We start from the raw sequence: 69,107 nt of genomic DNA on the forward strand, positions 1-69,107 counted from the left end.
ATCTTGGCCTCCCAATCACTATCTTTCTATAACCCAATTTTAGTATTTATCCTTCTTGTACGCCTATATATATGTATACACACTGTTTATATTTATAAAAATAGGGTCACATTGTAACTTTGGAAACATGCTTTTGTCACTTCATGTGTTCTCTACATCTTTTTTTTTTTTTTCGAGGAGTTTTGCTCTTGTTGCCCAGGCTAGAGTGCAATGGCGTGATCTTGGCTCACCACAACCTCCGCCTCCTGGGTTCAAGCGATTCTCCAACCTCAGCCTCCCAAGTAGCTGGGATTGATTACAGGCATGCACCACCACGCTTGGCTAATTTTTTTTTGTATTTTTAGTAGAGATGGGGTTTCTCAATGTTGGTCAGGCTGGTCTTGAATTCCCAATCTCAGGTGATCCACCCACCTCAGCCTCCCAAAGTGCTGGGATTACAGGTGTGAGCCACCGCGCCAGGCCTGTTCTCTACATCTTTCTATGATACATGCACATGTACATTACCTGTTTTCGTTTTAGTTTTTGTGTTTGTTTTAGCTGGGACTACAGGTGTGCACCACTACACCCAGTTAAGCTTTTTGATTTTTAGTAAAGATAAGATCTTGCTATGTTGCCCTGGCTGGTCTTGAACTCCTGAACTCACACAATCCTCCCTTCTTGGTCTCCCAAAGTCCTGGGATTACAGCTGCTGCACCTGGCCCAGGAAGTTATATATTTTAAGCATTTGTACATATTAATGCCAGGCCGGGTGCAGTGGCAACAGAGCGAGACCCTGTCTCAAAAAAGCAACCACAGTCCGGGCGCAGTGGCTCACGCCTGTAATCCCAGCACTTTGGGAGATCAACGTGGGTGGATCACCTGAGGTCAGGAGTTCAAGACCAGCCTGGCCAACATGGCGACACCTCATCTCTACTAAAAAAAATACAAAAATTAGCCGGGCGTGGTGCCACACACCTGTAATCTCAGCTACTCAGGAGGCTGAGGCAGAAGAATTGCTTGAACTCAGGAGGCAGAGGTTGCAGTGAGCCGAGACTGCGCCACTGCACTCCAGCCTGGGCGACAGAGTAAGACTCTATCTCAAAAGAAAATTAAAAATAAAAATAAATAAAATTAAAAACAAAAACAACAACAACAAAAAGAAAACAACCCTTCACAAAAGGCTCTTGAGGCCAGGCATGGTGCCTCACGCCTGTAATCCTGGCACTTTGGGAAGCTGAGGCAGGTGTATCATGAGATCAGAAGTTCGAGACTAGCCTGGCCAACAAAGTGAAACGCCATCTCTACTAAAAGTACAAAAATTGGCCGGGCGCGGTGGTTCATGCCTGTAATCCCAGCACTTTGGGAGACTGAGGCGGGCGGATCACGAGGTCAGGAGATCAAGATCATCCTGGCTGACATGGTGAAAGCCGTCTCTACTAAAAATACAAAAAATTAGCTGGGCATGGTGGTGGGCGCCTGTAGTCCCAGCTACTCGGGAAGCTGAGGCAGGAAAATGGCATGAACCCGGGAGGTGTAGCTTGCAGTGAGCCAAGATTGTGCCACTGCACCCCAGCCTAGGCAATAGAGCGAGACTCCATCTCAAAAAATAATAATAATAATAATACAAAAATTAGCTGGGCATGGTGGTGCGCACCTGTAATCCCACCTACTTGGGAGGCTGAGGCAGGAGAATTGCTTCAACCCGGGAGGCGGTGGTTGTGGTGAGCCGAGATTGTGCCACTGCACTCCAACCTGGGCAACAGAGTGAGACTCTGTCTCAAAAAAAAAAAAAAAAAAAAAAAAAAGACTCTTGCTTGGTCATTGTGTTAAATGTAGTGTTTATATGAATTAACAGTGACACCATAGTCCATTTACGTGCTTATTAGTTCCAACTAATTATGGCAAATCATTCACATGATATTTGGGGCTTGTTTGCTTCGACAAAGGAAGGCAGTACCTTGAGTTTCATATAGGGCAGTGTGTGGTGGACAGCTCTCTTCCCATTTAGTAATTATTTAGTAATTTGGATTAATTCTTTTTTTTTTTTTTTTTTTTTTTTTTTTTAGAAACAGGGTCTTGTTCTGTTGCCCAGGCTGGAATGTAGTAGTGCGATCATAGCTTATTGCAGCCTTGAACACCTGGACTCACTTCTGCCTCCCAAGTAGCTGGGACTATAGCTTTGCACCACCATCCCTGGCTAATTATTTTTTCTTTTTAGAGATGGGGTCACTATGTTGGCCAGGCTGGTCCCAAACTCCTGACCTCAAATGATTCTCCTGCCTCGGCCTCCCAAAGCACTGGGATTCCAGGTGTGAGCCACTATGCCCAGCCTGGATTAGTTCTTCTTCATCTTGCCATCATGTCTTCATAGTTACCTCTTCCCCTCCCCCTTGCATCCCTGGAAGGACTTCTATATCTTTAGACATGGATTCAAGTTCAGATCTAATAACTATAGGATTTGTCCTCTCAAAGTCAGAGTTAGGCAGCTCTGCAAATGAATATGGCAGGCATGATGACCATTTATACCCTCTTCTATTTCCCAGCACAAATGCCCAGTGCCTGATGGATACCCAGGAAATGTTTGTGGAACAAATGAATAAACTTACTTTTTTTTTTTTTTTTTTTTGAGTCGGAGTCTCTCTCTGTCGCCCAGGCTGGAGTGCAGTGGCGCGATCTGGGCTCACTGCAACATCCCCTCCCAGGTTCACGTGATTCTCCTGCCTCAGCCTCCTGAGTAGCTGGGACTATAGGTGCCTGCCACCATGCCCAGCTAATTTTTTGTATTTTTAGTAGAGACGTGGTTTCTTTTTATTTTTTTTGAGATGGAGTCTTGCTCTGTCGCCCAGGCTGGAGTGCAGTGGTGTGATCTCGGCTTGCTGCCAGGTCCGCCTCCTGGGTTCATGCCATTCTCCTGCCTCAGCCTCCTAAGTAGCTGGGACTACAGGCGCCCGCCATCACCCCCAGCTAATTTTTTAAAAAATATTTTTAGTAGAGACGGGTTTTCACCGTGTTAGCCAGGATGGTCTCGATCTCCTGACCTCATGATCCGCCCACCTCAGCCTCCCAAAGTGCTGGGATTACAGGCATGAGCCACTGCGCCCGGCCACAGATGGGGTTTCAACGTGTTAGCCAGGATGGTCTCGATCTCCTGACCTCGTGATCTGCCCACCTTGACCTCCCAAAGTGCTGGGATTACAGCTGCCCGGCCGAATAAACTTACATTCTATCTTCATCTTTCACTGCTTTCCTAATATGTAAACTCACGGCACATTAAAACAGAACTATTGTCGGCCGGGCGCGGTGGCTCACGCTTGTAATCCCAGCACTTTGGGAGGCCGAGGCGGGCGGATCACGAGGTCAGGAGGTCGAGACCAAGGTGAAACCCCGTCTCTACTAAAAAAAAATACAAAAAATTAGCCAGGCGTGATGGCGGGCGCCTGTAGTCCCAGCTACTCGGTGAGGCTGAGGCAGGAGAATGGCGTGAACCCGGGAGGCGGAGCTTGCAGTGAGCCGAGATTGCGCCACTGCACTCCAGCCTGGGTGACAGAGCAAGACTCCGTCTCAAAAAAAAAAAAAACAGAACTATTCTCTATTTTCCCCTCTGAAGATAGGTTATAATCCATAGTCATCTTTGGATCCCAAGCTTCTAGCACACATTAGGTTTTCTTTTATTTTTATTTTTTGAGACGGAGTCTCACTCTGTCGCCCAGGCTGGAGTGCAGTGATCTCTGCTCACTGCAACCTCTGCCTCCCGGGTTCAAATGATTCTCCTGCCTCAACCTCCTGAGTAGCTAGGATTACAGGTGAGCGCCACCACGGCCAGCTAATTTTTAAAATTTTAGTAGAGACGGGGTTTCACCATGTTGGTCAGGCTGGTCTCAAACCCCTGACCTCATGATCCGCCCACCTCAGCCTACCAAAGTGCTGGGATTACAGGCGTGAGCCACCGCTCCTAGCGTTTTTTTTCTTTTCTTTTAGTCATGCAACCTCCAGTCCGAATTCAAGGATTCCTTCCTCAGCCTCCAATACTAGGATTACAGGTGGGTACCTCACACCTGGTTAATTGTTGTTTTTTTTGAGATGGAGTCTTGCTCTGTCACCCAGGTTGGAGTGCAGTGGCGTGATCTTGGCTCACTGCAAGCTCCGCCTCCCGGGTTCACGCCATTCTCCTGCCTCAGCCTCTCCGAGTAGCTGGGACTACAGGCGCCCGCCACCACGCCCGGCTAATTTTTTGTATTTTTAGTAGAGACGGGGTTTCACCGTGGTCTCAATCTCCTGACCTCGTGATCTGCCCGCCTCAGCCTCCCAAAGTGCTGGGATTACAAGCGTGAGCCACTGCGCCCGGCCATTTTTGTATTTTTTAGTAGAGATGGGGTTTCACCATGTTGGGCAAACTGGTCTCGAACTCCTGACCTCAGGTGATTCACCTGCCTCAGCCTCCCAAAGTGTGGGGATTATAGGCGTGAGCCACTGATTCCAGCCTAAGGTTTTCTTTTTCTTTCCTTTTCTTTCTCTTTTTTTTTTGGCCGGGCAGGGGTGGGATAGGGTCTTGCTCTGTCACCCAGGCTGTAGTGCACTGGCATGATCTCAGCTCCCTGCAACTTTCACCTCCCAGGCCCAAGTGATCCTCTCACCTCAGCCTCCCAAGTAGCTGGGACTACAGGTGTACACCACCACTCCCAGCTAACTTTTTTGTATCTTTTTATTTATTTTATTTTATTTTTTCCTGAGGCGGAGTCTCGCTCTGTTGCCCAGGCTGGAGTGCAGTGGCGCGATCTCGGCTCACTGGAAGTTCTGCCTCCCGGGTTCACGCCATTCTCTTGCCTCAGCCTCCTGAGTATCTGAGACTACAGGCACCCACCACAACACCCATCTAATTTTTTTGTATTTTTAGTAGAGACGGGGTTTCACCATGTTAGCCAGGATGGTCTTGATCTCCTGACCTTGTGATCCGCCTACCTCGGCATCCCAAAGTGCTGGGATTACAGGAGTAAGCCACCGCCTCCGGCCCTGTATCTTTTTAGAGACGGGGTTTTGCCATGTTGGCCAGGCTGGTCTCAAACTGCTGGACTCAAGAGACCTGCCCACCTCAGCCTCCCAAGGTGTTGGGATTACAGGTGTGAGCCACCATGTCTGGCCCATATTAGGTTTTCAGGTGGTGTGTGGCCCACTGTTCATTCAGCCCCCACTGCCTGGAGTTGTTCATTCAGCCCCCACTCCAGGCAGAGTCTGGACTTTGCTGAAATCAAACCAATTAGAGTAATAGCTGATACTTTTGCTAAGTGCTTTACACATATTCGTTCTCAACCATCAAAGTTAGCTGTTATCATCCCTATTTTACAGTTTGGGAAACAGAAGCTTAAGTAACTTCCCTGAAGTCAAGTAGCAATTAAGTGACAAGGCCAAGAACCATACTCTGCGTAAATGGCTTTAAAGACAGTATCTGCAGCCACTGAACTCTACAGAAGGTATCTCTCTGTGCTACACTCCTATAAAATTTTGTCCATACAGTCAATATAGAACCTGTCACACCATCTGACAACTCCATATCCTATTGGGCCAAGAGCTTCCTGAAGAGTTTATTTCCAGGGCCTAGGACAGTGTTTAGGTATTAGCTGGTGATCGGTAGGTATGTGTTGATTTGTGGTCCCTGTTTCTGTCAGTGTTAACATCCATGCATGCCAGGCACACAGAGATTCATTACTACAAACTAGAACCCTTCCTGTTCTCCCACACTATCGTGAATTGGTCCATATAACTCTTTTTTTTTTTCTTGAGACGAAGTCTCGCTCTTGTCCCCCAGGCTGGAGTGCAATGGCGCAATCTCAGCTCACTGCAAACTCCGCCTCCAGGGTTCAAGTGATTCTCCTGCCTCAGCCTCCCGAGTAGCTGGGATTACAGGTGCCTGCCACCACGCACTGCTAATGTTTGCATTTTTAGTAGAGATGGGGTTTCACCATGTTGGCCAGGCTGGTCTGGAACTCCTGACCTCAAGTGATCTGCCTGCCTCGGGCTCCCAAAGTGTGGGATTATAGGTGTGAGGCATCACACCCGGTCTTTTTAATTTAATTAATTAATTACTTTTTTTGAGAGGGAGTCTGTCTCTGTTGCCCAGGCTGGAATGCAGCGGTGTGATCTCGGCTCTTTGCAACCTCCGCCTCCTAGGTTCAAGTGATACTCCTGCCTCAGCCTCCTGAGTAGCTGGGATTACAGGCCCGTGCCACCACGCCCTGCTAAGTTTTGTATTTTTAGTAGAGACGGGATTTCACCATGTTGGCCAGACTGGTATCAAACTCCTGACCTCATGTGATTCGCCTGCCTCGGCCTCCCAAAGTGTTGGGATTACAGGTGTGAGCCACTGCACCTGGCCAGGTCCATATAACTACCTTAACAGTCTTTCTTTCTTTTTTTTTTTAGATGGGGTCTCACTCTATTGCCCAGGCTGAAGGGCAGTGTCACAAATATGGTTTACTGCAGCCTCAACCTCCTAGGCTCAGGTGCTCCTCTTGCCTCAGTCTCCAGCGTAGCCAGGACCACAGATATGTGCTACCATGCGCTGCCAAATTTTTGTTTTTTTGTAGAGACAAGGTCCACTTTTTTGCCTAGGCTGGCTTTGAACTACTGGCCTCAAGTGATCCTCCCACCTTGGCCTCCCAAAGTGCTGGGATTACAGGCATGAGCCACTGGGCCCAGCCCACTCTCTCTCTTTTTTTTTTTTAGGGACAGGGTCTCGCTCTGTTGCCCAGCATGGAGTACAGTGGCACGATCATGGCTCACTGCATCTTGAATGCCCAGGTTCAGGGAATCCTCCCAGCTGGGATTACAGGGGCAGGCCACCAGGCCCAGCTAAATTCTCTAATTTCAGTGATTTGTGTACTTGCTCCTTTAGACTGGTAGCTTTCCAAGGACAAATCTTGCAGGTGTTTCAACTCTTTGTCCCCAACTCTTGGCTTAGCACTAAGATGCTAATAAATGTGAATTAATACATAAACCACAGTTACCCCCACCATCATTGGCAGAGGGGCTGAAGACACCTCCAGACACTCTGCAGAGGGGCTGAAGACACCTCCAGACACTCTGCAGAGGGGCTGAAGACACCTCCAGACACTCTGCAGAGGGGCTGAAGACACCTCCAGACACTCTCTCCACCCCAAAACCAAGCACGCCCAGAGGGCGGATACTGGGATCTTGCTCCTAGGGCCTGGCAACCTGGAAACACAGCTCCAGCCAGGGCCCCACCAGGATGGGAAACAGGGCTTGTTCTTCAGCCTCTCCCTGAGCCTGGCCTCTGTAGGGCTGCCGACCTATCCGGAGTCATTCTGGCCGCCTCTTTCTTTGTGTCTCTTTCTCTTTGTCTCTGCCCGTTTCGCTGACTGTCGTCTTTTGTTCCTCTGCTCCTGGGCCTGTTTCTCTCCAGGCTCCCAGCCTCTTCTTACTGCTCCTCGGACTCTGCGTCAATGACTTTATCTCTTATCCGTTTCTACGTCTCTTTGTCTCTAGCGGCCAATCTTTGGCTCCCCGTATTTTTGGTCAGCCGCTGTCCCTCGGTCTCTCTCTGCCCTTGCGTCCTCTGTGACTCAGGGCTCTGATGTGAGTCTCTGGCTCAGGGTCTTTGTTCCGGGCCCCAGGTCTGATTCCATCTCTCCAGCAGCGTTTACCTCGTGTCTGCCTCTAGCCTCTGCTCCTGCCTCGGTCTCCCCAGCCCAGCCCCCATTCCACCCCCACCCCCACCCCCACCCCGGGCCCTCGGCCTCTCGGACCAGCCCCGCTTTGTTTCCCATGTCTCGGCGCCCCGCCCCGCCCCGTCTGGGGTCTCCGCCGCCCTTTGTCTGCCTCGGTCTCTCCCCCACCCCTTTCCCCGGGTCCGTCTTTGGATCCCTCTTTCTTTGTCTCTCGCAGGCCGGAGTGGCTGGCGCTGTCGGCCGGCCCGGGAGGTCGGCGCGGGTGGCCGGAGACACACAGCCACAATTACGAAGAGCCTCGGGCCTCATCACCCAGCTGCAGCCCAGGAGGCACACGGTTAATACCACCGAGTTCGGGCCGCCGGCCTTGGCTTAGAGTAGCCCCTGAGCCGCACGCTGCCGCCCGCCGGCCACAGAGCTCCAGCCGACGCGGGCGACCCCCACAGGCGCGCAGCTCCTCCAAGGTCCTAGAGCGGCTCCGTGCGCCCCGTGCTTCCGCTTCCCGTCCCCGCCCCCGGCGGCCGCCCCCGGGACGCCTGGGTCCGAGCCTCCTCCCGGCTTGGCGCGGAGCCTGCATCCCGGAGCCGCTGGCGGCTCGGGCGCCTGCACCCCGCTGAGGAGCTCCGGAGGGCGCCGGGGTGGCGGAGCCGGAGGCGGCCGGCAAGGTGAGAGCGGCGGCTGCGCTCCGGGAGGAGCAGCAGGTGCAGGGGCGGCTGGCGGCGCGGGCGGGGGGCACCGGGAGCCGCGCCCGTACCTGGGACCCGACGCCGCCCGGTGCCTGCGCTGGCCGGCAGAGGGCAGCGGCAGGGCGCCGCGGGCCACACATGGCTGTGTGACCGCGGGATGCTGTCTGTCCCCTTGCTCAGGGCGGCGTGCCGGCGATGGAGCGCGCGGTAGAGCCTTGGGGTCCGGATCTCCACGGCCCGGAGGAGAGGGAGCCACTGAGAGGCGCCCGCACAGGTGAGGGCCTTGGCCGTGCGCCGCCACGGACAGGTAACGGCCGGTGGGGACTGCGATGCTTGGCTGTGGCCGGCCGAGATCCAGGAAGATCGGACGTGAGCTGTGCCTCTGGGGAGATAGGGGGAGGGGAGCTTTCGGAGCACCTACCGTGCGCCAGGCCGGGAGGGGCTCTTCACGGCCTCTGTCCCCTCCCTCACGGCCTTCCTCGTCCTCACTGCCTCTGCCCTACTTCAGGCTTCATTCTGTTTTATTCTGGCAATTGCAGTAGCCTCCTCTCTGCCCCTTTCTCTCCACTGATGCATTCTGCCGCCAGATTGATCTAAGTCCAGATATAATCCTGTGTCTTTTCTGGAAAACCTTCCCTAGCGTCCCCCTGTCTCCTAATTAAAAGCCTTAGCTAGTGTCCAATCCAAACCGTGCGTGCTCAGGCTAGTCCCAACATCCTTTGACACCTTATCTTCCATTCCACTACATTATTTTCTCTTCGCTCTGCCGTAATGCCGGTTCCTATTTCCTTATCTACTATCTCTCTTGTGACAACATAGTTATTCTGAACCCACAATTATAACCATTGATACTTTATCTTATCTCTCCTCCCACCCTAAGCTTCTTGAGGAAGGGATGTGTGCCTGGGTCCTCTCAGGTACACACAGGATAACTGATGTAACAAATTACCGAATGGGCTAATACAATAAGATACAATAATAATAGCAAATACCAGGTTTTCCAAATAGACAATATAATGTAGGGATTAACATGGGCTTGAGTGTCAGACAGACCTTAGTTAGACACCAGGCTTTGCTACTTTTTTTTTTTTTTGGCGACAGGGTCTCACTGTGTCCACCCAGGCTAGAGTGGCACAATCACAGCTCACTGCAGTCTCCACCTCCTGGGCTCAAGTGATCCTCCTACCTCAGCCTCCCAGTAGCTGGGACCACGGGTGTGCACCACCATGCCCAGCTAATTTTTGTATTTTTTTAATAAAGATGGGGTCTCACCATGTTGCCCAGGCTGGTTTCTAACTCTTGGGCTTAAGTGATCCACCCACCTCGGCCTCCCAAAGTGCTAGGATTACCGGTGTGAGCCACCTTGCTGGCCTGGCTTTGCTACTTTCTAACCTTTATAACCTCCAGCAAAAGGACTTAAATTCTCTGAGTCTTTCCATGCCTGTAATATGGGAATAGTCATAGTGTTATAGTATTGTTTGCAAGCATTTAATACTAATGCTGAATTCGGTGAATGACATACATTAAGGGCACAGTAAAAAGTTTTTATTGAGAGGCACAGATAGTAAGTGCACCAGAGGTTGAGAGGACAGAGAGAATGGGGTTCCTGTGACCACAGATTGTCAAGGGAGTCTTCCTGGAGAGGTTGCTGTCAAAGATAAGTACTGAGCCAAAGGGGAGGGTCTACAACTTCCTTTTCTTTCCTCAGGTCTAGGGAGTGAGAACGTGATTTCTCAGCCGAATGAGTTTGAACATACCCCACAGGAAGATGACTTGGGGTTCAAGGAAGAAGAAGATTTGGCTCCAGATCATGAAGTAGGAAATGCCTCTCTCAAACCTGAAGGCATCCACAACTGGGATGACTTATGGGTCCAGAGAGAGGGTCTAGGAAAGCCTCAGCCTCGGGACAGAGGCCCCCGGCTCCTGGGTGAACCACGCTGGGGCCAGGCTAGTAGTGATCGGGCCGCTGTGTGTGGTGAGTGTGGCAAGAGCTTCAGGCAGATGTCAGATCTGGTGAAACACCAGCGGACCCACACTGGGGAGAAACCCTACAAGTGTGGGGTCTGTGGCAAGGGCTTTGGGGATAGCTCTGCCCGGATCAAACACCAGCGGACTCATAGTGGGGAGAAGCCCTACAGAGCCCGGCCACCAGCCCAGGGTCCCCCAAAGATTCCTCGGTCCCGGATCCCTGCTGGTGAGCGCCCCACTATCTGTGGTGAATGTGGCAAGAGCTTCCGGCAGAGTTCTGACCTGGTGAAACACCAGCGGACACACACTGGTGAGAAGCCCTACAAGTGTGGCATATGTGGCAAGGGCTTTGGCGACAGTTCCGCCCGCATCAAGCACCAGCGGACACACCGTGGGGAGCAGCCCCCCCGACCAGTGATGTCCCGACGGCAGCCATCTAGGGCAGCCACGGCACCTACCCAGGGACCGAAGGCCCAGGACAAGCCATATATCTGCACTGATTGCGGCAAGAGGTTTGTGCTCAGCTGCAGCCTCCTGAGTCACCAGCGCAGTCACTTGGGGCCCAAGCCCTTTGGCTGTGATGTGTGTGGAAAGGAGTTTGCCCGGGGATCCGACCTGGTGAAGCACCTGCGGGTGCACACGGGTGAGAAGCCCTACCTCTGCCCAGAGTGCGGCAAGGGTTTCGCAGACAGCTCCGCCCGGGTCAAACACCTCCGCACCCACAGTGGTGAGAGGCCCCATGCCTGCCCGGAATGCGACCGTACCTTCAGCCTCAGCTCCACCCTTCTTCGCCACCGCCTCACTCACATGGAGCCCCAGGACTTCAGCTTCCCAGGCTATCCCCTACCCGCTCTGATCCCCAGCCCACCCCCACCTCCTCTGGGCACCAGCCCCTCGCTGACGCCTCGAAGTCCCTCACACTCGGGTGAGCCTTTTGGCCTGCCTGGCTTGGAGCCAGAGCCTGGGGGCCCACAGGCCGGGGAGCCACCCCCACCACTGGCAGGAGACAAGCCCCACAAGTGCCCTGAGTGTGGCAAGGGCTTCCGCCGAAGCTCTGACCTGGTGAAACACCATCGTGTGCACACAGGGGAGAAACCCTACCTCTGTCCTGAATGCGGCAAGGGTTTTGCTGACAGCTCAGCCCGAGTCAAGCACCTCCGCACCCACCGTGGTGAACGGGCCCGGCCACCACCACCATCCACTCTCCTGCGGCCACATAACCCACCTGGCCCAGTACCCATGGCCCCTCGACCCCGAGTTCGGGCCCAGCCTTCTGGACCCAGCCAGCCCCACGTGTGTGGCTTCTGTGGGAAGGAGTTCCCCCGGAGCTCAGATCTGGTCAAACACAGGCGCACACACACGGGGGAGAAGCCATACAAGTGTGCAGAGTGTGGCAAGGGTTTTGGTGACAGTTCTGCCCGCATCAAGCACCAGCGTGGGCACCTGGTCCTGAGGCCCTTTGGGATAGGAGATGGTAGGGCAAGGCCCGTCAAGCAGGAGGCACCAACAGGACTGGAATGACGTGGTCCAGGGAGGAAGGAGGCCCAGGAGACCAAAGGGAGGGGCTCTGCTGCTTAGCAGAGAAGAAAGGGCCTGGGAGGTGGTGGGAGGGAGAAGGAAGGGAAGAAAGGGGAGGAAGAATAGATAGAAATAGGGATTGGAGACAGTAACCTTGAAGCTCAGGAAACTGTCCTGGCTGGGCTTGGTCAGGACCTTGCCAGGACGGGCTGTACCTCTGGCTTCTAGAAGACTGCCTAGCACACAGTAGGCATTCAATATTTGTTGAATAAATAAACTGGCTTTCACCTGAGGACTCAAAGAACCCTAAATTCCTGCTGCCTCATCTGTTAAGAACTGACACTTTCCCCTTGCTGGGCAGGTAGTACACACCTGTAATCCCAGCACTTTGGGAGGCTGAGGTGGGAGAATCACTTGAGCCCAAAAGTTTGAGGCTGCAGTGAGCTGATTGCACCACCGATGCCTCCCAACCTTGCACTGGGAGACCAATGCCTGAACCAGGGTTTGTTTACCTTCTGAGCTGCAGTGATGGGGCTTCTGGAATTTAAGGTAACGGGATGAGGCAGGGGTATCTTGATCATCTGGATGGGGCAAATGCTGCTGTGTGGCATGGTTGTACCCACCCCTATGGAGGGGCACTCTTGGACAGAGCCCAGACCTTTGTGCCCTGGAGGGAGCCAACCCACCCTGACACGGAGACACTGGCAGAATAGACCAGAGACAGAAGGTGCTCTCATGGTATCCAGCCTGGATGCCAAGCCCAAGTCCTGGTGGATAGCAGAGGCCAGCTGTTTGGGAAAAGGGCAGGACGCTCTGAGGCCTGGCAGCCACATTTCCATGTGTCTCTTTACCAATAAACGGCTTCTCGTCTGAGGCTTGGACTGTGTGTGTGTGTGTACACAGAGGCATGAAAAAGGTGGAGAGGGGTCTCTGCGGGCAAAACTCAAACTGTAAATTTTGTGTGGTTCCCTTGCTCTCTGAGCCCGTTAAATAAAGAGGTTGTCTAGGCGTAGTCAGCGGCTTTCTAGCTCCGACGTCTGGTTCAAAAACGGCCGCCAGCTCCATCAGCCGATGCCCCAGGCCTGAGGTCTGGCTGCCCGCAGGCACCACCTACGCCACAGCATCCAGCGCAACCCTTAAAAGGAAAACCGCGCGGCGCTGCAGAGGGAAGGCAGCAAGGAGGAGGAAGAGGGGGCGTGCGGGGGGTGCTGTTGCTATAGCGACGGCTGTCGGCGGGAGGCGGCCCACAGGTCTGGAACCGGCTTGGAAAGCCCGGACGCCGGCGCGCCGCCCACCGGGACCTGGGAAACCCGACACCCGAGACCCTTTTTATGCGTCAGGAAATGAGTCATTTGGCTGCACGGCCCCAAAGCAGGGCAAACAGGGTGCTCCTTCACCCCCAGAAAAGCCCGCCGGATTTCCCGGCGCCCCGCGGGGCCTGGGAAGCAGGTCTGCAATCCCTAGCGTTTTCACAACCACTGGCCTGATCAGCCAGGGATTAAAGAAAAAAGAAGTCCAGGGCGGTTCTCCCCGCTAAGCAATGAAGGCAACGAAGTACAGGGTCGCAAGTTCCCGCCCCCGGCTCTCCCCGATCTCCGTGCGGGAAGAATCCCTGGACGGGTTCTCGCGAGATCCTAAGCACTGGCCTGGCTTCCCTAGAAACCGACCAGGGCTGGCTGCAGTGCGGCTCCTCCCGCTCCGCCCGCCCCTTCCAAATTGATGCCCTCTCAAAACCCTAGAACCCTGCGTTCAGGGTTGGGGCTCTTGATGGCCTGAGCGGAGCCCTTTGGGGCTTCTGGAAGTTCCTTCTTGCTGGTTTTCCTAGCTCCCTTCCCTATCAGTGTGCCGTTCAAGCCGACCTGCAGTGAACTGTCTTTTCTTTTTTCTGAGACGGAGTCTCGCTCTGTCGCCCAGGCTGGAGTGCAGTGGCGCGATCTTGGCTCACTGCAACCTCCGCCTCCCGGGTTCAAGCGATTCTCCTGCCTCAGCCTCCTGAGTAGCTGGGATTACAGGCGCGCGCTACCACGCCCGGCTAATTTTTGTATTTTTAGTAGAGACGGAGTTTCACCATGTTTATCAGGCTGGTCTCGAACTCCTGACTTCGTGATCCGCCCGCCTCAGCCTTCCAAAGTGCTGGGATTACAGGCGTGAGCCACCGCGCCTGGCCACTTTCTTTTCTTGATTTCTTTCTTTTTCTTTTTTTCTCAAGACAGGGTCCCACTCTGTCGCCCAGGCTGGAGTGCAGTGGCAGGATCTTCGGCTCACTGCAACCTCCGCTTGGGTTCAAGCGATTCTCCTGCCTCAGCCTCCCTAGTAGCTGGGATTACAGGCGTCTGCCACTGCGCCTGGCTAATTTTTTTATTTTTAGTAGAGAAGGGGTTTCACTATGTTGGCCAGGCTAGTCTCGAACTCCTGACCTTAGGTGATCTGCCCGCCTCAGCCTCCCAAAGTGCTGGGATTTATAGGCATGAGCCATCGTGCCTGGCCTGCTTTCTAAAATTACATCTGGCCATGTCACTCCCCCATTGAAACCCCACTGGATCTCCACATGCTGTCCGTAAAGCCTAACTTTCATTGGCACTCAAGCCCTTCCACTTGTGTAGTTTCAGCCCTGGGCTCCTTAAATGTCGTTTCTTTTACTTGGAATGCTCCTCCACCACTACCCACCCCTTGTTAATCTCCTCTGTCAAAACACCTCAAGCACTACTTCCTCCAAGAAGCCTACTCTGACCCTCCAGCCTGGGTTAGTTAGAATCCCCTTCTCTAAGCAACCCCTCTCTGAGCACCTAAAACATGAAGAGCTTCTTGAGGATAGTTACTCACTCAACAGCTGCACCTATTGTGTGCTACGTACTGGGATAGAAAGATAAACAAGACAAAAAGTCCCTGACCTGTTTTTATGCGGGAGATAGACATTGAACAAATAATTACAAGTGAGGTGAGAAACGTCCAGCAAACCTATGGGCAGGAGAGAATCCTCTGTGATCTGAAGGCCTTTCCAGGCCAGATGTGGCTCAGGCCTGTCATCAGCATTTTGGGAGGTTGAGGCAGGAGGCCAGGAGGCCAGGAGTTCGAGACCAGCCTGGGCAACATAGTGAGACCTCTCTACAAAAAATACAAAAATTAGGTGGAACGCACCTGTAGTCCCAGCAACTCAGGAGGCTGACGTGGGAGGATCGCTTGGGCCCAGGAAGTTGAGGCTGCAGTGAGCCATGATCATGCCACTGCACTCCATCCTGGGCAAAAGAGCGAGATCCTGTCTCCAAAAAGCAAAAACAACCCCTGCCACCACCAGAAAATACTGTAGTCCCAGCTACTCAGGAGGCTTGAGGCAGGAGGATTGCTTGCGCCTGGGAAGTCGAGGTTGCAGTGAGCTGTGACTGCACACTGCACTCCAGCCTGGGGGACAGAGTGAGACCCTGTCTCAAAAAAAAAATTATATATATATATATATTTCCACAAACTACTGCCTCCTTGCCAATCTGGCAAACTCCCACTCATTTTTAGTTTTTGTTTGTTTGTTTTTTTAGAGATGAGGTCTCACTATATTGCCCAGGCTGGAATACAGTAGCTATTCACAGGCACATAGTGCACTATAGCCTTGAACCCCTGGGCTCCAGCAGTCCTCCTGCCTCAGCCTCCTAAGTAGCTGGGACCATAGGTGTGCGTCACCACAACTGACACCCACTCATCTTTCAAGGTCCTTCACAGTTACCTTCTCAGTGAGACCAGCACCAAATACCTAATACCCCCGAAAGAGTTGTTCACTTACCCCACACTTCTCCTGCCAGAACATCCTATTGTCCTTTTCGTATATCACTCATACTGTATATTTAGAGATATATTTTAAATCAGAAGCTTCTTTTTTTTTTTTGAGACAGAGTCTCACTTTGTCACCCAGGCTGGAGTCCAGCATGCAATATTGGCTCACTGCAGCCTCGACCTCTCAGGTTCAAGTGCTCCTCCTGCCTCAGCCGCACAAGTATCTGGGACTACAGGCACGTGCACCATTATGCTCAGCTAATTTTTTTTTTTTTTTTTTTTGGTGATTTTTGTAGAGACGGGGTTTCACTACGTTTCCCAGGCTCGTCTCCAACTCCTGAGCTCAAGCAGTCCACCTGCCTCACCCTCCCAAGGTGCTAGGATTACAGGTGAGAGCCACCATGCCCAGCCCACAAGCTTCTTCTTCTGCTGCTGCTTCTTCTTCTTTTTTGTTTTTTTTAAGAAAGGGTCTTGCTCTATTGCCCAGGCTGGAGTTCAGTGGCGCGATCTCAGCTTACTGCAACCTCCACCTCCTGGGTTAAAGCGATTCTCATGCCTCAGCCTCCCAAGTAGCTGGGATTACAGGCGTATGCCACCATGCCCAGCTAATTTTTGTATTTTTACTAAAGACAGGGTTTCGCCATGTTGGCCAGACTGGTCTTGAACTCCTGACCTCAAGTGACTACCCGCTTCGGACTCCCAAAGTGTTGGTATTACAGGTATGGGCCATTGCTCCTGGCCCCAAAAACTTCTTTTTTTTTTTTTTTTTTTTTTGAGACAGAGTTTAAGCGATTCTCCTGCCTCAGCCTCCCAAGTAGCTGGGACTACAGACATGTGCCACCACACTCGGCTAATTTTTGTATTTTTAGTAGAGACGGGGTGTTGGCCAGGATGGTCTCAAACTCCTGACCTCAGGTGATCCACCTGCCTCAGCCTCCCAAAGTGCTGTGATTATAGGCGTGACCTCTGCGCATGGCCCAAAAACTTCTTTACTAGACTATGAGATCCTCAAGAACATGAACTAGATTGTATTGCAAGTAGACACCTGTACATGGTTGCAGGGCAAATCGATGGAGCCCTTTACCTTCTTTTTCCAAGTTCCTGTTTAAAACAGCAGGAGGCTCCTTCCAGTAGGGACTTTCACTGCCAGAGACAGGCTCCTGGCTGAGTCTCCTCATTGATTCTCTCTTAATCAGAGCGAGATGCCTTGCTTTCACTAGAGGTTGGGTTCTGGCCAAGTTTACCCTCTGCCTACCTCTCCTCCATCTCCCCTGCTACATTTCCCCTTGTTCACTCCCTTGGATGCTCAGATCCAGCAACACAAGTCTTCTTCCTATTCCTCAAACACACCAAGCTTCTGCCTCAAGGCCTCTGCAGTTCAGTCTCAAACACTCTTCTTCCAGATTTTCAAATGGTTAACCCTTTCTCATCATTCAAGGTTCATCTCAAATATTGTATCCAGGCCGGGCGCGGTGGCTCATGCCTATAATCCCAGCACTTTGGGAGGCCGAAGCGGGTGGATCACTTGAGGTCAGGAGTTCCAGACCAGCCTGGCTCACATAGTGAAACCCCCTTCTCTGCTGACAATACAAAAAATTAGCCAGGCATGGTGGCAGGCGCCTGTAATCCTAGCTACTTGGGAGGCTGAGGCTGGAGAATTGAACCCAGAAGGCAGAGGTTGCAACGAGCCAAGATTGCGCCACCGTCCACCAGCCAGGGCGACAGTTGGAGACTCCGTCTCAAACAAACAAACAAACAAACAAAATATTGTATCCAGGCTGGGCATGGTGGCTCATGCCTGTAATCCCAGCACTTTGGGAGGCCAAGGCAGGCAGATCACTTGAGGTCAGGAGTTCAAGACCAGCCTGGCTAACACGGTGAAACCCTGTCTCTACTAAAAATACAAAAAAAATTAGCTGGGCGTGGTGGCGGGCGCCTGTAGTCCCAGCTACTCGGGAGGCTGAGGCAGGAGAATGGTGTGAACCCGGGAGGCAGAGCTTGCAGTGAGCCAAGATCGCGCCACTGCACTCCAGCCTGGGAGACGGAGTGAGACTCCGCCTCAAAAAAAAAAAATTAGCTGAATGTGGTGGTGCACACCTGTGATCTCAGCTACTCAGGAGGATGAGGCAGGAGAATCCCTTGAACCCGGGAGGTGAAGGTTGCAGTGAGCCAAGATCGTGCCAGTGCACTCCAGCCTGGTTGATAGAGTGAGACTCCGTCTCAGAAAAAAAAAAAAAAAGAAATTATATGCTGAGACCCTTTCTCTGCCTGCATTAAAGAAGCCCCCGTTACCATAGCTGCTCCCTGTTGGATCATCTTGTCAGATTTCCCTCGTTGCACCTATCATTATCTGATATTATCTTCCTTTTTACATGTGTACATTTTTTTGCACCCTTAGTAGTGCCACAAGAGCCAATATTTTTATTTGTTTTGTTCACTACTACATCTCCCATACCTAGAATGGTGACAGGTATATAGGACTCAATAAATACCCAGAGAGGCCGGGCATGGTGGCTCAAGCCTGTAATTCCAGCACTTTGGGAGGCCAAGGTGGGTGGATCACAAGGTCAGGGGTTTGAGACCAGCCTGGCCAACATGGTGAAACCCTGTCTCTACAAAAAATACAAAAATATGGAGAGGCTGAGGCAGGAGAATGGCGTGAACCCGGGAGGCGGAGCTTGCAGTGAGCCGAGATCGCGCCACTGCACTCCAGCGTGGGCAACAGAGCAAGACTCCGTCTCAAAAAAAAAAAAAACAAAACAAACAAACAAAAAAAAAACAAAAATAGCCAGGTGTGGTGGTGTGTGCCTGTAATCCCAGCTACTTGGGAGGCTGAGGCAGGAGAATCACTTGAACATGGGAAGCAGAGGTTGCAGTGAGCCTAGACTGCGCCACTGCACTCCAATCTGGGTGACAGAGCAAGACTCCATCTCAAAAAAAAAAAAAAAAAAAAAAAACCCTCAGAGAATGAATGCAAAGTGGCTTTTGGGGATCCTGTGTGTGAGTATCCAGGCATTTGACCCCTTCTCCCAGCTCTGGGAAAGAGCCAATTTTATAACTTCATTCCTGAGAGGTAATTTGGTGCAATAGAAGAGCACAAGCTTTGAATCTGCTGCTTGCCAGCTGTGTGACTTGGAGCAAATTACTTAACTTCTCTAAGCTTCCGTTTCCTCTTTTGTCCAATGGAGGTATTATTGATCCAACAGGCTGTTGTAAAGAGACAACATAGGACTTGTAAGCACTTACTGAATGTTATTTCTCTTTTCCTTCATGATCTCTGAATCTTAGTTGCCCCATTCATAAAATGGGAAAATTAGATATCCGCTTTTTCAAGGGAGGTGGCTATTTTTCAAAGGAAGTGGCATTTGTATATTCCACTAAAAAAAATCTATTTTTATATGAAATATCCCAATTTAATTTTTTTTTTCTTGAGACGGAGTTTTGCTCTTGTTGCCCAGGCTGGAGAGCAATGGCATGATCTCGGCCCACTGCAACCACTGCCTCCCGAGTTCCAGCAATTCTCGTGCCTCAGCCTCTCGAGTAGCTGGGATTACAGGCGTGCACCACCACGCTTGAATAATTTTTGTATTTTTAGTAGAGACGGGGTTTCACCATGTTGGTCAGGCTGGTCTCGAAATCCTGACCTCAAGTGATTCACCGGCCTCCGCCTCTCAAAGTGCTGGGATTACAGGCATAAGCCACTGCGCCCGGCTTTGAAACGATTTTTTTTTTTTTTTTGAGACGAGTCTCGCTCTGTCGCCCAGGCTGGAGCGCAGTGGCGCGATCTCGGCTCATTGCAAGATCCGCCTCCCGGGTTCACGTCATTCTCCTGCCTCAGCCTCCCGAGTAGCTGGAACTACAGGCGCCCGCCACCACGCCCAGCTAATTTTTTGTATTTTGTTTAGTAGAGACGAGGTTTCACCGTGTTAGCCAGGATGGTCTGTATCTCCTGACCTCGTGATCCGCCCGCCTCGGCCTCCTGAAGTGCTGGGATTACAGGCGTGAGCCACCGCGCCCGTCCGAAACGATTTTTTAAAAGTAAAAATACCCTACGGGCCAAACAAGGTACCCCTGTGGACTGGATTTAGCTTTGGGCTGTTGTTCACCTAGGCTACTGGTTGTCAGGGATGCTATGACATCCTTATTGTGTAACTTAGGCAAATCAGTTTACCTCCCTGAACTTTAGTGAGCTCATCTGTAAAATGGATCAGGACCCAGACGCTGAATAGCGCTGGCGCATGGTAAGCACCCCACGCATGACGCGACAGCGGTAGCTTGGGTGGATGTTGAATTGGTTAGGATGTATTCAAGGAGCAAGATATCCCAGAGGCCAGCGGAATAGGCGACGCCAAAAAAGAAGGAGAAAAGACGGCAGAGGAGATAAAGAAGGAATGGAAGAAGTGAGGAGGCAACAGGGTCCGCCCTCCAGGCGGGGCGCCAGCGAGAGGCCCAGGCCGGGGCGGGAGCGCACGTGGCCTATTTCAGGCGGAGCAGAGGCACTGGGCGCAGCAGAGACCTCCGAGCCGGCCCCAGGAGACGGGCCGCGAGGGTAGGTTGGAACTCAACTGCAAGGACCTTGAACGCCGGGCTGGGGCGGCTCCAGGTGCTTGGGAGTCGGGGGGAATCCGGAGGACGCCAGGTCTGAGCTCGCCGCCCTCTCCGAGCCGTTTGGGCCGGACGCCTGGGTCCTTCGGGCTCCGCCCCGGGGGGGTGGGGCTATATGTTCGGACCAATGACCGGCCGTGCCTGCGGCCCCGCCCCCTCCCCGCCCCCGGAGCCGCGGCCTCGCTGAGTGCCCAACCGCCCGGTGCCCAGGCCTGGGGCACCGCGAGCGCCGAACCTTCTGCTGGTGAGTGCGCACCCCCTCCCCGGGGTTTCCGCCCCGATCCCGCCTCCAGCCCGTGCCCCAGAGCTCCAGGTCGCCGACCCGGGCGCTGGGGAGTGACTCAGCGTAAGGATGGTGGCGACTTGCGGGGGCTGGAGATTCGAACTGTTCAAGGCCTTGAATGCCGGGATGAGTGGGGTGAACGGGAGCCCTCGGAGCTGGTTACGGGGCTGTGCCAGAGCGTGGGGCCGGGCTGGCGTGGACGGGAGAGGACCAAGTTTGGAGACCAGGGCAGGGCGGGAGAAGCCACGGCTGCACCGCCTTGCTGGGCCAGGGCCACGGTGGGGGGGGGGGGGGGGGGGGGGGCGGGTCCTGAGCTTCTGATCCAGCTCCCCGTCTCAGGACACCAAGATGCCTGGTGAACAGCAGGCAGAGGAAGAGGAGGAGGAAGAGATGCAGGAGGAGATGGTGCTGCTGGTGAAGGGTGAGGAGGATGAGGGTGAGGAGAAGTATGAGGTGGTGAAACTCAAGATCCCCATGGACAACAAGGAGGTATGTGTCACACACACCCTGGGGCCCACTGTCCCCAAACCTGGTCCAGGCCCAGCCTCCCTCAGGTAGAAGCCAGGGTTCTTGCCCCTACTTTTCCCAGAATCTCAGATCTAAAACCTCAGGATTGGCCCATCCTTCTGCCCCACTGCCTGGGCTTCCATCATACAAAAGTCATGCCTACTGTCCCAGCCTTCCTGCTGGGTGCAGGAGATTAAACTTCGTCCTTGGATCCCCTATGGAGCTTGATGTTAGACTGAAGGGTAACCACACAGTTAGAATCCCGTGTGATGGCTGCAGGTACAAGATGAAGCCTAGAAGTGGGAACTTAACTCAGATTTAGAGGTCGGGGAAAGGTCAGGTTAGTTCAACAGCAACAGTAACAATAGGTAACCCTTGCCTAGCATTTTCTGTGTGCCAGGCACTGTTCTAAGCACCTCAATTCTATGATGTCGGTAGCATTTATTCCATTTTACAGATGAGGAGACTGAGGCCCAGGGCAGTTTGATAACTGGCCACAGGTCTCAAAGTTAGTAAAAGGATGGCTTTGTGAGACTAGTAGGAGTCTGGGGTCAGAAGTGGGGTGATGCACCCAGGCAGAGGAAATGGGTCTTTTATTATTATTGTTGTTATTGTTTGAGACAGGGTCTCATTCAGTCACCCAAGCTGGAGTGCAGTACAGCTCACTGCAGCCTTGACTTCCCTGGGCTCAGGTGATCCTCCCACCTCAGCATCCCGAGTAGCTGGGACTACAGGCATGCACCACTACATCTGGCTAATTTTTTTTGTTTTGTTTTGAGACAGAGTTTCGCTCTGTTGCCCAGGCTGGAGTGCAGTGGCACGATCTCGGCTCACTGCAAGCTCCACCTCCCGGGTTCAAGTGGTTCTCCTGCTTCAGCCTTCCAAGAAGCTGGGATTACAGGCATGTGCCACCACGCCCGGCTAATTTTTTGTATTTTCAGTAGAGTTAGGGTTTTGCCATGTTGGCCAGACTGGTCTCAAACTCCTGAGTTCAGGTGATCCTCCCACCTCAGCCTCCCAAAGTGCTGGGATTATAGGTGTGAGCCACTGCATCCAGCCAGAAATGGCCCTTATAGAGGCTCAGACGAGTGAGTAGTGCACTGCAGCAGTGAGGGTGGGTGGTTTGGTCATGCTGTAGTGTGGATGAGTGGGGGTAGTTGGCAGGCCACACAGGGAGTCTGGCTTTTATTCTGAGGGTATTTGAAGGTTTTGAGATCAGAATATGAGTTAAATTTCCCCCCGGAGACCCTAACTGCCACCAGATACGTTTCCGCTTCACAGAACCCCAGAGGACTCTGTCTGCCCCCAGCCGGAGCAGCCCTGAGTCCCAGCAGAGGGCTTGGCTCCAGGGACCCAGCTTGCAGGGGCCGGGACTCGATTCTTCCTGCCCAGGAGCCAGTTCCCAGGGAAAGAATGCTCTGCTGCCCCCTAGTGGGTGCTGGGGGAGGAGACTAGCTCCTCAGGCCTCTTTGAGTCTAGTAACTATCTGGTTGTGTTTGTTGCGGGCCCCCTTGGCCCATTATCCAGCTCTGCCTGCCTCTTCTGGCCCTGTGATTGCCTGATCTCAACCTTTGGCCTCTAAGTTACAGACACAGGCTCCAGAGCTTAGGGTGGACTTTCAGCTCCATCACTTACCCGCTGTGTGACCTTGGGCAAGTTTCCTAACCGCTTCACGCCTCAGTTTCCTCATTTGTAAAACGGAAATTATAACAGCACCTACATCTTGGAGTTGTGAGGAATGAATGAGTCAACACATGCACAGTGTTAGAACTGTGTCTGGCACAAAATAAACACGGAAATAGTTGCTGTTACATTTATTCTTCTCCCCAAAGCTCAGGACCTTGGGCAAGGTCATCCTTTTCGAGATTTTTCAACTTTTTTTTTTTTTTTTTTGAGACGGAGCTTCACTATGTCACCCAGGCTGGAGTGCAGTGGCGCAATCTTGGTTCACTGCACCTCCACCTCCCGGGTTCACGCCATTCTCCTGCCTCAGTCTCCTGAATAGCTGGGATTACAGGTGCACACTACCACGCCCAGCTAATTTTTGTATTTTTAGTAGAGATGGGGTTTCACCATATTGGTCAGGCTGGTCTCGAACTCCTGACCTTGTGATCCGCCCGCCTCGGCCTCCCAAAGTGTTGGGATTACAGGCGCGAGCCACTGCGCCTGGGTCAGCTCATTTTTATCAAAGGCCTGGGCTGAACCATGAGAACTGGGGTTGATCAGGGAAGTGAATGTGGGAGCACAGAGGATTGAAGGCAAACGACTCAAGGCAGTGGGGAAGGCTTCCCAGAGGAGATGATTTTTGACTTGGGCCTTGAAGGCTTTGCAGGGGTTTGGCACATGGAGGAGGAGGAAGGGCATTCCAGGAGGAGGAAACAGCAAAAGCAAAGACTCAGAGGAAATGAGACTGGAAAGGCAGTTGGGGGACAGAGGGGCCTTGCAAGCTAGGGCAGGACATACTGTGTTAGGTTCTGTGGCACCATAAAAGAAGCCTTAAATCATGGGAAGAGCCAGGCGTGGTGGCCCACGCCTATAATCCTAGCACTTTGGAAAGCCAAGGCTGGAGGATCACTTCAGCCCAGGAGTTCAATTCCTCCCTGGGCAACATAGGGAGACCTCATCTCTACAAAAAGAAAAAAAAAAAATGTTTAATTAGCTGGACATGGTGGCATGCCTGTAATCCTAGCTACTCTGGAGGCTGAATGAGCCCAGGAGTTCAAGGCTGCAGTGAGCCATGACTGCACCACTGTACCCCAGCCTGGGCAACAGAGAGACACCCTGTCTCAAAAAACAAAAACAGGCCAGGCATGGTGGCTCATGCCTGTAATCCCAGCACTTTGGGAGGCTGAGGCGGGCAGATCACTTGAGGTCAGGAGTTCGAGACCAGCCTGGCCAACATGGTGAAACCCCATCTCTACTAAAGATACAAAAATTAGCTGGGTGTGGTGGCGCCTGCCTGCAATCCCAGCTACTTGGGAGGCTGAGGCAGGAGAATCGCTTGAATCCGGGAGGCGGAGGTTGCAGTGAGCTGAGATTGCACCACTGCACTCCAGCCTGGGCAACAGAGCAAGATTCCATCTCAAAAAAAAAAAAAAATCAGAGGAGGGACATGATTGGATTTTCTGTTTAGAAGAATTATTGGCTGCTACAGGGAGACCAGGCCAGGTAGGGCCTGCTCTAAGGTAGTAACAGCAATGATGAGGAAAAGGGGCCATTTGGGAACCTGGCTAGAGCCAAGGGGTATGTGCGGTGAAGGTCTGGCATGGCTAATCATGAAAGGCACACAGGGCCAGATTGTGAATGGTATCATGTAGCGGTCCTACCTCCACCGTTTATCAGCTTTTCTTTGGCTTTCTCATCTGTAAAATGGGGTAATAGAGTAAGACCCTTGAATGCCAGTCTGAGAAGTGTCATCGGGTGACTAGATTTGGAGGAGATGGGTGGAATTGAGGATTACGCACACATATCCCGTGAACTGTTAGCACTGTGCCCAGAAGGGCGCTCAATCGTTAGCTTGCTGTGGGCCTTCCTGAGACTCATTTCTCCATCTATGAAATGGTGACCTCGAAAGCACCTTCCAGTGGTGACATTCAGTGAGTCCTAGCTATTGCCAGTCCTGTGGCCAGTCACTGTCCAGAAGGGCCTTAATTACACTGCGTGCCGGGGCTGGAGTATTCTCCCTCTGCCATCGAAACCCAGTCTATCTTTTAGAAAGATTTTCTCAGAGGGCTCCATGCACATCCAAACCTATCTTTCCCTGGCTTGAACTCTTGAGTGGTTTTCTGCTTCCCTCAGGGTGAGGTCTCAGCTCCTAAACTTGGCATTCAAAGCTCTTTACCATCTGACCTTATGCCATTCTGGCTTCATCCCCTCGACACCTATCCCATCCCCCCTTGTGGTCTCAGCCCGCAAAGCCCTCTTCACCTTTGCTCCCTGCTTTCTCCAGGAGTAGCTCTTTTCTCTTCTAGATCAGTTTCTTAATTTTTAACATGCATACAGATCACCCAGGGGTCTTGTTAAAATGAGGATTTTAATTCAGTAAAATCTGGAGTGGGATTTGAGATTCTGCATTTGTAAAAAGTTCCCAGTGATGTTGATGTTGCTGGTCTGTGGACCACACATCCTCCAGCAAGGAACTAGAGGACAGTGGTTGTGTTTAATAGTTTGTACCAGAAAGAAGGAAGACTGTGACCACAAAAAGGGGCCAGGGGAGGGAGACAAGCTGTGTAAGTGGCCTCAAACTCTAGTCAGTGAGATTAGAATTGCATCATGGAGGCTGGGTGCGATGGCTCTTACCTGTAATCCCAGCACTTTTAGAGGCCGAGGCAGGAGGATTGATTGAGCTCAAGAGTTCGAGACCAGCCTGGGCAACATGGCAAAACCCTGTCTCTACTGAAATACAAAAATTAGCCAGGTGTGGTGGCACGCCCCTGTAGCGCCAGCTATTTGGGGGGTTGAGTCAGGAGGATTGCTTAAGCCTGGGAAGTCAAGGCTGCAGTGAGCCGTAATCATGCCACTGCATCCAGCCTGGGTGACACAGTGAGACCTTTTCTCAAAAAAAAAAAAAAAAGAGAATAAAAAAAGAATTGCATGATGGTTAAGAGAATAGGTGTTCTGGAAAATGAGTAACTTCAGTTCAAACCCTGGCTCTGCCATTTATTAGCTGAATAGCCTTGTGTAGTCACTTAACTTCTGAGCCTTATATATAAAACAGGGCTAAGGTACCTAACCAAAGGCACGGTGAGAATTTAGAAAGAGATTACTGGTAAAAAGCACTTAGCACAGTTCCTGGCACATGGTGAGTGCCCAACAAGTGGGAGTTATTTTATTAATTAGAGAAGTAATGGCGAAGGAAGAAACTGGGATGTTTGCTCTGGTTAAAAAACATTTAAGCAGGAAGACAAAAATCACTTCTAATACCTGCATTATTATATTATTACACTACATTGTATGTTCACAGTAGCCTCCTGTTATAGTGCAAATACTATTTATTCTAATTTTTAAATCTTTTTTTTTTTTTTTTTTGAGACAGAGTCTTGCTCTTTCACCCAGGCCGGAGTGCAGTGGCGCTGTCTCGGCTCACTGCAAGCTCCGCCTCCTGGGTTCAAGCCATTCTCCTGCCTCAGCCTCCTGAGTAGCTGGGACTACAGGGGCCCGCCACCGCACCCGGCTAATTTTTTGTATTTTTAGTAGAGACGGGGTTTCACCGTGTTAGCCAGGATGGTCTTGATCTCCTGACCTCGTGATCTGCCCACCTCGGCCTCCCAAAGTGCTGGGATTACAGGCGTGAGCCACCGTGCCCAGCCTAATTTTTAAATCTAATAGTTGTAGAATTTAAGGCATGCTTGGGCCATTAATGATCACCTAGTCTGGTATTTGCCAAGTTTCAGTCACATGTGTATTGCTCGTATATTGTACTCACATTATTTATTAATGCTTTTCTTCAAATAGATTCACATTGTTAAATAAATTTACCTTCATCTAAACAATAGTACTAATGAAATTGTGGGTTTCATGTGGTATCTTGTTTTTTTAATATTCGCGAAAATAAATGTGTAACAATTATAATGAGACTTTTTTAAAGTTTGCCCACATACCACCTCATACCTCATGCTGGGAAATTTTGGGGTTTTTTTCTTTTTTTAGAGACACGATCTCGCTGTGTCACCCAGGCTGGAGTGCAGTGGCACGTGATTGTAGCTCACTGCAGCCTTGAACTCTTGGGCTCAAGTGATCCTCCTTCCTCAGCCTACCAAGTTGTTGGGACTACAAGTGCACCCCACCACACCTGGCTAATTTTTCACTTTTTTGTAGAGATGAGGTCTAACTGTGTTGCCCAGGCTGGTGTCCAACACCTGGCCTCAAGTAATCCTCCTTCCTTGGCCTCCCGAAGTGCTGAGATTACAGGTGTGAGTCACTGCACCTGGCCTCATACTGGGAATTTGATCTCACTTAGCCTACCTGGCCTTTCTCGGGACACTGGGGCAGAGGAGGATCTTAATGAGCTGGATTCAGCTCCTCTTACCAAGATTTTTCCTCGGGCATCCAAGGCCCCTTCTCCTGGGCTGGAGACATCAACAGCACTTGCATGGAGAATTTCTTTTTCAGAAGTCAGTGAACTCAGCATGAGGAAGCCCTCAGGCTGTCCAAAGTCACCTGAAAGAGGGTGCCAAGGAAAAACGGGCCAGAAAAATGTAGATCTGATGAGACAAGTTCTCTCCACAGTGGCTGATGTATTGAAATAAACCAACAGATTTCAAAACCAGGGCAAGACTGGAAAATGTGACCTTGAATTCAGATGGTGCCAAACATACTGTGGGGAGTTTCTCCATTTAAAGTATCAAGTTGTATTTTAACCTTGAATCCCTCTTGGAGTGTGCCAGGGACGTGGAATCCAGCCTCTGTCACATCTTGGTCATGTGAGTTCAGAACAGTGTAGCCTGAAGGACGGCATGGTCTCATGGGCACCCTGAGTCCATCCTGGCTCCCACTGGCCATGTGAATTTCATCGCCCTCAGCCTCAGCTTTCTCAGCTATCAAAAGAGAGAACACCCAGCTCAAGGCGGGAGACAGGAGGATTTAATACAATAACATACATACTGTTGTCAAAGCTTAATACTTGCTTATTGATTGTTGCTATTGTTATCAGTATAGATACTATTTAAAGCAGATTTCTCTTGGTCACTAATTTTCCAAATTGCCCTGTTTTCTAATTTTTTTTTTTTTTCGACGGAGTCTTGCTCTGTTGCCCAGGCTGGAGTGCAGTGGCACATCTCCGCTCACTGCAAGCTCCGCCTCCCGGGTTCATGCCATTCTCCTGCCTCAGCCTCCCGCATAGCTGGGACTACAGGCACCAGCCACCATGCCTGGCTAATTTTTAAATTTTTTTAGTAGAGATGGGGTTTCACCGTGTTAGCCAGGATGGTCTTGATTTCCTGACCTTGTGATCTGCCCGCCTCGGCCTCCCAAAGTGCTGGGATTACAGGCGTGAGCCACCGCGCCCCGCCTTTTTTTTTTTTTTTTTTTTGAGATGGAATCTCACTCTGTTCCCCAGGCTGGAGTGCAGTGGCATGATCTCAGCTCACTGCAACCTCTGTCTCCTGGGTTCAAGTGATTCTCCTCCCTCAGCCTCCTGAGTAGCTGGGATTACAGGCATGAGCCACCACATCTGGCTGATTTTTGTATTTTTAGTACAGACAGGGTTTCACCATGTTGGCCAGGCTGGTCTTGAACTCCTGACCTCAAGTGATCCGCCCACCTCGGTCTCCCAAAGTGCTGGGATTACAGGTGTGAGCCACCACGCCTGGCTTGTTTTCTAATTTCTGAGTTGGTTACCACAAAGCCACTACCTTTTGACAAACTATCTTGAAGGCCTTGAAGTTGCCCTCCTACAGCTTCAGAAAGAGAAGGCCCTACTATTTTCTGCTGTCACCCTCTTTTTTTTTTTTTTTTGAGATGGAGTCTCGCTCTGTCACCCAGGCTGGAGGCAGTGGCGCAACCTCGGCTCACTGTAACCTCCACCTCTTGGGTTCAAGCAGTTCCCTGCCTCAGCCTCCCGAGTAGCTGGGATTACAGGTGTCTGCCACCACACCCAGCTAATTTTTGTATTTTTAGTAGAGACAGGGTTTCAACATCTTGGCCAGGCTGGGCTCAAACTCCTGACCTCGTGATCCACCTGCCTCGGCCTCCCAAAATGCTGGTATTACAGGCGTGAGCCACTGCACCTGGCCTTGCTGTCCCTCTCTCTTAACCTGTCTCCCCATCTGTAAAATGGGGATGATGATAATTACCTCGTGGAGATCGAATATGGGAGAAGCTGATACTGTCTTGTCCTTAATATGCCCCAGGTACTTCATTTGGTTATGAATTAATTGCTTGGCCACAGTAGATACTTAACATCAGTTTTGCTGGGGTTTTGAGCATTCTCTTTTCTAAGAAGGGAGCAATATGCCCTCAATACTCTTCACTGTTAATCCAGAATGTTTTCCCCTCATGTGCCTCTTAGAAGGCATTTCTTTCCTTTTTCTGATTTTTATCTCTAGAAGGCCAGAGCTTGTGAAACTGGCTCATTTTCAGATTTTTTCATTTCAGACCTCAGAATAACATTTGGCTTTTACCCTTGCCTTTTTCTTTACTGCTTAAAAAATGATAGGTGTTTGCTATTCAAAGCTGATTAAGAGCCTGGACTTGGTCCTGGCCTGGCTTCCAGGATGCCCCTCTCCTGCTCTCCTCCCTCCCTGGCTTCTCCCCATCTTGCTGCCCTAGGTTCTCTCTGCCCATCCCCTGGATGATCTCATCCACTCATTCTAAAGGCTTTATAAGCCATCTATAGGTTGACAGCTTCTCAATTAACATCTCCAGTTTAGGTCTCGTTTCTGAGCTCCAGATATGTCAAGAAGCTGTGACACCATCCAAAACAGATCTCCCCTCTCAACTTGCTCCTCCCACCGTCCTCATCTCTGTAAATGGCAACTCCACCTTTGCAGTTGCTAAGCTCAAAAACCTTTAAGTCATTTTGATCTCTTTTTCTTCACACCTCATATCTAATCTCTTATTAAATCTGTTGTCTCATACTGCAAATAGATCCAGAAGCCAATCACTTCTCACCACCTCCACCATCCACTGCCCACTTCTGTCACCTGGGTATGAGCCACTATCTTCTCTTGCCAGGTGGCTGTAGTGGCCTCCTCACTGGGCTTCTGCTTCTGTTCTCTCCAACTCCTTCATTTGGTTTTCAACTCCAGTAGCCTGAGGGAGCCTTTTTAAATGTGTAGGATATGGTCACTTCCCTGCTCAAAGCCCTCTGACATCTCCTCTTACAGTTCCCTGTCTCCTTTATGTTAAAAGCCAGAGCCAGGCACAGTGGTATGTTCCTGTAACTCCAGCTACTCAGAAGGCTGAGTCAGGAGGAACTGCTTCAGCCAGGAGGTTCCGGACCAAGCCTGGGCCACGGCAAGACCCTGTCTCTTAAAAAAAAAAAAAGCCAAATATAACAAATACAAGGCCCTATATGCCAAGAGACCTCCTCCACCACTACATCTGTGACTCCCCCCATCATGCATTCTGCTTTAAACCAATTTTTCTTGCCATTTCTGGAACAGCAGGCAACTCCCGCCTCTGCGCCTTGCCATTCCCTCTGCAGTGCTCCTCAGAGGGCTATCCACGTAGCCTGCTCTGTCACCTCCTTTAAGTCTTTGCTCATGTTATCATATCGGTAAAGTGTCTTAACAACCCTGTTTAAATCTGTAGCATCCCCAATACCAGCATTCCTTATCCATTATTCCTGAAAGCAGGAATTTTTTAATGCTTTTTATTTAATGCGGAATCCCCGTGCCTAGAACAGTCTAGGACACTGCATGCCCTCAGTAAATATTGGTTGAATTAATAAAAGTAGCTAGAACGCCACTGGGCTTTGTGATGTGTGCGTTACGCGCATTATCTCACTGGATGCGCACAGCCATCCTGCGAGGCAGCACCGTGGCCTTTCCTATTTCATAGATGGGGAACTGAGGCTCACAGACGGAGCAGCCTGTGGAGACCCAGGTCTCTGGCTCCGGGGCCTGCCGCTAAGGGCTGACCTATCCCCCTTTCCCCGCAGGTCCCGGGCGAGGCGCCCGCGCCGTCCGCCGACCCGGCGCGTCCCCATGCGTGCCCCGACTGCGGCCGCGCCTTCGCGCGCCGCTCCACGCTGGCCAAGCACGCGCGCACGCACACGGGCGAACGGCCCTTCGCGTGCACCGAGTGCGGGCGGCGCTTTTCGCAGAAGTCGGCGCTGACCAAACATGGCCGCACGCACACGGGAGAGCGGCCTTACGAGTGCCCCGAGTGCGACAAGCGCTTCTCGGCCGCCTCGAACCTGCGGCAGCACCGGCGGCGGCACACTGGCGAGAAGCCGTACGCATGCGCGCACTGCGGCCGCCGCTTCGCGCAGAGCTCCAACTACGCACAGCACCTGCGCGTGCACACGGGCGAGAAGCCGTACGCATGCCCGGACTGCGGACGCGCCTTTGGCGGCAGCTCGTGCCTGGCGCGCCACCGACGCACGCACACGGGCGAGCGGCCCTACGCTTGCGCCGACTGCGGCACGCGCTTCGCTCAGAGCTCGGCGCTGGCCAAGCACCGGCGCGTGCACACGGGCGAGAAGCCGCACCGCTGCGCTGTGTGTGGCCGTCGCTTCGGCCACCGCTCCAACCTGGCGGAGCACGCGCGCACGCACACAGGAGAGCGGCCCTACCCCTGCGCCGAGTGCGGCCGCCGCTTCCGCCTAAGCTCGCACTTCATTCGCCACCGACGCGCGCACATGCGGCGCCGCCTGTATATCTGCGCCGGCTGCGGCAGGGACTTCAAGCTGCCTCCTAGCGCCACGGCCGCCACTGCCACCGAGCGCTGCCCGGAGTGCGAGGGCAGCTGAGTCCCGCAGGGCTGCGGAGGGGCGCGCTGGGGCTTCGACCTGGCTGCACTAACCCAGGCTCCTCCTGCGCCCCGGCCTCCGGGTCTGGGAAATTGAGGGGACGGCAGGCCCGGCTGCCCTGGAACTGGGAGACAGGGAGAATCCCCTGCCGGGGTCCCTGGAAACAGTGCTCACCCCACATCACTACATTCCCTCGGCCCGTGTTAGTGAATAAAGTATTATATCCTCACCCCACCCGTGCCTGTGAGTGAGGTGGGTGGGAGAGGAAGAAAGTTGGGGTTCTCCAGGCTCAGGTGCCAAGTGAGTTGTCAAGGAACCAAATGGGGTTATAAACCTAAAAGGGGTTCCTGGCACCTCGGTTTGTGTGCCGGGGGTAGGAGGTGATCGCACACTTCGCCCTTGGTTACGTCCTCATAACCTTAGATCTGAAAGGGCCCATAAATATACTATGTTCAAGATCAGACACGCACTGCATTCGGCAGAGCTCCAGTGAGCAAGGCACGACCCTCAGATCTCAGTCTAGTGAAGGAGAGAAAACTGTAACACTACGTTAAAGGTTTTAACTGCTTTGTTATGTAAGCTTACCCAGCTCGGCGCGCAGACTCACGCCTGTAATCCCAGCACTTTGGGAGGGCGAGGCTAGCAGATCACTTGAGGTTAGGAGTTCGAGACCAGCCTGGCCAACATGGTGAAACCCGGTCTCTACTAAAAATACAAAAATTAACTGGGTGTGGTGGTGGGCGCCTGTAATCCCAGCTACTGGGGGGGCTGAAGCATGAGAATCACTTGAACCTGGGAGACAGAGGTTGCAATGAACCGAGATAGTGCCATTGCACTCCGGCCCAGGCAACAGAGGAAGACTGCCTCAAACAAACAAACAAAAAACAACAAACCAAACCAAACCAAAAAAATCTCAAAGCGATTGGACCTAGCAGCTCATGCCTATAACCTCCAGCACTTTGGGAGGCGGAGGCAGGAGGATCCCTTGAAGTCAAGAGTTTGAGATCTGCCTGGAGAACAAACTAAGACCCCCATCTATTAAAAAAAAAAAAAAGCTGGGCATGGTGAGGCACACTTGTAGTCACAGCAAATGAGGAGGCTGAGGTGGGAGGATCACTTGAGCACAGGAGGTCGAGGCTGCAGTGAGCTACTATTGTGGCACTGCACTCCAGGCTGGGTGACAGAGTGAGGCTGTCTCAAAAATAAATAAAAATTTAAAATTCCAAAGTCTACTGTGCAACCCACTTCAGTGCCAGCAGCCTACAGGCATAGAGGCCAGGCAATGGTTGGGGCTACAGTTTGCTCTGGCATGGGGTACTATGAGAGGCCTAGGGAATCCGGCCCATCATAAATCCAAACCCATGCGTTGTTTTAAATTTATTTTGGGCCAGGCAAGGTGGCTCACGCCTGTAATCCCAGCAGTTTGGGAGGCTGAGGCGGGCGGATCACCTGAGGTCAGGAGTTCGAGACCAGCCTGGCCAACATGGTGAAACCCTGTCTCTACTAAAAATGCAAAAATTAATTAGCCTGTAATCCCAGCTACTCGGAAGGCTGAGACAGAGTGAGACTCCATCTCAAAAAAACAAAAAACAAAAACATCAGCTGGGCGTAGTGGCAGACGCCTGTAATTCCAGCTACTTGGGAGGCTGAGGCAGGAGAATTGCTTGAACATGGGAGGTGGAGGTTGCAGTGAGCTGAGTGAGATCACACCATTGCACTCCAGCCTGGGCGACAAGAGTGAGACTCTGTCTCAAAAAAATAGTAATAAAAAATAAAAATAAATTTATTTATTTTGTAGAGACAGGGTCTTGCTATGGTGCCCAGGCTGGTCTCCATATCCTAGCCTCAAGCAATCCTTCCACCTCTGCCTCCCAAAGTGCTGAGATTAGGCATGAGCCACCATACCTGGCTAGATAAATCTTTTCTGTCCATTTTTGCCACAGCCAATGAATGGCAGAGACAAGTAAATAGGCACTTGCAGTCCAGTGTCAACTGGTGCTATGATGAAGGAAGATAGGCTGTTCTCAGAGGTGATGTTTAAGTTGGGTCTTGAAGGTGAAGCTGGGGTTCGGGAAGTGTGGAGAGAGCCCCTAAAGCTGCATTCCAGGGTCATTAGAGCTTGCAGATGTTCCCCAAGAGGGTTTTGGAAGTGAGGTTAAAGTATCCAAGGTAGCAAAGCCTTGAGGGCTTAGAGGGTAAGGATGGATCTGACATCCGTAGGGAGCTGGAACTCATAGCAGTGGACCTGGGGTTAAGGGAAAGGAGATGGGACTGACTTCATTTCTTAGCTTGGGTGACTGCAGGACAGTGTCACTGAGATGGGGGTGCAGGATGAAAAGCAAGACAGGAGCTTAAGTGGGGGCAATTGTTACACCCCAGTCTGGACATGCTGAATGTTAGGTCAGCATGAGGGACGGGATTGGCAATAACAGCTTAGAGATACCAGGTCTGGAGTCCATGACACCATGTCCAGAAGAAAGCACTCAAGAAGAGTCTTGAAAGTGGCCAGGCACGGTGGCGGACGCTGGTAATCCCAGCACTTTGGGAGGCTGAGGGAGGAGGATCACTTGAGGCCAGGAGTTCAAGACCAACTTGGGCAACATAGTAAGACCCCGTCTCCACTAAAAATAAGGAAAAATAGCCAGAGGTAGGAAGAAAACCAAGTAAGCATCTTATCTGAGAAATCTAGAGGAAAGTGTTTCAGGGAGAGTGGAGGATCAGCTGCTGCTCTGGTGCCCGTTGCATTTGTCATGAGGGCAGGGAAAGTGGTGAGAGTCGTTTCAGTGGAGGGGGTGGTGAAAACCAGCCAGGAGGCAAGGTTGTAAATGGGACGGTGGGGAAGCAGAGTGGGGGAATTTAGCCAACCCTTTGAAGAGACTGCTCGAGGTTTGATGGTTTCACTTTTGTCAACAGGGAAGGGATTCGTATATGCTTTCTCCACGGGAAGAAAGGGCTAATGCAGAGAAGCTGATCATACAGAAGGGAAAGCAGACACCCAATTAAAGAGAGGAAGGAATCAGGGCTTCGTAAGGATGCAGATCCCATTATCACTGGAGAGCCAGAAGAAAGGCGGGTTTGGGCACATAATCTGATGCGCTGTTTTACCTGGGAAATAATAATGGGGTTCAATGGATAAGAAATGTAAGAGAGTGAGGCCAGGAAAGGAGAAAGCCTCATTTTACTGATGTGCAGACTGGCTCAGAGAGGCAGCAAGTCAGCGACCATTGTAGATTCTTTTTTTTTTTTTGAGATGGAGTCTCGCTCTGTCCCCCAGGCTGGAGTGCAGTGGCACGATCTCAGCTCACTGCAAGCTCCGCCTCCCGGGTTCACGTCATTCTCCTGCCTCAGCCTCCCAAGTAGCTGGGACTACAGGCGCCCGTCACCACGCCCAGCTAATTTTTTGTATTTTTAGCAGAGATGGGGTTTCATTGTGTTAGCCAGCATGGTCTTGATCTCCTGACTTCGTGATCTGCCCACCTCAGCCTCCCAAAGTGCTGGGATTACAGGCATGAGCCACTGCGCCCAGCTGACCATTGTAGATTCTGAAAGCACAGATGTCCACTGGTGTACGTGGGGGACTGTTTCCAGGACACACCCCCACACCCACCATGTACACAAATCCACGCATACTCAAGACCCAGTCAGCCCTGCGGAACCCACATATAGGAAAAGCTGGTCCTCCACGTACATGGGTTTTGCATCCCACAAATACTGTAATCCCAGCACTTTGGGAGGCCAAAGCGGGCAGATCACCTAAGGTCAGAAGTTCAAGACCGGCCTGGCCAACACGGTGAAACCCCATCTCTACTAAAAATACAAAAAAGTAGCCAGGCGTGGTGGTGGGCACCTGTAGTCCCAGCTACTTGGGAGGCTGAGGCAGGAGAATGGTGTGAACCCGGGAGGTGGAGCTTGCAGTGAGCCAAGAGATCGCACCACTGCACTCCAGCCTGGGCGAAAGAGTGAGACTCCGTCTCAAAACAATAAAAAAAAAAAAAAGCTGGGCGTGATGGTGGGTGCCTGTAATCCCTGCTACTGGGAGGCTAAGGCATGAGAATCGCTTGAACTCAGGAGGCAGAGGTTGCAGAGAGCCAAGATCATACCGCCACACTCCAGCCAGGCCTACAAGAGCAGGACTCTGTCTCAAAAAAAAAAAAAAAAAAAAAAAGGAAAACAGGTAATAACAGTAACTGCTGCAAAACTTACCAAGCGTACTTTACCAAGTGTACTTTACTACGTGCCAGGCCCCGCCCTGAGCACTCACATAACTCATTGAAACCTCACAACCCTATTGGGCAGGTACTATTCTTTTTATTTGATAGACAAGGAAGCTGAAGTGCAGAACGATTAATTTGAGTAATGTCATTCAGCTTGCAAGTGTCAAAGATGGCATTTGAACCCAGACAGCCTGGCTCCACCATCTGGACTCTTACAGCCTTCAATCTCTAAGAGGGGGAAGGAACTTACATGATATCCTGCTGGGAATTTGCTAGAAACCAGATCTCTCTGCCCTGAAGGCAAAAGGTACAACAGGGAAACATGGGAATGGGGCTCAGAGGCACCCCTGGTCCCCCCGCCATCACCTGCTGAGACAGAGAGCCTCCCTGGCCATCCAGGAAGAATCTAGAAGTTATTGCCCAAAACCATTTTACTGGGAGAATGAACACCAGGAGGCTACCTTCTAGAGGCTGCTGGGCCTCAGAACTCAAGAAGTGGAGGCCTCAGGCCCATGATCTATTCGGAAAAGACTAGAAAAAGGCTCCAGGGCCAGGCCACTCTCTGCTCTTCAGACACCACCCTGAGTTGCAAGTCCTGTGGCCATCTTTCTAGGTTGAGGTCTGGCCTGTGGAGTCACAGGGAATGTCCGCAGGCCCCACAGCCTGGTCTTCAGAGATGGCCCCATGGGGCAATTCTGTATACTTGCGGGAAGAGCTGCGGGCCAGATGGGCTGGGTAGCGTCGCCGGTTGATGTCCATTTTGGAGAGCACTGCTAGTGGCAGATCCACACGGCAGCGGGCTGCTAATGCCACCAGGTAGATGAGGACGTCACTAAGCTCCTCTTGAAGGGCTGCCCGTTCCCTGGGGGACCAGCCTTGGGGGCCAGGTTCCCCATCGGTTTTCCACTGACTAGGGGCAGAACACAGACAGACACACACTCAGATGTAACCTGGGGCAATGGGCTCTGCCAATCCTTGCAGTAATAACACCCACCTCCAAGGACGACCCAACTAATCTGGGCCCTGGGAAGAGTCGGGTGGGGAAGAGACCCCAACAGATGATACCAAGATGTCTGTGACTCTCCCTGGGCCAAGGAGTGGCCAAAAGAACATTTCATTTGTTGAGACAAAGCTTTGAGGCCCAATTCTAATTCTCTCCAGCCCTAGCCATCACCACCCCAGACCAAACCTCGGACCTGGACCACTGCAGAAGCCTCCCCACTCGTCTCCCAGCTAACTCATCTTCTATTCCTGCCCAAACCATCTTTTCTATTTTTTGAGACGGAGTCTCGCTCTGTCACCCAGGCTGGAGTGGAGTGCAATGGCGCGATCTCACTGCAACCTCCGCCTCCCGGGTTCAAGCGATTCTCCTGCCTCAACCTTCCAAGTAGCTATTACAGGCATGTGCCACCATGCCCGGCTAATTTTGTTTTTCTAGTAGAGACACGGTTTTGCCATATTGGCCAGGCTGGTCTCAAACTCCTGACCTCAGGTGATCTGCCCTCCTCGGCCTCTCAAAGTGCTGGGATTACAGGCATGAGCCACCGCACCCGGCCCACACCATCTTTTAAAAGCACAAATCAGGCCTGGCCCAGTGGCTCATGCCTGTAATCCCAGCACTTGGGGAGGCTGAAGCAGGTGGATCACAAGGTCAGGAGTTCAAGACCAGCCTGGCCAAGATGGTGAAACCCCGTCTCTACTAAACATACAAAAAAATTAGCTGGGCGTGGTGGTGGGCGCCTATAATCCCAGGTACTCGGGAGGCTGAGGCAGAGAAATTCTTGAACCTGGGAGACAGAGGTTGCAGTGAGCCGAGATCGCACCATAGCATTCCAGCCTGGGAAACAGAGCAAGACTCCGTCTCAAAAAAACAACAAAACAAAACAAAAAAAAATCGGCTGGGTGCCATGGCTCATGCCTGTAATCCCAGCACTTTGGGAGGCTGAAGTGGGTAGATCACCTGAGGTCAGGAGTCCGAGACCAGCCTGGCCAACAAGGTGAAACCCCATCTCTACAGAAAATACAAATTAGTTAGGCGTAGTGGCGCATGCCTGTAATCTCGGCTACTTGGGAGGCTGAGGCAGGAGAATCGCTTGAACCCGGGAGGCGGAGGTTGCAGTGACCCGCCATCACGCCATCACACTCCAGCCTGGGTAACAGGAGCAGAACTCCGTCTCAAAAACAAAACAAAACAAAACCCCACAAATTATATTTTTCCCCTTCTCTGCTAAAATCCAAACTGTGCTTGGAATACAATCTAAACTCCTGACAAAGCCCTCCTGTCTTGCATGGGCTGACGCCTGCCTTTTCCAATGCCACTGCCCACCACTCTCACTCCCCGCCTAAGGCCACTTTGGCTTGTTCTGCCTTGCACACAGGCCAGACTGTCACAGGGCTTTTGCACTCACTGCTCCCTCTGCCTTGAACTCTTCCCCATCCCCCATCATTCCCAGGGCTAGTTCCTTCCTGTTATTCAGGGCTCAGCCTAGATATCACCTCCTGGCTCATCACCTTGTGGATTTTTTTTTTTTTTTGACAGAGTTTTGCTCTGTCGCCCAGGCTGGAGTGCAGTGGCGCGATCTTGGCTCACTGCAAGCTCCGCCTCCCAGGTTCACGCCATTCTCCTGCCTCAGCCTCCTGAGTAGCTGCGACTACAGGCACCCGCCACCACGCCCAGCTAATTTTTTATATTTTTGGTAGAGATGGGGTTTCACCGTGTTAGCCAGGATGGTCTCGATCTCCTGACCTCATGATCCGCCCACTTTGGCCTCCCAAAATGCTGGGATTACAGATGTGAGCCACTGCACCCAGCCGGGTTTTTTTTTTTTTTGAGACGGAGTCTTGCTGTCGCCTAAGCTGGAGTGCAATGGCGTGATCTTGGCTCACTGCCACCTCTGCCTCCCAGATTCAAGCGATTCTCCTGCCTCAGCCTCCTGAGTAGCTGGGATTATAGGCGCCTGTGACCATACCCGGCTAATTTTTGTATTTTTAGTAGAGACAGGTTTCGGCCTGTTGGCCAGGTCTTTTTTGTCTTGTTTTTTTGTCTTGGTCTTTTTTGTTTTGTTTTGTTTTTTCAGACGGAGTCTTGCTCTGTCACCCTGGCTGGAATGCAGTGGCACAATCTTGGCTTACTGCAACCTCTGCATCCGGGGTTCAAGCGATTCTCCTGCCTCAGCCTCCCGAGTAGCTGGGACTACAGGGGCGTGCCACCATGCCCAGCTAATGGTTGTATTTTTTAGTAGAGACAGGGTTTCACCATGTTGGCCAGGCTGGTCTTGAACTCCTGACCTCAGGTGATCTGCCTGCCTCGGCCTCCCAAAGTGCTGGGATTACAGGCATGAGCCACCACACCTGGACCTTTTTCGTTGTTGTTGTTTTTGTTTTTGTTTTTTTTCTTTGAGACGGAGCCTTACTCTGTCCAGGCTGGAGTGCAGCAGCACAATCTTGGCTCACTGCCAGCTCTGCCTCCCGGGTTCACGCCATTCTCCTGCCTCAGCCTCCCGAGTAGCTGGGACTACAGGTGCCCGTCACCACGCCCAGTTAATTTTTTGTATTTTTACTAGAGACAGGGTTTCACCATGTTAGCCTGGATAGTCTCGATCTCCTAACCTCGTGATCCGCCCATCTCAGCCTCCCAAAGTGCTGAGATTACAAGTGTGAGCCACCGTGCCCGGCCCCTTTTTTGTTTTTTTTTAAGACAGAGTCTTGCTCTGTCGCCCAGGCTGGAGTGCTGTGGTGTGATGTTGGCTAACTGCAATCTCTGCCCCCTGGGTTCAAGTGATTCTTGTGCCTCAGCCTCCTGAGTAGCTGGGATTACAGGCGCCCACCACCATGCCTGGCTAATTTTTGTATTTTTAGTAGAGACGGGGTTTGACCATGTTGGCCAGGCTGGGTCATCACCTTGTGTTCTTTTCCTCATAGAACTTGTCCTAATTCCAGATCTAATATGAGATTACTGATTTACTGTCAGTTTCCTTCCACTGTGAAGGTGGAAACCTTTCTGCCTTGTTCCAGGCCATATCTCAATTCTAGAAGACCTAGCACATAGGTGATGGTTTTTTTTTTTTTTTTTTTTGAGACGGAGCCTTACTCTGTCCAGGCTGGAGTGCAGTGGCGCAATCTCGGCTCACTGCAAGCTCCGCCTCCCGGGTTCACGCCATTCTCCTGCCTCAGCCTCTCCGAGTAGCTGGGACTACAGGCGCCTGCCACCACGCCTGGCTAATTTTTTGTATTTTTTTAGTAGAGACGGGGTTTCACCGTGGTCTCGATCTCCTGACTTCATGATCCACCCACCTCGGCCTCCCAAAGTGCTGGGATTACAAGCATGAGCCACTGTGCCCGGCAGGTGATGTTCATAAATCTGTCATGAGGCCATGTGCAGTGGTTCAACCTGTAACCCCAGTGCTGTAGGAGGGTGAAGCGAGTGAATCACTGGAGACCAGGAGTTTGAGACCAGCCTGGGCAACAACAGTGAGAGATCCCATCTCTACAAAAAATAAAAATAAATTAGCCAGGCTTGGTGGTGGCACACGCCTGTAGACCCAGCTACTGGGAAGGCTGAGGTGGGAGGATCGTTTGAGCTCCTGAGGCTGCAGTGAGCTATGATCACACCAGTACACTGCAGCCTCGGCAACAGAGTGAGACCCTTTCTCTTAAAAAAATGACTGTCCTGGTCTAGGGCTCATCACCTCTTGCCTGATCTACACCAGCCAACTCTCTGGTGTCCCCTGCCCCATTCTCTCAGTGATCCATCCAATCCACCCTGTAGACACAGTGACCTTTCCAACACTCATATCTGGTCAGGTCTTCTGTCCAAACTCTCCATCACACTCTAGCCCTAATCCTATCTTCGTGGGTTCAACTCCCACCCCTCTCCTCCACAGCACTATCACTCATCCAACACGTGCCTATTGAGCACCTACTATGCCCTGGGCACTTGGGACACATCAGAGAAAACAGATCCCAAATCCCTGATTTTTCCCGAGATGCTTACAATGAAGGAGCATCAGATTCTCCCTGAATTGAACTTGCCCTTTCTTGCCTCACTGCCCCTGCAAATGTAGTTCCCATGTCTGGAATGCCACAGGCAGGTCCTCTACAGAATACCTTCCTTTCAGCCCCAGAGGCAGAGGAAAAGGGTTGTTGGGCCAGGCGTGGTGGCTCACCCCTGTAATCCCAGCACTTTGGGAGGCCAAGGCGGGTGGATCACCTGAGGTCAGGAATTCGAGACTAGCCTGACCAATATGGTGAAACCCCATCTCCACTAAAAATACCAAAATTAGCCAGGCGTGGTGGGGGGCACCTGTAGTCCCAGCTACTCGGGAGGGTGAGACAGAATTGCTTAAACCCGGGAGGTGGATGTTGCAGTGAGCCGAAATTGAGCCACTGCACTCTAGCCTGGGCGACAGAGACCCCGTCTCAAAAAAAAAAAAAAAAAAAACAAAAAACGGGAAAGGGGTTGTTGCCACTGCTTCTTCCTAGACGGGACCTGCCCTGATGCTTTCACACCTCACACCTCTCTCTTCCAGAAGGCTGAGTGCCCCTAGAGGGCAGGGACCCGTGAGTCCTCTCTGCATCCCCAACAACAGCAAAGAGCCTTGCAATCAGGAGGGGAAATTGAACCCATGAATGTTTGAAGACCAAATAAATGCTCCCCTCCCCTCCCCTACAACTCAAGACTCTACCAGGAAGCTTTCTATCTACTCACAAGAGTTCTGCCAGCTCCCCCACTTCCCCAACCAAGGCCAGGAGGAGGTTCCGAGGCTGATGGAACTGTTCCCAGTCTCGTTCTGCAGCAAACTCAGCATGGAGGCGGCGGCTGAAATAGGACAAAGGAGTGTAAGCCCAAGTTTCCGGGTTAGAGGGTGATGCAGGGGCTAGAGGCAGCTACCCCAGTAGTATGTAATGGGGGCCTGGGACCAGGAGATTCTGCAACTAATTCATTGGATGGTATTGTGCAGGTCATTTCCTCTTTCCGGAACTTGGTTCCCTCATCTATAAAATGGGCGTGCCCCTGAGCTGCCCTTAACATCTCGCCAAAACTAACAAAACCCTTTTCATTATTCCATCTCCTGCTGCTACTTCTGCAGTTTCCTCCACCTGGAATCGCCGCACATCAAAATGCAATTTCTCTTACAGAAGGTAGTTCCACAGGTCCTTCCTCTAAGAAGCCTTTCTTGACCTCCTCCAGCAAGAAATAATGTCTCCCACCTCTCAGCATTTCGTTTGCCCCTCTCGTACCCCCGGCGCCGGGAAAGCAGAGGCGGTATCGGGTGCCGGTATCTTCCCAGGGCTAGGCTGAAGGGCGTACCTAGTTATCACTCGGAGGCATCACCCAATTTCCCTTGCCTCAGGTGTGCACCGCTGCGCCCATTTTGGAGATGAGGTAAGAAGGCTCACCCAGGGACAGCCCACAGAGCCAGGACCCGAGCCCCGCTGCCAGCCCGCTTCCCGACCACGTGGAGGAACCCTCCCCAAAACGCGGGAGAAAGGGGCGACTTCCCCACCCCAAGCTGGGCCAGGCCTGCTTACATGTCCTCGAGCGTGGGCTCTGGGCTGAAGCTGAACCGGCCGGGAGCAGCAGTGTCCTCTCCCCCCGTGTCCCCACGAATCTCCCCACCGGCCACAGACATGCCGCCCACCCGCTGCAGCCGCGACTTCACGGAAAACCCACGCGCCAGGCCCGAAGCCCCGCCTCCAGAGCTCCGACCAATTACGGGAGTTCTCTATTGCCTTACGGGGCGGAGCCTGAGGAAAGAGACCAATGACTTTTGTGGAGTTTGCTACAGCCCTCCCCTTCCCTCACTGGACCAATCTGAGGGAGCTTTAAGCGCGCGCTTCTAGTCTTCGGCCCCGGAATTCCGCTACGCCCTGTGTCTAAAAGTATAGGTACCAATTCGACCCGGGGAAGAGACGAAGGGCAGAGGGCGGGGGAAGCGCAGGCGCGTCACTTCCTTTATGCGCGCCAGAGGGCGCCAAAGCGAAATGGCAGCGGAAGAGGGTCCGTCAGGTGGAAAACCCTATAAATGAAAGGCCCTATGCATAGGTATTAAATCTCTCAGGGCTTAAGGACGTTGAGAACCCTCGAGGCCAACCTCCATACTATTTGGATGGGATTGAAGGGGAAGAGTGGAGTAAGATCAGAGGGCAGTAGGACTTCAGCTCCCTGCCATCGCTGTGTCCTGTGGTTGAAATAATGGAGGTCTCCCCATCCCTGTCCTAAGGAAGGCAGTAAGCCCCAGCGCAACGTACATTGCCCTGAAACACGTGGCCCGTTATGGTCTGGCCTGTGCCGGCCTCTCCAGCCTCATGGGCCCCCAGCACGGCTCCTCCACCCCACACACGAGAACTCCAGGCTCACTCACACCGGGGAATACGCGAGGTGGCGAGTCACAGAGGTACTGCTTTCAAATCAGAACCACTGAGTTATTGGCCATGGGAGGAGCAGAGATCTTTATGAAACCCTAGAACAGGCGTAGTCTTGCAAAGAATGATTTATTATTGTACCCTTATTAGGGCTACTATCTCTGATTTCCACATGTTTAAAAAGGCTTCCAGCTTGCTGGAAGTGAAAGCGTAAGAAAGTGCAGGAAAAGGCAGAGTCAGATTTTGGAAATTAAAATCCCAATGCTGTGACAATTGCAATTCTAGGTATATGCCCTAGAGAAATTAATGAATATGCGCAGAGAGACACATGCAAGAAGTTCATTACAGTTTTGCTTCTAAGAGTGAAAAAAATTGAAAATAAAATGACTATCAATGGAAGAATGGGTACATGGAGGTATATTTATACAAATGATATTATCCAGCAGTTAAGATTGGATACATGCGCCGGGCGCGGTGGCTCACGCTTGTAATCCCAGCACTTTGGGAGGCCGAGGCGGGCGGATCACGAGGTCAGGAGATCGAGACCATGGTGAAACCCCGTCTCTACTAAAAATACAAAAAATTAGCCGGGCGTGGTGGCGGGCGCCTGTAGTCCCAGCTACTCGGAGAGGCTGAGGCAGGAGAATGGCGTGAACCCGGGAGGCGGAGCTTGCAGTGAGCGGAGATCGCGCCACCGCACTCCAGCCTGGGTGAAAGAGCGAGACTCCGTCTCAAAAAAAAAAAAAAAAAAAAAAAAAGATTGGATACATGCAACAGAAACAAGTTTAAACTGGTTTTAGCAAGAAAAAGAAATCTATTATTTTTATTTTCTTAATTTTTTATAGAGACAGGGTTTCACCATGTTGCCTAGGCTGGTCTTGAACCAGGATTGCTGGATTGGGCTCTAGCAATCTCCTGCCTTGGCCTCCCGAAGTGCTGAGATTACAGGCACGAGCCACCCCCATTGGCCACAAGGAATTTATTATAAGGATACAAGAGTGTCTCCAGAATACAGTGGGACCTCAGGAATGAACTGTAACTGGGGTAGCTGTTTTAAGCATTTTACGTATTTAATCCTCATAGCAACTAATTTAATCCTCACAAAAACCCTATATGGTAGGTAATATTGTTGTCATCCCCATCTTAAAGATAAGGAAACTGAGGCCGGGAGCTGTGGCTCACGCCTGTAATGCCAGCACTTTGGGAGGCCAAGGCGGGCGGATCACGAAGTCAGGAGATCAAGACCATCCTGGCTAACACGGTGAAACTCCGTCTCTACTAAAAATACAAAAAATTAGCTGGGTGTGGTGGCGGGCGCCTGTAGTCCCAGCTACTCAGGAGGCTGAGGCAGGAGAATGGCGTGAACCTGGGAGGCGGAGCTTGCAGTGAACCGAGATCGTGCCACTGCGCTTCAACTTGGGCGAAAGAGCGAGACTCCGTCTCAAAAAAAAAAAAAAAAAAAGATAAGGAAACTGAGAGGTTAAATAACTTAACAGCTAGTAAAGTGGTAGAGCCGGCGTCAAAGCCAGGCAGTTTGGCTTCACAGTCTGTTATTAGACCCTATGATGTATTGCCTGAAATGGCGATAAATATTATGAAAAAAATAAATGTGACTGTATTTTAAACACTATGAAAGGCTGGGCGTAGTGGCTCATGCTTGTAATCCTAGCACTTTGGGAGGCAGAGGTGGGCAGATCACTTGAGGTCAGGAGTTTGAGACCATCCTGGGCAACATGGTGAAACCCTGTCTCTATTAAAAATACAAACTTAGCTGGGTGTGGTGGTGCACGCCTGTAGTCCCAGCTACTCGGGAGGCTGAGGCACGAGAATCACTTGAACCTGAGAGATGGAGGTTGCAGTGAGCCGAGATTGTGCCACTGTACTCTAGCTTGGGTGACAAGCTAGAGTCACCAAATCTGGGCGTGGTGTTGCACACCGGTGGTCCCAGCTACTTGGGAGGCTGAGGTGGGAGGATCACCTCAGCTTAGGGAAGTCAAGCCTGCAGTGAGACATGATTACGCCACTGCACTGCAGCCTGGGCGACAGAGTGAGACCCTGTTTCAATAAATACATACATACATACTATGAAAAGTGATTGGGGGCATGTTTAGATTGCATGGTCCAGGAAGATATATAGTAAGCACTGTAGGTTACCTACTTAATTGCTCTTTTTCCTCTTCTCCATTCTTTTTTTTTTTTTTTTTTTTTTTTTTGAGGAGGAGACAGGGTCTGGTTCTATTGCCCAGGCTAGAGTGCAGTGGCACAATCACAGCTCATTTGTGTAGTTAAGACTATAGATGAGCATCATGCCTGGCTCCTCTTCTATTCTTGCAGAATTTTTTTTTTTTTTTTTTTTAGGAGTCTCACTCTGTCGCCCAGGCTGGAATGCTGTGGTGTGATCTCTGCTCACTGCAACCTCCGTCTCCTGGGTTCACGTGATTCTCCTGCCTCAGCCTCCCGAATAGCTGGGATTACAGGTGCACACCACTACACCCAGCTAATTTTTGTATTTTTAGTAGAGATGGGGTTTCACCATGTTGGCCAAGCTGGTCTCGAACTCCTGACCTCAAGTGATCCTCCCCTTCTGCCTCCCAAAGTGCTGGGATTACAGGCGTGAGCCACCGCGCCTAGCCACTTACAGAATCTTGATTTTGTTCTGGGGTCCACGCTCCTCCACTTGATTATTCTGCCTGACTGGTCATAGTGTTCCCATTGCCCTGGTCACTGATTGGTTTATGAATGAGCATGCTATGGATGGATAATAAGTTGGAGGAAGTATTTTGTTTTTTTTTTTAAACAGAATCTCGCTCTGTCGCCAGGCTGGAGTACAGTGGCACAATCTCAGCTCACTGCAACCTCCACCTCCTAGGTTCAAGCGATTCCCTTGCCTCAGCCTCCTGAGTATCCGGGACTACAGGCGTGTGCCACCACGCCCAGCTAATTTTTTGTATTTTAGTAGAGACGGGGTTTCACCATGTTGGCCAGGATGGTCTCGATCTCCTGACCTCGTGATCTCCCTGCCTCGGCCTCCCAAAGTGCTGGGATTACAGGTATGAGCCACTGCCTGGCCAAGTTGGAGGAAGTCTATTGGAAATTTCTGGGAAATGTTCTTCTTATTTCTTTAAAGAAATTACATGGGCCGGCCATGGTTGTTCATGCCTGTAATCCCAGCAGTTTCAGAGGCTGAGGCGGAAGGATCTTTTGAGGCCAGCCCTGGCAACAGAGCGACACTCTACACAAAATTAAAAAAAAATTAGCTAGGCATGGTGGCATGCACCTGTATTCCCAGCTACTCAGGAGGCTAAGGTGGGAGGAACACTTAAGCCCAGGAGTTTGTTATAGTGAGCTATAATTAGGCCACTGTACTCCAGCCTGGATGACAGACGGACACCCTGTCTCAAAAAAAAAAAATCAAACAAACAAACAAAACCACAAAAGACACAGGATGTTTCTACATCTAGATGTTGGTATGTGAAGAGAGGATTGAGAGGAAACTTAGTCCTCAGGCTGAAATTGGCAAGTCAGCCAGGTAGAAAGGAACTTGATCCTTCCTAACATTGCTGAGCCACTTATTGTACAAGTTCCAGAAATACTCTAATTTAGGACTCTGGCTATTTAAGAAAATAAATCCCTTTAATGGTCAAACTACTTTTAGTTCGGTTTTCTGTTACTTGCCTTGGAGAAAGTGACATTTAAGCTGAGGACAAATCAAGGGGAATAGAGTTCTAGGCAGAGGGAACAACCAATGCCTAATGCAGGAAAGGCTTGGCATATTGCAGTGTGGCAGGAAGGTAGTGAGCAAAAGAGAGAGTGGTTGCATGTGTACGGTGTAGGAGAAGTAAAAAGAGGTCAGATCAGACCAATTCACCACGAGTTTCATTTTAGATTTTTTTTTTTTTGTAGACAGAGTCTCCCTCTGATGCTCAGGCTGAAGTGCAGTGGTGCGATCTCAGTTCACTGCAACCTCTGCCTCCCGGGTTCAAGAAATTCTCCTGCTTCAGCCTCCCTAGTAGCTGGGATTACAGGCATGTGCCACCACACCCAGCTAATTTTTGTATTTTTAGTAGAGACAGGGTTTTACTGTGTTGGTCAGGCTGGCCTCGAACTCCTGACCTCAGGTGATCTGCCCGCCTTAGCCTCCCAAAATGATGGGATTACAGGTGTGAGCCACCGCGCCCGGCCTCAGGGGGTTTTAAGCAGGAAAGTGGTCATATTTTGGGCGGATCATTTGAACCCAGGAGTTCGAGGCTGCAGGGAGCTATGATTGTGCCACTGCACTCCAGCCTGGGCAACAGAGTGAGACTCTGTCTCCAAAAAAAGAAAAAGAACTGGAGGAGGCAAGAGTAGAAGCAGGGGGATGAGTTACTGCTGTTGTCCAGGCAAGAGATGATGGTGACTTGAGCCAGGTGATGATGGGTGAAGATGGAGAGAAGTGGATGTCTTGGGAACGTATTTTGAAGGTAGATCTGGAGGTTTTTGTTGGTTTTGAATGGGGGATGGGAGACAGGGTAGAATGGCTTACAGATTTTGAGGGTTTGGCAACCCGGTGGGTGGTTGGTGACTGATTTGGGGATGGAAAAGATGAGGGGCAGGACTGCACACGTATGGCCTGAGGTGTGTGGTTTAGGGCAAGGCAAGTTGAAGAGGCATGGTGAGTTGGCAGTGAAGTTTCGAATCTAAGGTTTAGAGGAGAGATCAGGGCTAGACATTCAGATGTGGCAGTCTCAATCATTTAGACAATACTGAAAGTCAAGGAACTGAAGATGAATAACTAACACAAGAATCTAGGCAGAAAAGACCAAGATTTGGAGCCAGGCATGGTGGCTCACTTCTGTAATCCTAGCGCTTTGGGAAGCTGAGGTGGGAGGATTGCTTGAGCCCAGGAGTTTGATACTAGCCTAGACAACACAGTGAGATGTTTTCTATATTATTAATGTTTACTTACTTATTTATTTATATTTTATTATTATTATTTTTTTGAGATGGAGTCTTGCTGTGTTGCCCAGGCTGGAGTGCAATGGCACGATCTTGGCTCACTGCAACTTCTGTTCAAGTGATTCTCCTGCCTCAGCCTCCCGAGTAGCTGGGACTACAGGCATACGCCACCATGCTTGGCTAATTTTTGCATTTTTATTAGAGACGGGGTCTCACCATGTTGGCCAGGCTGGAGTACAGTGGTGTAATCACAGCTCACTGCAGCCTCGAACTCCTGAACTCAAGTGATCCTGCTGCCTCAGCCTCCCAAAGTGCTGGAGTTACAGGCATCAGCCACTGTGCCCCAGTGACTAGCCCTTTATGAGCCTATCTTCCCGAGAGACAGGATGCCTGAGTCTTTTCAAATCAAAGGTGTTTTTCCAGTGCAAGCCAATAAAGGTTTAATGGCAGGATGGATGGATTGGGCCAGGCGGGCAGGCCATGCTTGCAGCATATCCTTCCACTACTGGGAGAAAAGGTGCTGCTATAATTCAGAATATTTGTTCTTAAATTTTTCAGGGAGAGTCATAACAGAGGCTTTTAGGAATCTCCAGCCTAGCTCATTCAGGCCAGAGAGTCCCCGACACCCTTTGAAGTTTTCTTCCAACCTGCTTTTCCATCCTGTCCCCGTACACACTTGGGGAAGTCCAGACAGATGTTCCCGACTCTTCCCTCCCCACCTTTGCTTCCTCGGTTCCCTTCATCTGGAATGCCCGCCCCGTTCTGTGCACATCCAAATCCAAATGCCACCCATCCTGCAGAGCCCTGTTTCAAGGCTACCTCCTCTGAAAAGCCTTCCTAAACTTCCTCCTAAAAGGAAATAGGGTCAGGCACAGTGGCTCATGCCTGTAATCCCAGCACGTTGGGAGGCCAAGGCAGGAGGATCACTTGAAAAACCAGGATTTTTTTTTTTTTTCTTGCTTTCTTTCTATTTTTTTTTTTTTTTTTAAAGACAGAGTCTTGCTCTGTCACCCAAGCTAGTGTGTAGCTCTGTGATCTTGTCTCCCTGCAACCTCAGCCTCCTGGGTTCAAGCCATTCTCCTTCCTCAGCTTCCCAAATAGCTGGGATTACAGGCCTGTGCCACCATGCCTGGCTAAATTTTTTTTGTATTTTTAGTAGAGACAGGGATTCACCATGTTGGTCAGGCTGGTCTTAAACTCCTGACCTCAAATGATCCGCCTGCCTTGGCCTCCCAAAGTGCTGGGGTTACAGGCTACCATGCCTGGTCTGAAGCCAGGGACCAGCCTAGGCAACATAGCAAGACCCCATCTATACAAAAACACTTTTAAACTTAGCTGGGTGTGGTGGTGTGTGCCTCTAGTCCCAGCTGCTCAGGGGAGGCTAAGGTGGGAGGATCACTTGAGCCTAGGATGTCAAGGCCGCAGTGAGCTATGATTGTGCCACTGCACTTTAGTCTGGGTTACAGTCTCAAATAAAAAAAGTGGTACCAGCTTCAATTGCAGCAGACACCAAGAGCCCTAGAAGAGTGAAAAGAAAGGGTCAGTACCTATGGACAAGGCACTGTTCTAGCCGCTGGTGATACTGAACATCCCTACCTTCCTGGTGCTTACATACTAGCAGAAAGGAACAATTCTTTTTTTTTTTTTTTTTTTTTTTTTTTTTTGAAACAGTCTTGCTGTCACCCAGGCTAGAGTACAGTGGCATGATCTCAGCTCACTGCAACCTCTGACTCCTGGGTTCAAGTGGTTTTCCTGCCTCAGCCTCCCAAGTAGCTGGGATTACAGGCACCCCGCCACCACGCCTGGCTAATTTTTTATATTTTTAGTAGAGACAAGAGTTCACCATGTTGGCCAGGCTGGTCTTGAACTCCTGACCTCTTGATCTGCCCGCCTCGGCCTCCCAAAGTACTGGGATTATAGGCGTGAGCCACCGCGCCTGGCCTGCTTCCTTGTTTTGTTGGAGCATATCCTCTGGTAGTTTCTTGAGAAAAAGTACATGGGATGAAGCCATTTTGATACCCTGCATGCCCCAAGATATCTTTATTCTACTTATTTGAAAAATGTGGCTTGCTGTAGACTTCTACAGAGATTATCATTTACCCTCAGAATTTTGAAGGCATTGCTTTACTTTTTTGTGTGTTTTTAAATTATTTTTTCTGAGACAGGGTCTCACTCTGTTGCTCAAGCAATCCTTGTGCCTCGGCCTCAGGCACATGCCACCACGCCTGGCTAAACTTAATTTTCTTTTTCTTTTTTTTTTTTTTGAGACAGAGTCTCGCTCTGTCACCCAGGCTGGAGTGCAGTGGTGCAATCTTGGCTCACTTCAACCTCCGCCTCCCGGGTTCAAGCAATTCTCCTGCCTCAGCCTCCCGAGTAGCTGGGACTATAGGCGCCCGCCACCACACCTGGCTAATTTTTTGTATTTTTAGTAGAGACGGGGTTTTACCGTGGTCTTGATCTCCTGACCTCATGATCCGCCCGTCTTGGCCTCCCAAAGTGCTGGGATTACAGGTGTGAGTCACCGCGCCTGGCCCTAAACTTAATTTTCTATTTTTTTTTGTAGAAATAGGATCTCACTGTATTGCCCAGGCTGGTCACAAACTCCTAGGCTCAAGTGATCCTCTTGCCTCGGCTTCCCAAAGTGCTGGAATTACAGGTGTGAGCAACCGCGCCTGGCTGCTTTGTTGTTTTTTAGCTTCCAATTTGAGGTTGCAAAGTCTGATGTCATGATGACATACAAAGGTGTGTCATTATTCCCACACCTTTGTATGTGATCATAGTGATCAGAAGCATGAGTTCTGGAGTCAGACCGCCTACAAGACTGACTATGCAACCTTGGACAAATTTCTTATTCTCCGTATACCTCAGCTTCCTCATTTGCAAATTGGGGTTGTTAAAAGATTGGGTTAATACGTATAAAACACTTACTTCCTGCACAGAGTATGTGCTATATAAACATTTGCTGTCATTATTATTAGGATCTCTTCTTCATACCTGGCATTTTGAAATTTAATAAAATTAGCATGGGTCTTTTAAAATGTACTGTGCTAGGAATTCAAGAGGTATGTGGTTTACAACTTTTAAGTTCCAGAAAACTTGGATAATATTTTTTCTTTCATCTGCTTTACTGCCTTTTTCTAGAACTCCGCTTGGATGTTGAACCTCCTGCCTCATTTGATCTTTATAGATTTTATTTTATTGTGCATCTTTTTGGGCTACTTTTAAAAAAAATTTCGGCCGGGCACGGTGGCTCAAGCCTGTAATCCCAGCACTTTGGGAGGCCGAGGCGGGCAGATCACAAGGTCAGGAGATCGAGACACCATCCTGGCTAACACGGTGAAACCCCGTCTCTACTAAAAATACAAAAAAATTAGCCGGGCGTGGTGGTGGGCGCCTGTAGTCCCAGCTACTCGGGAGGCTGAGGCAGGAGAATGGCGTGAACCCGGGAGGCGGAGCTTGCAGTGAGCCGAGATCGCGCCACTGCACTCTAGCCTGGGGGACAGAGCAAGACTCCGTCTCAAAAAAAAAAAAATTTTACTTCAAGTTCTGGGATACATGTGCAGAACATGCAGGCCTGTTACACAGGTATACATGTGCTATGGTGGTTTGCTGCACCTATCAACCTGTCATCTAGGTTTTAAGCCCCGCATGCTTTAGCTGTTTGTCCTAATGCTCTCCCTCCCCTTGCCCCCAACCCCCCAATAGGCCCCGGTGTGTGATGTTCCCCTCCCTGTGTCCATGTGTTCTCATTTGTTCAACTCCCACTTATGAGTGAGAACATGCAGTGTTTGGTTTTCTGTTCCTGTGTTAGTTTGCTGAGAATGATGGCTTCCAGCTTCATCCATGTCCCTGCAAAGGACATGAACTCATTCTTTTTTATGGCTACATGGTCTACTTTCTTATTTATTTATTTATTTTTGAGACAGAGTCTTGCTCTATCACCCAGGCTGGAGTGCAGTGACTCCGTCTTGGCTCACTGCCAGCTCCACCTCCCGGGTTCACACCATTCTCCTGCCTCAGCCTCCCAAGTAGCTGGGACTACAGGCGCCTGCCACCACACCCGGCTAATTTTTTGTATTTTTAGTAGAGGCAGGGTTTCACCGTGTTAGCCAGGATGGTCTTGATCTCCTGACCTCGTGATCCACCTGCCTTGGCCTCCCAAAGTGCTGGGATTACAGGCATGAGCCACTGCGCCCAGCTTATTTATTTTTTGAGACAGGATCTCTCTGTGTCACCCAGGCTGGACTGCAGTGGTGACTGCAGTGGTGCAATCTCGGCTCACTACAGCCTCCACCTCCCAGGCTCAAGTGACCCTCCCACCCCAGCCTCCAGAGAAGCTGGGACTACAAGTGCACACCACCATGCCTGCTAATTTTTGTATTTTTTGTAGAGACAGGTTTTCGCCATGTTGCCCAGGTTGGTCTTGAACTCATGGGCTCAAGCCCGCCTTGGCCTCCCAAAGTGCTGGGATTACAGGTGTGAGTAAGGCGCCTGGCCTTTTGGGGCTACTTTCTGATAAATTTTTGCAACTTTATGTCTCCTATTAGCAATTTTTTTTTTTTTTGGAGACAGAGTTTTGCCTTGTCGTCCAGGCTGGAGTGCAATGGCATGATCTCGGCTCACTGCATCCTCTGCCTCCTGGGTTCAAGTGATTCTCCTGCCTCAGCCTCCCGAGTAGCTGGGATTACAGGTGCATGCCATCAAGCCTGGCTAATTTTTATATTTTCAGTAAAGATGGGGTTTCACCATGTCGGTCAGGCTGGTCTCGAACTCCTGACCTCAGCTGATCAGCCCACCTTGGCCTCCCAAAATGCTGGGATTACAGACGTGAGACACCGTGCCCAGCTCTCTACTAAAAATTTCGTTTTAGCTTTATCTTTATATTCTAAGTGGCTGGTTCTCTTAAGTATTGCTTTGTGGATATTTTTTATCTTTTTTCCTACTCCCTGTATTGTCCCTCTGAGTTTCCTTTTTCTGTTTTAAGTTGGAGGCTCTCCTCACATGCCTGGTGATCCTTGACTGCTCATATTTAAGAATGAGGCATTAAAAAGCTTAACATTAGCTGGGCGCGGTGGCTCACGCCTGTAATCCCAGCACTTCAGGAGGCTGAGGTGGGTAAATTGCTTCAGGTTAGGAGTTGGAGACCAGCCTGGCCAACATGGTGAAACCACATTTTCTACTAAAAACACAAAATTCACCGGGCGTGGTGGCGCACACCTGTAATCTCAGCTACTTGGGAGGCTGAGGGAGAAGAATCGCTTGAACCTGGGAGGCAGAGGTTGCAGTGAGCTGAGATCGCACCACTGCACTGCAGCCTGGGCAACAGAGCGAGACTTTGTCCAGGGGAAAAAAAAAAAAAAGCTTAACATCATTCAATAAAGGCTTTCACCTAGTAGGCCTTGTGGTACAGTGATTTTGGGCTTTTATTTATTTCTTTTGAGACAGGGTTTCACTCCTGTCGCCCAGGCTGGACTGCAGTGTTCGCACACTGCAACCTCTGCCTTGCGGGTTCAAGGTTCTCCAACCTCAGTCTCCTGGCCAGTATTTGAATAGCTAATTGAGGAAGGGGGCTGGGCAGTCTCATTTAATTTTTATTTTTTCAGTTAGGCTTCCTATCCTCTGCTGTATGTGGTGCTCCCAACTTTACCTGCGTAGGTGAGAGGCAGTCATCTGGCTGTGTGAAATAAGAGTGTGGAGAACGCCAGAGATCTAATTACCGTGTATAAACTCTCAACTAGTATGTTTCTATCCCTAGCCCTTACCCCATCTTCCGAGCACATCTTCTTGCTTCTTGTCTTCCCCTACTATGAAGGATTCCTTTAAGTCAGTTACCCCTCTTCCACCTCCTTTCCATCTTTCAAGAATTGTTGACACCTTTCTTTTGCTATTTCCTGCCCCACTCTCTAACGCTTGGAACGTATGCCTGCTTTGAGTCCTTTTCTGTCATCTCAGGGGGAAGGTGCAACCCTAAATCTGGGTGTTAAATCCCCCAATTCACCAGCATCAGGGAAAACACCCTCTCTGCTATACCAGACTCAATGTTCAGCTGGTTCATTTTATAAGACTGTATTGAATTTCAAACCACCAAACGTTAGTCAGAATAGTTTTTCAACAAGGTTTCTTTTATTTATTTAGCAAGAAATTACTCTTTATTGATCAAATCACCAGGAATTTGCAGCAAAAGACTTAACATCTTAGTGACCACCGAGGCCTGGGCTCTGAGGCTTGCTCTGCCTCTCCCAGTCCTTAATGGGGTTTAGTGGGAGAGACGTCATTAACAGAGACCAAGTCAGATGGTTGCAGGTTCTCCTTTCCCAGTCATCAGACAAGTTGCTCAATTCTTGTCCAGAGCAGGAAAGAGCCAGTTTTTTTACTTCAGTAAAATTGAATAAAGAATTTGATGTTGCATTATAAGATCTCTCTTAACAATTTAGATTTATCAACAGTATTGGTCCAAAACTCATTTGCTTCTGATCTAAATTTTTTTCATTTTGCAATTTACTTTGTGTGTTATTTTAACAATCTCACTCCCTGTGCAGAAATTAATCAACCCAGTGCAAAAAAAATCCCTCAACCTGGAATAGCCTCATCTTACTTTGGAAAGAGAAAACAAGAGGTATTTTTGCTCCTCTTCTACCCAAGTGATGAACAAATATTCCCCCAAAGTTCAAAATGTTACTCTGGCCTCGGAATGCACATAAAGACTGCTTTAGATGGGCTGATTCCAATCACCTAGAAAGGGCAGCCGGAACCACTATGCAGGCAGCCTTCTTTGGAAATTTCTTATAATCAACTCTTGAGAACCATCCGTGATTGTGGACAATGGCTCTAAGGTCCAAACAACTTCTGTTCTTTCATCTCACGAGCTAGGCTCAGAGGAGGCATTTGAACTGTCAGGGGCAAGAACAGCAGCTGTGGCCCCACGAGGTAGGACTTCAATAACTCGCGGCTTGTCAATGATGCGGGCCGTTCGGTTTCCCTTTTCCACAATGCCAACGATCCACGCTTGGTGACCCTCTCCGTACTTGGAGGATTTGATTTCAGAACAAAAGCGAGCCGCCTGTTCTCTTGGCAGACAAATCAGTAATCCCCCAGAGGTTTCAGCTGAGGTTCCTTGAAGAAGCCCAAACCGTCCACTGGCCTTGCTGACGGCAGCCATCTTGGCAATTATTGGCAGATTATGAATAACAAAGGACACTTCATTTCTTTGTTGTTTTGCAAGGTTCTGGGAGTGTCCTAGAATGCCAAAGCCTGTGATATCTGTGGCCGCATGGGCATTAAATGTGTGCATTAAACCTGCAGCAGTTCTGTTGAGGGTAGCCATATTGAACATGGCTTCCTGATAGGCCAGCTCCACCTCTTCTCTGGAGACCACCATCTTTACTTTATTCCATCTTTCAGGATTATCCAGCCATTGGTGGGCATTGACAGCAACCTGGGTTCCTAACGGTTTGGTTAACACCAGCACGTCCCCAACGACGGCGCTGTCAGGCATTATGAACTCATTTGGCTGGCATACTACAGTGGCAACTCCACCGATTATAATCCAAGGGTTGACCACCGTTTGCCCACCGGTCACAGCCGTCCCTCCTTCCTCAGCCGCATCCCGAAAGCCTTTGACCATGAGTGGCGCTACCTTTTCACGTTCCTCCTCACTCATACTCTGGCTGACGCTGAGTAACATCAACATGTTGTCACACTCAGTAATCCCCATGGCATAGAGGTCACTCAGCACGTTGGCACAAGCTATGCGCCCCATCATGTAGGGATCTTCTACCAAGGGATAAAAGAAGTCCGTGGTCTGCACCAGTGACAGGCCCCCGTGCCTCAGGGGGATGACGCAGGAGTCCATCCCGATGCCCAGGGCTGGAAAGGTGGGGCTGGGGCCCGCTCCTGCTGGCAGGCCGGCTTCCTGGGACGCCTCTTCCTGGCCGCCCACCAGGCCCCGGCCCAGCGGGGGCCGCACGTCCGGCCGCGTCAGTCCCGCCAGGAGTTTGAGCAGCGTCTCCTGCGGGACCTTGCAGCCTCAGCCCTTCATGCCGGAGAAGCCCGTCAGCCGCCAGCTCGGGCTGAGGCCCAACGCCTGGGGCTCGAAGGGCCGGTAGTTCGAGAAGCTCCAGCCCAGAGTCAATCCCGCCGGGCCCGAGGAGCCTTCCGCCGCTGCCATCGCCTCTCCGCAGGCGCCCGTCGCCGAGGCTACGGCCATCGCGCCTGCCCGGCAGGGAAGGGAGGGGAGAAGAGGGCCCTTTTATTTTCCACTCAGGTTAATATGAAGTAAAAGTCAAATATTACCTGCAGGGATTCTCCCTAGCGCGACTCAAGCCGTCACATCCACGGCATGCGCAATCTTCCTGATAGAAGAGCCGCCGGACTCCCCTATTTATAGCCCTGGTGATTGACAGCCGCAACATCCAATGACGACTCTGCCACCGAGAGGCGGGCTTCCTAGACTCTAAAAGGTGCAACAACCTCCGGCTGGCAAAACCGCTTGCAACGCGATTGCAGAACGTCACGTGCTTTCCTTCGCTCTCTTAGTAATTTAAATGGTTTCTTGGCAGTGGCTGACGAAACTCTGCTCTCTTCCAGTGACTTTTCTAAGTCCAGCAAATTGTAGACGAGGGAAGATTGGTCTCATGATCGGCAGGATTGTCCCAAAGGTCACCTGACAGCTCACATGATCGATCCAGGGTAGCAAAATAGCCCAAGGGAAAAAACAGAAAGCATGAGAAATTAGAAATTAAACTACTACAATTAAGTAAGCAAACTGCAGGCAGCATCAATATAATGAAATGTTAACAGGAACTTCAAGAACTCTAGGACTCAGGAGGTCGAGGCTGCAGTTAGCTGTGTCCGCGCCACTGCACTCTAGTCTGGGCGACAGAGCGAGAGCCTGTCTCTAAAAAAGCAAACAACAATAACAAACAAACAAACACCCCCCCCCCCACACACACACAAAAAAAGAGAGAGATTTAGGACTGAAAGTCCAGACACCTGCATGGATTCTAATGGTGTTTCCCACCAGCTTTGTGTGGAGTCACTTTCCGCGTCGGTTGACTCATCCATCTGTGGAACAGAGTAGGTTACATAGGACTGGTCTATTCTAAAATTTCTATATCTCTGTAAATATATATACATCTGTAAAAAAATATATATCTTATATAGCCATGAAGGGCAGTTTGCCAATATCTATTAAAAACTCCACCTCCCGGGTTCAAGTGATTCTCCTGCTTCAGCCTCCTGAATAGCTGGGATTGCAGGTGTGTGCCACCATACCCGGCCAATTTTTGCATTTTTAGTAGAGACAGGATTTCACCACGTTGGCCAGGCTGGTCTTGAACTCCTGACCTCAGGTGATCTGCTGGCCTCGGCCTCCCAAAGTGCTGGGATTACAGGCATAAGCCACCACACCCAGCTGATAAAAACTTTTTTAAAAGACAAGAAAATGAATAGAAAACTTAGCATAAGGGCTATTTCTAGGGAGAGCTACATAGGGAGCTTCTGGGCTATGTTTAATTCTGTTCATTGGGCTGGTGGTGGGTACGTGGTACATGGTTGTTCTTTAAACTGTACATAGATGTTTTCGGGGCCGGGCACAGTGGCTCACACCTGTAATCCCAGTACTTTGGGAGGCCGAGGCAGGTGGATCACGAGGTTAGGAGATCGAGGCCAGCTTGATCAATATGGTGAAACCCCGTTTCTACTAAAAATACAAAAATTAGCCGGGCGTGGTGGTGAGTGCCTGTAATCCCAGCTACTCGGGAGGCTGAGGCAGGAGAATTGCTTGAACCTGGGAGGCAGAGGTTGCAGTGAGCCAAGATTGCACCACTGCACTCCAGCCTGGGTGACAGAGCGAGACTCCGTCTCAAAAAAAAAAAAACAACAACAAAAAACTGTACATAGATATTTTCCCACACTTTTTTTGTAAGTATGCTATATTTCAGAACTTAAAAAACAAGCAAAAAGAAAACATGATGGAGTGGGAAAACAGAGTGAAAGCAAAAGACCTTGTATGATGTCTGCATTGCTGTCAGTGAGCTGGCTGACCTTGAGGAAGTGATCTAGCCTCTCTGCACCTTAGTCTCCTCTTCTGTTAAACCAGGGTCACAATCTCTGCTTAGGATCCAGTGGAAGAGCCATAGGAAACCTCGGCTGAGAAGTGTTTTGCAAAATGTTAAGCCTACTGTACAGGGAAAGGATCCTCATATCTCTAAGGGAAAGAGGAAAACATTATATTACGTCTGTAATCACCTCACCTGAGTTAAAAAGTGACTAGGTCAGGTGGTGCTGGTTATACATTCTCTTAGTTCTTTGGACTTCTCCCTCTCTGCACTTAGCACAATTTGTAATTCTTTTTTTTTTGAAATGGAGTCTCGCACTGTCACCTGGGCTGGAATGCAGTGGTGCGATCTCAGCTCACTGCAACCTCCACCTCCCGGGTTCAAGCAGTTCTCCTTCCTCAGCCTCCCAAGTAGCTAGGATTACAGGCACCCACCATCATGACCAACGAATATTTTGTATTTTTAGTGAGACAGGGTTTCACCGTGTTGGCCAGGATGGTCTTGATCTCTTGACCTCGTGATCTGCCCCCTTCAGCCTCCCAAAGTGCTGGGATTACAGGCATGAGCCACCTCGCCTGGCCCTATAATTTAATCATGTGATAATGCCATGCCTATATATCTAGCTCCCTCGTTTGTAAGCTCTGCAGAGCAGGGGCTGCTCTGTTGTTTTTGTTTGTTTGTTAGTTTTGTTTTGAGACAGAGTTTTGTTTTTGTCACCCAGGCTGGAGTGCAGTGGCTTGACCTCAGCTCACTGCAACCTCTGCCTCCCAGGTTCAAACGATTCTCCTGCCTCAGCCTCCCGAGTAGCTGGGATTATAGGCACCTGCCACCATGCCTGCCTAATTTTTGTATTTTTAGTAGAGATGGGTTTTCACCATGTTGGCCAGGCTGGTCTCGAACTCCTGACCTCAGGTGATCCTCCTGCCTCAGCCTCCCAAAGTGCTGGGATTACAGGCATGAGCCACTGCGCCTGGCTGAGGGGCCTCCTTGATAATACTCATAACCTCTACTCCATGCCCTTCTAGGAAGCAGAGGTCTTTGGGGGAAGGTTTTCATCCATACAGTTCCCTGTTGCTTCTACTTGGAGCAATATTCACTTGGGGCAGTGCAAAGAAAGTCATGAATTTGCCTTGGCCAGTGACCAACCTGCTGTGCTCAGAATGACACATGCATGTGCCTCTGTGCAGGTGACTCATAGGGGCCTCTCAAGGGTGACCCTGAGGGCTGCAGCCTGAACACCTGGAAGCATTCCTTTTGTTCTTTTCTTATTTCTTACTGAGAGATCCATTGAGCTATGTTTTACTATTTGTGGCCAGGCACAGTGGCTCACGCCTATAATACCAGTACTTTGGGAGGCCAACGTGAGCGGATCACCTGAGGTCAGGAGTTCGAGACCAGCCTGGCCAATATGATGAAACCCTGTCTCTACTAAAAATACACAAATTAGCCGGGCGTGGTGGTGCATGCCTGTAATTTCAGCTACTCAAGAGGCTGAGGCAGGAGGATAACTTGAACCCGGGAGGTGAAGATTACAGTGAGCAGAGATCGCACCACTGCACTCCAGCCTGGGTGCCAGAGCGAGACTCTGGCTCAAAAAAAAAAAAAAAAAAAAAAAAAGAAGAACAAGAAGACCTCGCTTAAGCCTGGGAGTTCAAGGTGACAGTGAGCTACGATTGCGCCATTGCACTCCAGGTTGGGAAAAGAATAACAGGATCGGAGTCCTAGCCCCTGGTTTGCTTTTCACATACAACAACAGCATTTGGGTCAGGTATGTGGCCCAATTGTGATAATCATTTGGGGTTATAACACTACACTTGAAGGATTAGTACATCTAAAAAATTCTTATTTTTTACTGTGATAAAATATACATACCTTTAGTACACTATCCCCATTTCCCCCTTTTTGTTCTTTTTTACTTTTTTTTTGTTTGAGACAGGGTCTTGCTGTGTCACCCCAGCTGGAGTGCAGTGGTTTAATCATAGCTCACTGCAGCCTTGACCTCCTGGGCTCAAGCAATCCTCCCACCCCATCCTCCCAAGTAGCTGGGACTACAGGTGCACACCACCAGTCCTGCTAAATTTTTGTAGAGATAGCGTCTTGATATGTTTCCCAGGCTGATCTCCAACTCCTGGGCTCAAGTGATCCACTCACCTGAGCCTCCCAACATGCTGGGATTACAGGTGTGAACTACAACACCCGGCCCCATTTTTTTTCTTATTGCAAAATTATTCTGTTGTCATTGTAGAAAAATCACAAAATAGAGCTTCGTAAAAAGGAGGAATGTTAAAACAACTTGAAATCCCATTTCCCAAAGAGAAATCCTTGGGATACCTTAATGGATGGTGTTTTAAACATTTTCCACCTACACGCGTCACCACCTCACACTGAACTCCAGGGGGCGCCCTGTCACCCTCCGCCCTGTGGGGAACCCCGCCCTGTGTGCTGTGTATGCATTTTTTTTTTTTAATTAGCAAAAATGGGATAATCTCATTTATTTATTTATTTTATTATTTTTTGGTGAGACGGAGTCCTACTCTGTCACCCAGGCTGGAGTGCAGTGGCACGATTTTGACTCACTGCAACCTCTGTGCCCCAGGTTCAAGCAATTCTCCTGTCTCAGCCTCCTGAGTAGCTGGGATTACAGGCCCCTGCCACCATACCCAGCTAATTTTTTGTATTTTTAGTAGAGATGGGGGTTTCACCGTGTTGGCCAGGCTGGTCTCGAACTCCCAACCTCAGGTGATCCGCCCGTCTTGGCCTCCGAAAGTGCTGGGGTTACAGGTGTGAGCCACCGCGGCCAGCGTCATATTTTCTAGTAAGAAATAAAATAATGGTTAAAAATTACCTGGGATACCTGGTTATAGATGCTCAACACTCCCTGGGTTCATTCACAAATACTGAAGACCTCCTCTGTGCCAGCCACTGTGCTAGACCCGGGGATACAGCAGTGAACACAACAGACAAAATTGTCTCACAGCAGTGAGGCAAGATCATGCTACTGCACTCCAGCCCGGGCAACAAGAGCAAAACTCTGTCTCAAAAAAAAAAAAATATTCAAGATGTTGGGAACCTCTGAAGTGTCCTTCCCACAGTCTGAGCCTGCACTACCTTGGCCCAGCGTCTGAATGAGTGCCCCCATTGCTGGTCCCTGACCTCGCCCTGACCCTTATCCAGGCCCGGCATGGCCTCATTTCCCAAGCTCCACTTCCCCTGGACTTGCCTGTGGGACTTAACAGTAGCAGGCTCTGCCTCAGAAGACTTGAGAGATGACACCTATGGCCACCACCCTCACACCTTCATCAGCTGCCACCATCCCAAGTGACAGAAAGCTTCAGCTTTGTATCTGGGGCAAATGTGAGAAAGCCTAGTGCATCATCTCTTGCCACAAGAGCAAGAGAGCTATGCGTGGTGGGGCAAGCCTTTAGTCCCAGCTAGTTGGGAGGCTGAGGCAGGAGGATCACTGGGGTCTAGGAGTTCAAGGCCATAGTGTGCTACGATGGCACCTGTGAATGGCCACTGCACTCCAGCCCAGGCAACACAGTGCTGCTCTCAATTGCCCTTTGGAATGGCTGTTTCTCTGCCCGAGAAACACTATTATCTTCAAGAGGAAGTCCCTTCTCTGCGATCTCATACCCTGGTCTTTCCTCTGTTCTAGCATTTACCATTCTGGGTTTTCTGTGACACCTGTGAGCTCCTACAGCTGGAACCCCACTTCACTGGTCTCCATGTGCCCAAGGCTCAGCATGGGGTCTGGTACAAAGAAAGTCTTAGAGAGTGTTTGTTGAATGAATAAATGCAAAGAATGTGAAGAAGCAAACAGTGCAACACTCTGACATTCAGAGCTCATCGAAGCATTGCAAATCCTTTTTAAAAATTATAATTTTTTGGCTGGGCAAGGTGGCTTATGCCTATAATCCCAAAACTTTGGGAGGCTGAGGCAGGCGGATCACAAGGTCAGGAGTTCGAGACCAGCCTGACGAACAAGGTGAAACCCTGTCTTTACTAAAAACACAAAAATTAGCCGGGCATGGTGGCGCATGCCTGTAATCCCAGCTACTTAGGAGGCTGAGGCAGGAGAATTGCTTGAACCCGGGAGGCAGAGGTTGCAGTGAGATGAGATCGCGCCATTGCACTCCAGCCTGGGCGACAGAGCAAGACCCTGTCTCAAAAAAAATTATAGTTTTTTTTTTCTCTGAGATGGAGTCTTGCTCTATCGCCCAGGCTGGAATGCAGTGGCACAATCTCGGCTCACTGCAACCTCTGCCTCCCGGGTTCAAATGATTCTCCTGCCTCAGTCTCCCCAGTAGCTGGGACTATTTTTAGTAGAGATGGGGTTTCATCATGTTGTACAGGTTGGTCTCGAACTCCTGACCTCAAGTGATTCTCTGGCCTCAGCCTCCCAAAGTGCTGGGATTACAGCCATGAACTACTGCGTCTGGCCAAAAATTTATTATTATTATTACTATTATTATTATTATTATTATTTTTTTTTTTTTTTTTAGATGGAATCTTGCTCTATAGCCCAGGCTGGAGTGCAATGGCATTATCTCGGCTCACTGCAACCTCTGCCTCTTGGGTTCAAGTGATTCTCCTGCCTCAGCCTCCCGAGTAGCTGGGATTACAGGCGCCTGCCACCTCACCCAGCTAATTTTTGTATTTTTAATAGAGACGGGGTTTCACCATGTTGGCCAGGCTGGTCTCAAACTCCTGACCTCAGGTGATCCGCCTGCCTCAGCCTCCCAAAGTGCTAGGATTATAGGCGTGAGCCACCGCACCCAGCCAATTAATTTTTTAAAAAAGAGATTAAGTCTGTCACCCATGCTGCACTCACCCGGGCTAGAGTGCAGTGGCGCAATCACAGTTCACTGCAGCCTGGAACTCCTGGGCTCAAGCGATCCTCCTGCCTTATCTTCCCACCATGCCAAGCTTATCTCAAATCCATTATTAATTTTTTTTATTTTCAAAGTAATATGTGCTCTTTATTTGAAAACAAACATTATGGAGATATATACACAGCCAGCCCTTCGTATCTGTGAGTTTCATGTCCATGGATTCAACAAATCATGCATTGAAAATGATTATAAAAGGAAGAATGAATGGTTACCTCTGCACTGAACATGTACGGACTTTTTTCTTGTAATTATTTTCTAAACTATACAGTGTACCAATGATTTACATGCCATTTACATTGTATTAGGTATTATAAGTAATCTAGAAATGATGTGTGTAGATTACATACAAATACTATGCCATTTTATATAAGGGACTTGAGCATCCATGGAACTTGTTATTTCCTGGAATCAATCCACCATTGATATGGGAGAGACGATTGTGTATATCAATATCAATATCAATATCATTATCAATATCATTGCACATGGAAGGTTCCCAAAACCTCATCTCTTCTGTGCTTTATAAATAAGACATCTCTAAAATCTAGAAATAACTGTGCAGAGTTCCTCGCACCAATTTGTTTTAAAGTATACCTAACAAATGTTTAGTAGGCAGAGATGTGGAAGTGAGAGGCTGAGAAAAAACAGATTTCCTGCCTAACAGATAAATAAGATGTGACACACACTGTTTTGTAACTTGATTTTTTTCTGCTTACATTATCATAACAATCTTTCTATGCTAGCACGTGTAAATCTACCTTTTTATTTTGGGGACAGGATCTGGATTTGTTGCCCAGGCTGGAGTGCAGGGGCGTGCCCTCAGCTCACTGCAACCTCCGCCTCCTGGGCTGAAATGATTCTCCCACCTCAACCTCCCTGTAGCAGGACGAGCCACAGACAAAACTCCTCAGACACCGAGATAAAGAAGGAAGGGGTTTATTTGGCCGGGGAGCATCAGCAAGACTCCTGTCTCAAGAGCCGAGCTCCCCGAATGAGCAATTCCTGTCCCTTTTAAGGGCTCACAACTCTAAGGGAGTGCGCGTGAGAGGGTTGTGATCGATTGAGCAAGCAGGGGGTACGTGACTGGGGGCTGCATGCACTGGTAATTAGATCAGAGCAAAACAGGATAGGGATTTTCACAGTGCTTTTCTATAGAATGTCTGTAATCTATAGATAACATAACCGATTAGGTCAGGGGTCGATCTTTAACTACCAGGCCCAGGGTGTTGTGCCGAGCTGTCTGCTTGTGGATTTCATTTCTGCCTTTTAGTTTCTACCTTTTCTTTCTTTGAAGGCATTGGGCATAAGACAATATAAGGGGAGGTCTCCTCCCTTTCCCCAAGTAGCTGGAACCACAGGCATGCACCACCATACCCGGCTAATTTTTTTTTTTTTTTTTTTTTGAGATGGAGTCTTTCTCTGTCCCCCAGGCTGGAGTGCAGTGGCGCAATCTCGGCTCACTGCAAGCTCCGCCTCCCGGGTTCACTCCATTCTCCTGCCTCAGCCTCCCGAGTAGCTGGGACTACAGGCGCCCGCCACCATGCCTGGCTAATTTTTTGTATTTTTAGTAGAGACGGGGTTTCACCGTGGTCGCAATCTCCTGACCTCGTGATCCGCCTGCCTCGGCCTCCCAAAGTGCTGGGATTACAAGCATGAGCCACCGCGCCCGGCCTATACCCGGCTAATTTTTGTATCTTTTGCGAAGATGGGGTTTTGTCACGTTGCCGAAGCTGGTTTCAAACTCCTGGGCTCAGGCGATCTGCTCACTTTGGCCTCCCAAAGTGATGGGATTACAGGCATAAGCCACCGTGCCCAGTCAATATTTTGTTAAAGGTTGGATAATATTCTGTGAAATTGATATATTTAATTGATTTAACCAACTTATTGTTGGATATTTCATTTGTCTTGTCTTCCTCTTTTTTTTAACTAAAAGATTTCCTTGGTCAGGTGTGGTGGTTCATGCCAAGTAATCCCAACACTTTAGAAGACTGAGGTGGGAGGATTGCTTGAGCTTAGGAGTTTGAGCTCACCCTGGGCAATGTGGCTAGACCCCTGTCTCTACAAAAAATAAAATTAGCTGGGCATGTGATACATGCCTGTGGTCCCAGCTACTTGGGAGGCTGAGGCAGGAGGATCACTGCAGTGAACCAAGATTGTGCCACTGCACTACAGCCTGGGTGACAGAATAAGACCCTACATTAAAAAAAAAAAAAAGATTTCCTGGAACATGCATTTGCATTGACTGATTGATTGATTTTAGGCTAGGCTAGTCAGGTGAAGCAGTGGGAGTGGAGAAAGACACAGGAATCTGTAACTGGTTGTGACCAATTTGCTGTAAACACCACTGCACTTGGGCCAGCCCCTTTTGCTTTTATTCGGAGGCATCAGATGTCCTAAAAGTTGAAGCAGGTGTTCCCCGTGGGGTGATCAGGGGACTTGGGAATTTGTCTTCTGGGGGAATATTACTTATAACTAAGGATGTTCAGCCAGAGAGAAGACTAAGAGGTGACATGAGCCCTGTCCAAATTTCTGAAGGGGCTTCCAGGTGTGGAATGGAACAAACTCGTCCTGGGCATTTCCACAGGGCAGAGCCACCTCTCAGCATGGGAGTCACAGGGAAGCATTTCCTATAGGCAGAGCTGCAATGGATCTCTGTGGGAAGTTGTGAGCATCCTGTCTGAAGGTGCATAAGCGGGGCTGGCTGAACGCTTAGTGGGAGGGAATAGAGAAGGGACTTCTGTGAGGCAGGGGAGCGTTGGATTAGATGATATTTGGGGTCCTTTCAAATCTGATGTTTTATTACTACACTTCTAATTGATGTCTCATGCGTCCATGTGAAGAAACCACCAAACAGGCTTTGTGTGAGCAACAAGGCTGTTTATTTCACCTGGGTGCAGGCGGGCTGAGTCCGAAAAGAGAGTCAGCAAAGGGTGGTGGATTATTGTTAGTTCTTACAGGTTTTGGGATAGGCGGTGGAGTTAGGAGCAATGTTTTGCGGGCAGGGGATGGATCTCACAAAGTACATTCTCAAGGGTGGGGAGAATTACAAAGAAACTTCTTAAGGGTCGGGGAGATTACAAAGTACATTGATCAGTTAGGGTGGGGCAGAAACAAATCACAATGGTGGAATGTCATCAGTTAAGGCTATTTTCACTTCTTTTGTGGATCTTCAGTTGCTTCAGGCCATCTGGATGTATACGTGCAGGTCACAGGGGATATGATGGCTTAGCTTGGGCTCAGAGGCCTGACAGTTGAAGGTTATCATAAAAGGTGGCCCAGAGAAGTTGGCCCAATGCCTTAGAGGCCTGGGGATATTTTGGCAAGTGGTGATGGGGGATGTGTTTTCCAGGCGAAGGGAACAGGCTGACCAGAGAGACTGAGGAAGGGAAGCAGGATGTGAGGCCAAAGAGAGAGGTTGGGCCAAGCTATGGCACAAGACTGAATGTTAGTGCAGGTGACAAATAATTTTGTTGTGTCTGCCTAGCACAACAACCTCCACGTGAGAACTACTTCCTCAGCCAGGTGAGGCGGCCGAGTGCTGGGTTTGTATGTAGGATATGACCCTGTTCCTTTGACCGTAGGTTACCGCAGGATGGACATTTGACCCCAGCTGGGCCAATCAGAGATCCTCCCTCCTAAGACCTAAGACTGTGGAAATTGAGACCTTAGCCTCCATGGTCATTCTTTTCTTTCTTTCTTTTTTTTTTTTTGAGACAGCGTCTCGCTCTGTCTCAGTGACAGTGGCTGAGTGCAGTGCAGTGCAGTGGCAAGATCTTAGCTCACTGCAACCTCCGCCTCCCAGGTTCAAGCGATTCTCCTGCCTCAGCCTCCCAAGTAGCTGGGACTACAGGCGCCCACCACCCCTGGCTAATTTTTGTATTTTTAGTAGAGACGGGGTTTCACCATGTTGGCCAGGCTGGTCTCAAACTCTTAACCTCAAATGATCCACCCACCTTGGCCTCCCAAAGTGCTAGGGTTACAGGTGTGAGCCACTGCGCCTGGCTGTCCATGGTCTTTCAATTAAGTAAATGCAAAGTTGGGAACTGACGTTGCCACTGAAGGGCAATTATCTTCACTGTGTGTTGAAGAGGAGAAAGTGACCTGCAGAGAGAGGGAGAATGGAGGGATGTGGGGGCCTTCTCCAGCTGCCCAGGAGACCTGATGTCTTTGGGTTCTTCTAAGGGTTTTTTGATAGCCCTTAAATTATTGGGGTATTGTTTGTTTATTTGTTTGTTTTTTGAGACAGGGTCTGGCTCTTTCACCCAGGCTGGAGTGTAGTGGTATGATTATAGTTCCCTGCAGCCTCAGCCTCCTGGGCTCAAGCAATCCTCCTGCCTCAGCCTCCTGAGTAGCTGGGACTGCAGGCGAATGCCACCATGTGCGGCTACAAATTATTCTTTCAGTTCTAACCAGCTCTCAGGGGCTTCTCCTACTTGCCACAGTATGAGCTTTGGCCAAGAACTTCCAAAATAATAGGGAGCCATCCAGGGTTTTGAAGTGAGTCATCCACGGCTCTCCAGTGAGCTTCAGGAATATTCAACTGGAGGAGGAGTGGCAGAAGGGGCTGAGAGGAGTCCAGCATCTGGTGAAGCCAGCAGGAGGCCTTCCTAATCATTCGGCTATTAGAGGTGCTATAGGAGATGATTAGAAAGATGCTATAGGAATTCCCCCAAACACTTTAGCTCTTTACACCATGCAAACACATCAGTCAGTAACAGGTGCCCCACTTTGTTTCTGTTTGATTTGTTTTCTTTTTTCTTTCTTTTTTTTTTTTTTTGAAATGGGGTCTTGCTCTGCTCAGCCCAGGCTGGATCACCACTCACTGCAGCCTCAAGCTCCTGGGCTCAAGGGATCCTCTCATCTCAGCCTCCTGAGTTGCTGGGACTACAGATGTGCGCCACCATGCCTGGCTAATATTTTTATTTTTCGTAGAAATGGGGTCTCACTACATTGCCCCCAGCTGGTCTTGAACTCCTGGCTTCAAGCCATCCCACCTTGGCCTCCCAAAGCCCTGGGAATACAGGCATAAGTCACTGCACCCGGCCAAGGAAGAAAGTGTTAGTCATCCTCGGGGAGTAGTGACACCGCCTGTGGCAATGGTGGCCATTATTCAAGTGTGTTTCTGGCTCAGCCTCCCTGAATATAAATCTGGGTTCAAGAGGCAGAGGGAGAGAGAAAGAAGAATCGGTAAAAACTGAAAGAACTGGCCGAGCAAGGTGGCTCATGCCTGTAATCCTAGCACTTTGGGAGGCCGAGGCAGGCGGATCACTTGATGTCAGGAGTTCAAGGCCAGCCTGACCAATGTGGTGAAACCCTGTTTCTACTGAAAATACAAAAATTAGAGGGCATGGTGTCACATGCCTGTAGTCCTAGCTACTCGGGAGGCCGAGACAGAAGAATTGCTTGAACCCGGGAAGCTGAGGTTGCAGTGAACTGATATCGCACCACTGCACTCCAGCCTGGGTGACAGAGCAAGACTCTGTCTCAAAACAAACAAACAAACAAGACGGGAAGAGCTACTTCGCTAGCCCGTACACCCTGGAGCCCAAGCAATAGCTTTGGGACACCTTCTGCATGATGCAAAGCAGAGAGAGCCCTTCTCCCCAGCTCTGCCACAGCTCCTTCAGCCCTGGCACATCCAGGGCTCAGGGCCAAAAGCAAGGGGAATGGCTGTGTCTGAGGTCGGGCTATAGAACAGCAGCCAAGGGGCAAAAGCCTGGAGCAGCTCACACTCCAGGGAGAGGAGTGGAGCACCAGTGAGATAGCGCTGGAGGCTTTCTGCAAGAACTCGGGTTTGCAGGAAGCTAGGGAGCCTGGACTGGCAGGTGGAGGCAATGAGGCCACAGCATAGGCATGTGAAAGTTAATATGATGTTATTGGAACTCACAGGTTGGTGAGTTCTGTAGAGGTGTGAGCTATATATATACAGAAGGAGGCCCGAGGCTCAGAGAGAGGAATACCTTCATCCACATTATTTGTTTGTTTTTTGTTTTTTGTTTTGAGATGGAGCCTTGCTCTGTTGCCCAGGCTGGAGTGCAGTCAAGTGATCTCTGCTCACTGCAACCTCCACCTCCTGGGCTCAAGCGATTCTCATGCCTCAGCCTCCCGAGAAGCTGGGATTACAGGCACCTGCCACCACGCTGAGCTAATTTTGTATTTTTAGTAGAGACAGGGTTTAACCATATTGGCCAGGCTGGTCTCGAACTTTTGGCCTAAGTGATTCACCTTTCTTAGCCTCT

The 69,107-nt window shown here is 50.3% G+C and overlaps 4 protein-coding genes and 1 non-coding gene across 7 annotated transcripts; 2 read left to right on the forward strand and 3 right to left on the reverse strand.

Moving 5' to 3' along the window:
• Positions 1-7,303: 7,303 nt before the first annotated feature.
• ZNF48 (zinc finger protein 48) lies at positions 7,304-12,845 on the forward strand. 2 transcript variants are annotated; one of them, XM_032155733.2, is made up of 3 exons: positions 7,304-8,326; positions 8,528-8,621; positions 10,056-12,845. In XM_032155733.2, the coding sequence occupies exons 2-3, from the start codon at positions 8,543-8,545 to the stop codon at positions 11,834-11,836; spliced, it is 1,860 nt and encodes a 619-aa protein (XP_032011624.1). In that variant the 5' UTR covers positions 7,304-8,326; positions 8,528-8,542; the 3' UTR covers positions 11,837-12,845. The 2 variants fall into 2 exon arrangements, with proteins under 2 accessions (XP_032011624.1, XP_058296896.1); XM_058440913.1 differs by having other exon boundaries at positions 7,304-8,621.
• A 7,255-nt stretch (positions 12,846-20,100) lies between these two features.
• Positions 20,101-32,493, forward strand: ZNF771 (zinc finger protein 771). 2 transcript variants are annotated; one of them, XM_032155816.2, is made up of 3 exons: positions 20,101-20,144; positions 20,823-20,972; positions 30,592-32,493. In XM_032155816.2, the coding sequence occupies exons 2-3, from the start codon at positions 20,832-20,834 to the stop codon at positions 31,402-31,404; spliced, it is 954 nt and encodes a 317-aa protein (XP_032011707.1). In that variant the 5' UTR covers positions 20,101-20,144; positions 20,823-20,831; the 3' UTR covers positions 31,405-32,493. The 2 variants fall into 2 exon arrangements, with proteins under 2 accessions (XP_032011707.1, XP_032011706.1); XM_032155815.2 differs by lacking the exon at positions 20,101-20,144 and adding an exon at positions 20,357-20,444 and having other exon boundaries at positions 30,592-32,492.
• A 141-nt stretch (positions 32,494-32,634) lies between these two features.
• LOC116472083 (small nucleolar RNA SNORA42/SNORA80 family) lies at positions 32,635-32,769 on the reverse strand. The gene has a single exon (XR_004248992.1). It is a non-coding gene; the product is annotated as a small nucleolar RNA SNORA42/SNORA80 family (small nucleolar RNA).
• Positions 32,770-35,560: 2,791 nt separating this feature from the next.
• Positions 35,561-42,349, reverse strand: DCTPP1 (dCTP pyrophosphatase 1). Its single transcript, XM_032155851.2, has 3 exons — positions 42,150-42,349; positions 41,326-41,436; positions 35,561-36,528 (listed from the first exon to the last, which is right to left on the reverse strand). Exons 1-3 carry the CDS (start codon positions 42,248-42,250, stop codon positions 36,228-36,230), a joined length of 513 nt encoding a protein of 170 aa, XP_032011742.1. The 5' UTR covers positions 42,251-42,349; the 3' UTR covers positions 35,561-36,227.
• Positions 42,350-54,035: 11,686 nt separating this feature from the next.
• On the reverse strand, positions 54,036-56,580 carry SEPHS2 (selenophosphate synthetase 2). The gene has a single exon (XM_032155773.2). The coding sequence runs from the start codon at positions 56,122-56,124 to the stop codon at positions 54,778-54,780; it is 1,347 nt and encodes a 448-aa protein (XP_032011664.1). The 5' UTR covers positions 56,125-56,580; the 3' UTR covers positions 54,036-54,777.
• Between the last annotated feature and the right edge of the window lie 12,527 nt (positions 56,581-69,107).

Source organism: Hylobates moloch, unplaced genomic scaffold, assembly GCF_009828535.3.
Source record: "Hylobates moloch isolate HMO894 unplaced genomic scaffold, HMol_V3 SCAFFOLD_6, whole genome shotgun sequence".
NCBI classification, from domain to species: Eukaryota; Metazoa; Chordata; class Mammalia; order Primates; family Hylobatidae; genus Hylobates; species Hylobates moloch.

Excerpts from the sequence above, each read along its gene's own strand:
- ZNF48 (XM_058440913.1), top strand. The coding sequence starts at position 8,543 with ATGGAGCGCGCGGTAGAGCCTTGGGGTCCGGATCTCCACGGCCCGGAG. Across the intron at positions 8,622-10,055 it reads ACTGAGAGGCGCCCGCACAG|GTCTAGGGAGTGAGAACGTG; the intron begins GTGAGGGCCTTG and ends TTCTTTCCTCAG.
- ZNF771 (XM_032155816.2), top strand. The coding sequence starts at position 20,832 with ATGCCTGGTGAACAGCAGGCAGAGGAAGAGGAGGAGGAAGAGATGCAG. Across the intron at positions 20,973-30,591 it reads TCCCCATGGACAACAAGGAG|GTCCCGGGCGAGGCGCCCGC; the intron begins GTATGTGTCACA and ends CTTTCCCCGCAG.
- DCTPP1 (XM_032155851.2), bottom strand. The coding sequence starts at position 42,250 with ATGTCTGTGGCCGGTGGGGAGATTCGTGGGGACACGGGGGGAGAGGAC. Across the intron at positions 41,437-42,149 it reads GAGCCCACGCTCGAGGACAT|CCGCCGCCTCCATGCTGAGT; the intron begins GTAAGCAGGCCT and ends GTCCTATTTCAG. Across the intron at positions 36,529-41,325 it reads GGGGAGCTGGCAGAACTCTT|TCAGTGGAAAACCGATGGGG; the intron begins GTGAGTAGATAG and ends TTCTGCCCCTAG.